Source organism: Salmo salar, chromosome ssa13 (assembly GCF_905237065.1).
Source record: "Salmo salar chromosome ssa13, Ssal_v3.1, whole genome shotgun sequence".
In the NCBI taxonomy this organism is placed as follows: domain Eukaryota; kingdom Metazoa; phylum Chordata; class Actinopteri; order Salmoniformes; family Salmonidae; genus Salmo; species Salmo salar.
The window spans coordinates 82147241-82219329 of record NC_059454.1 but is presented as its reverse complement, the minus strand read 5'-3'; positions in this window follow the sequence as shown (position 1 = coordinate 82219329).

Genomic DNA, 72089 nt, shown 5'->3' with positions numbered 1-72089 from the left:
CACGTCATGATGCTGCCACCACCATGCATCACGGTAGGGATGGTGCCAGGTTTCCTCCAGACATGACGTTTGGCATTTAGGCCAAAAGAGTTTCATCTTGGTTTCATCAGACCAGGGAATCTTGCTTCTCATGGTCAGAGTCCTTTAGGTGCCTTTTGTCAAACTCCAGGCGGGCTGTCATGCATTTTACTGAGGAGTGGATTCTGTCTGGCCATTCTACTATAAAGGCCTGATTGGGGGAGTGCTACAGAGATGGTTCTCATTCTGGAAGGTTTTCCCATCTCCACAGAAGAACTCTAGAGCTCTGTCAGAGTGACCATCGGGTTCTTGGTTACCTCCCTGACCAAGGCCCTTCTTCCCCCGAATGCTCAGTTTGGCTGGGCAGCCAGCTCTAGGAAGAGTCTTGATGGTTCCATACTTCTTCCATTTAAGAATGATGGAGGCCACTGTTCTTTGGGACCTTCAATGCTGCACAAATGTTTTGGTACCCTTCCCCAGGTCTATGCCTCGACAGAATCTTGTCTCAGAGCTTTCCTTCGACCTCATGGCTTGGTTTTTGCTCTGAAATGCACTGTCAACTGTGGGACCTTAATATAGACAGGTGTGTGCCTTTCCAAATCATGTCCAATCAATTGAATTTACCAGAGGTGGACTCCAATCAAGTTGTAGAAACATCTCAAGGGTGATCAATGGAAACAGGATGCATCTGAGCTTAATTTGGAGTCTCATAGAAAAGGGTCTATTTTTGAATTAAGTTTTCACTTTGTCATTATGGGGTATTGTTTGTAGATTGATGAGGATTTGTATTTATTGAATCCATTTTAGAATAAGGCTGTAATGTAACAAAATGTGGAAAAAGTAAAGGGGTCTGAATACTTTCCAAAGGCACTGTATAACCACCCGCTACTGTGAGTAAGCCAGGAGGACAAAGCCTGCGGTTAAAAAGACATGGAGGTACAGTGAGCTAAATAAATGTGTCTGAATGCAGTTTAATAAGGGTCAAACTGTTACAGCTACTACACAGTGTTCCACCTGACCTCCTGCAGTGCATCAGACTCAATGTGTCAGCATTTCAATGGACAAAAAACATGTGACCTTCAGCATTTAGCTTATTTTTCTTGACTGGACGTTAGCTTAGCATAACTCATGCTGCATTATCACCATGCCAAGTAAACAGCATGCACTACTGCCCTCCCCTACCACCCAAATGAAAACCAAAGTGTTGTGGTGGATTATGTTAATTCATGTAATTCATACTGATGTGATGTACATTAAAAACAATAGGCCTACAGGTGACACATCTTTGATAAAACATGGGTGATCTTTGAATGCCAGTTTGAGAAAGATATACAGTACCATCAGAGTAGAGGGGAGGTCAGGTTAGAAGCCTTTAAACCAGCCTTTAAACCATCAGCCTTTAAACCACCAACACTCGCAAGCACATGCACGCATGTACGCATACACACACACAGTCTCTTCATTCTTATCTTCAAAGAAATTGGGTATTGACCTCTTGGAGAAAGAAATATGGTATTCCATACGATATTGTCTTTCTTCTACTGGACCTCACACCCAGGACCCAGACCCAGACCTGACCAGCCTCAACAACCACAGCATCCAAACAGGCAGTTGTTTTGGGCAGGGAGGTGTTCCTGAGGTCCTCATGGGGTATATACTTTCAACATAGCCAGTCGGAGTTACAAGAGACAAAAGTGAGAATCTCTGGACTGTAGAATGTATCGTACTTGCAAAATAATCATATCAGAAAGAAAAGGTGAAACCCCACCTTGTATAATCACAGCAGATTCACTATAGAGTAGTAGAATTGTTACTAGCAGATAGTGTCGAAGGCTTAGTTGCATAGTTCATGGCCCCATCAGAAGAGGAGTGCCCTCTGCATCTCCTCCTCATCTGACCCAGTCTGTAATACCTACATGTTTCATGCAGACCACCATAGTCCCTGTACCCAAGAACTCAAGGTAACCTGTCTAAATGACTATCGCCCCGTAGCATTCACTTCTGTAACCATAAAATTCTTTGAAAGGCTGGTCATGGCTCACATCAACACCATCATCCCAGACACCCTGGACCCACTACAATTTGCATACCACAGATCCACAGATGACACAATCTCTATTATACTCCGCACTGCCCTTTCCCACTCAGACGAAAGGAACACCTACGTGAGAATGCGGTTCATTCACTATAGCTCAGTGTTAATCACCATAGTGCCCTCAAAGCTCATCACTAAACTAAGCACCCTGGGACTGAACACCTCCCTCTGCAACTGGATCCTGCACTTCCTGATGGGACGCCCCCATCAGGAGGGTTGTTGAGGACAGGCAACAACCCATCCGCCACACTGACGCTCAACACTGGGGCCCCTCAGGAGTGCGTACGTAGTCCCCTCCTGTACTCCCTGTTTACCCACGACTGCGTGGCCACGCACGACTCCAATGACTTCAGCACGGCCCCATTCGCTTTGACGGGGCTGTAGTGTAACAGGTCGAGAGCTTCAAGCTCCTGTGTGTCCACATCACTAAGGATCTATCATGGTCCAAACACACCAACACAGTCGCGAAAAGGGCACGACAACACATCTTCTACCTCAGGGCCTTCAAATCCTCAAAAAGTTATACAGCTGCACCATTGAGAGCATCTTGACTGGCTGCAACATCATTTGGTATGGCAACTGCTTGAAACCCAACCGCAAGGCGCTAGAGAGGGTAGTGCGTACGTCCCAGTACATCACTGGGGCCATGCTTCCTGCCATCCAGAACCCTATACCAGGCGGTGTCAGAGGAAGGCCCTAAAAATTGTCAAAGACTCCAGCCACCTAAGTCATAGATTGTTCTCTCTGCTACCGCATGGCCTTGAACCAACAGGACCCTGAACAGCTTCGACTCCCAAGCCATAAGACTGCTAAATACTGTAGTTAGTTAAATAGTTTACCAAATAGCTACACGGACTATCTGTATTGACTTTTTTTGACTCATCACAAATGCTCCTGCTACTTTTTACTATCTGTCACAAGTTAAATGTAGATATCCACCTCAATTATCTCGTACCCCTGCATATCGACTTGGAACTGGTACCCCTTGTATATTTCCAAGTTATCGTTACTCATTGTGTATCTATTATTAGGGTAACAGGGTAATGGCGCCAGAGAGGATGGCTGCCGATTTATGGGCTCCTAACCAACTGTGCTATTTTGTTAGGTTTTTTTGCATTGTTTGTAACTTATTTTGTACATAATGTTGCTGCTACCATCTCTTATGACCGAAAAGATCTTCTGGACATCAGAACAGCGATTACACACTTCGAACTGGAAGAAGATATTTTCTTTAACGAGACTAACGCTCAGGATATACTGTACTGCTTTCTTGAGACCAGGCCCAAATCCCCGTCATTTGCATGAAGAAAATACAGAAAAAAAGGGAGCGGAGGTCGGGATGTCTTGTGAGAATTCGTAGGTGAATGAGTAAACCTCCTCTATCATCCGTACTATTGGCCAACATGCAATCATTGGAAAATAAACTGGATGATCTATGATTAAGACTATCCTACCAACGGAACATTAAAAACTGCAATAGCTTATGCTTCACCGAGTCGTGGCTGAATGACGACATGGATGATATAGAGCTGGATGGCTTTTCCATGTATCGACATGGACACACAGCAAAAAAATTGTCATCCAGAAGTGACGCTCCTAGTGGCCGGGGACTTCAATGCAGGCTAACTTAAATCCGTTTTACCTCATTTCTACCAGCATCACATGTTCAACCAGAGGAAAAAAACTCTAGACCTCCTTCACTCCACACACAGAGATGCATACAAAGCTCTCCATCGCCCTCCATTTGGCAAATCTGACCACAATTCTATATTCCTGATTCCTGCTTACAAGCATAACTCAACCAGGAAGTACCAGTGACTCGTTCATTACGAAAGTGGTCAGATGACGTGAATTCTACGCTACAGGACTGTTTTGCTAGCACAGACTGGAATATGTTCCGGGATTCATCCAATAGCATTAAAGAGTATACCACCTCTGTCACCGGCTTCATCAATAAGTGCATCGACAACCTCGTCCCCACAGTAACCGTACATACATATCCCAACCAGAAGCCATGGATTACAGGCAACATCGGCACCTAGCTAAAGGCTAGAGCTGCCGCTTTCAAGGAGTGGGACACTAATCCGGAGGCTTATAAGAAATCCCGCTATGCCCTAAGACAAACCATCAAACAGGCAAAGCATCAATACAGCACTGAGATTGAATCCTACTACACCGGCTCTGATGCTTGTCAGATGTGGCAAGGCTTGCAAACTATTACAGACTACAAAGGGAAACCCAACCGCGAGCTGCCCAGTGACACGAGCCTTCCAGACGGGCTAAATGCCTTTTATGCCTTTTATGCCTTTTATTTAGAGTCAAGCAACACTGAAGCATGTATGAGAGCACCAGCTATTCTGGACGACTGTGTGATCACACTCTCCATAGCCAATGTGAGCAAGACCTTTAAACAGGTCTACATTCACAAGGCCATGGGGCCAGATGGATTACCAGGATGTGTGCTCAGAACATGCACGGACCAACTAGCAAGTGTCTTCACTGACATTTTCAACCTCTCCCTGACCGAGTCTGTAATACCTACATGTTTCAAGCAGACCACTATAGTCCCTGTGCCCAAGAAAGCGAGGCGTCTGACCACAAAGCGCTACAGAGGGTAGTGCGTACAGCCCAGTACATCACTGGGGGCACGCTTCCTGCCATCCAGGACCTATATACTAGGCGGTGTCAGAGGAAGGCCCAAAAAATTGTCAAAGACTCCAGCCACCAAAGTCATAGACTGCTCTCTCTGCTACCACACAGCAAGAGGTACCAGAGCACCAAGTCTAGGTCCAAAAGGCTCATTAACAGCTTCTTCCCCCAAGCCATAAGACTGCTTGTTTTTACACTGCTGCTACTCACTGTTTATCTATGCATAGTCACTTTACCTCTACCTACATGTACAAATTACCTTGACTAACCTGTGCCCCCGCACATTGACTCGGTACCGGTACCCCCTGTATGTAGCCTCATTATTGTTATTTTATTGTGTTACTTTTTTAAATTGTTTTACTTTAGTTTCTTTTGTAAATATTTTCTTAACTGGATTTTCTTTAAAACTGTATTTTTGGTTACGGGCTTGTAAGTAAGCATTTCACAGTAAGTTTGTATCCTGTTGTATTCGACGCCTGTGACAAGTAAAATTTGACTTGATTTGAGAGACGTCCCCTCCTCTCTTTCAGCCTAAGATCATAGATTGCAAAAAGCAGCATCAGCTTTAAATCGTAATAGTTACAATATTTAAACATTGTCTGCAAAACGAAATGGCCTGCATTTTTTATGAATCAAGTCTTTTTGAAAAATGTAAGCTTTGTACAATGGTATCATTGTCTGAGACTTCCCCTCCTATCTCATCACCACTACCATCTCTCTCTCTCTCTCTCTCTCTCTCTCTCTCTCTCTCTCTCTCTCTCTCTCTCTCCAACTTTTTGCTGTAACAAAATCCAATGGAGCTTCCAAGCAAAAAGGTTAGGCTCTGTGCAACACTCAACACCATCAGAAATACCAATAGACACGTCATAAGGAAGCTTTAACTTCTTTGCCAGCTGAAAAATACATTTTCTTTAAAACATGTCTGTCAAATGCCAAGACGGGAAGCTTTGAAATTAGGCCATCACTTTATGCTAACTGTAGAGAGGTTAGATAACAAAGGAGGGGGAGGGAGACAGACAGTCAGACTAATGTAGAGCAAAAATAAATAAAAATACATCTATCAGTAGAGTACAGTCTGGGGGTAAATGTGTCCCTTAGTGGGTGTCTGCAAGCCAGATTATGGGTGCTCCCATATGTCTGGTCTATGTCTGTGTTCTGTCCCAGATCCCAGAGAGGGGTTTAATGGGCAAGCGGCAGTCAGTCACACTGTGTCAGGTGCCCTGCTCTGGGGCTTTGGTGTACAGGAGCCAGGAGCAGAGTGGCACTGCATCCACCATGGGACGTCCTACTACACATAGAGACAAAAAGAGAGAGCGAGACACACTAAGTTTACCCGCTAAGAAACTTGCCATTATGACCCCAACGTCGTGCTCTCCCTCATACACACCCAAATGAATACGAACACACACACACACAAACACACACACACAAGGGGGGACAGGAGGGACATAACTTTCCAAATGTAGTGCAAATACTGCCCCCCTCCTTCCTCCAATGGAATAACTGAGTCATAATCTGCTCTTTAAGGGTCAGCCCTGATGCTTATTTACATAATCAAGTCGGCAGGTGCGGAGAGAGTGAAAGAGCACCAGAAAAGGGGAGGGGGAAGGAGGACAGGAGAGGTGAAGATGGAGAATGGAGGGAAGAGGAGGAGTAAGAGGTGGAAATGGGGGGGAGAGAGGAAAATGGTGGAGAGCGGTAGAAAAGAGTGCTATTTCTTTTGGGTATTGGGTATTTGGCACATGGGTGATTGGACCTGACAGTCACACCTGCCATTGCTCCTCACCTGCTCCTCACCCCCCCCCCCATCCCATCACTCCCCCTTTCACCTTCTCTCCACCCCCACTCCTTACTTCCCTTATCAAACAGCAATCATTAGCAAAGGAAGGGAGCAGATTTAGAATCAGGGACCATCTCTCTCTCTCTCTCTCTCTCTCTCTCTCCCACACTCTCTCTCTCACAAACACACACACCACCCAATTTCTCTTTCTCTCACACTCTCTCCTTGTTTCTTCTTCCTCTCTCCCTCTCCCTACCCTTCCCCCCCTTCCTCTCTCTTTTGCATACAGCGAGTCACTCAGCGAGGCGTACGCCTCAGACATTAGAGAGCTGGTAGAGCCGCGGTTCACGACCTGAGCCATGGCACTGCGTCAGCCCCCGCATGCAGAGTGGTACAACCAGACACAGTCTCATTCCGACAGGCACTTCCACCCATGCCTAATTGAGGGGCCCTTTTAAATCCTCACAGAGAACCAATCAGAGACCATAGGGACCAGGAGGGGGCCAGGAGGGGCCATGAGGGAGAGCGAGGGCCCTGTTGGAGGGCCGAGGCTGGAGTGTTAGCAGGTCAAGGCTCCCAAGGTCCCTGGTTTAGCTGAGTCTGTCAGTGATACAGAAATTCAGAGAGAGATAGCTCTCCTACAGAGCTTACATAGCGCACAATAAAATGCATAAACAATCAAATAGGAAAGTAGCCTGCTGAGATATAGGCTACATGACGTTAGATGCTGTTTCCATATGCAGATTAACCCCCTGATCCCCCATGGTGCTGCATATCCTACCATTTAAAGATTTAGCAATTATATATATTTGTCTCTGCCAATGGCAATGTCATTCCCATGTTGGTACTATTAAATGTCCAATGTGTATTATAGGGGATTCTTGAAAGCTCCAACAAGTTTAGCCCATCTTCCCTAATTTTAAAACCCCAAGAAAGATAATGAATGTCCATGTGGGAAGGATAACAGTAAGGGTAAGAGGTAAGGGGAATTAAAGTGAGGGGTGAGGGAAGTAGTAGGGGAACAATTGTTGAATGAAAGGACGGTATGGTCGGGGATGTGGTTAGGCTACAGGATACAGGGTACAGGTATGGGCAAAAAAGGGAAATAGAGTAATATACAGTTAAGAGTGTGCTGGCATGGTAACAGCTTTGCTTGACATAATGATTGGTTTCATACAAACGCTCTCAACACTGTAGCAGACTTCCTCGTTGGCTTTGGGTCTAATTAATGCGTAACAGCGACCCTTCCCAGAAGTCCTCCACTGTCACGTCCTGACCAGTAAAGGGGTTATTTGTTCTTATAGTTTGGTCAGGACATGGCAGGGGGTATTTGTTTTATGTGGTTCAGAGTGTGTTGTGTATGTGTTCATGTAGAGGGGGTATTTGGTTTATATGGTTCGGGGTGGTTGTGTATGTAAAGGGGTATTTGATTTATTAGTCCAGGGTTTTGGTTATTGTTCTATGTTAGTTTATTTCTATGTTCAGTCTAGGGTATTGTATTTCTATGTTTAGGTAATGGGGATTGGGGCCTTCAATTGGAGGCAGCTGTCTATCGTTGCCTCTGATTGAAGGTCCTATATTTAGGAGTGTGTTTGTTTTGGGGGAGATTGTTTCCGTGTATAGCTTCATGCCTTTAAGGACTGTTAATCGTCGTTGTGTTTTTGTATACGTTTTGGTTTTCCTTTGTCCTAAATAAAAAAGAAGATGTATACATTTTCCCGCTGCGTTTTGGTCTACACCCTACGACACCCGTGACATCCACCTGCGAATCTGAGACGAGAATTGTGCTTCCATTGTGTGTGTGGTAGCGAAGCAATGTTTATTTGCATGCAATTAACATATATTCATATGCATTACCATTTCTCCGGCAGAGGAAAACGCTGCATGAAACAGAGGCGTTCTACAACAGCACCGTGCCAAAAGAGCGTCAGAAGCTGCTGAACTATAGTCAAATGTCCAATGAGGCGCACTTAATGGTTTCAGACTACACTCTATCCCCGCTCATCCAAAGAGAAAGTGACTTATTTATTTTTTCAGTCCAGCGATAGAGCGATGTTTGATCTAGGGCTAAGAGGGGGTAGAGGTAAAGGAGGGGGTAGGAGTTCGGCTTGAGAGAACAGAAGAGATGAATGCCAATCCCCATCACCCTCACCAGGATGCCACCACGGTGTGCCCAGCCCACTTGGAGTGCACTGTGATCTGCGATCTACAAACATTACTCCATGGTACCCACTGGGCCCTTCCCAGGGGGAGGCATTAACAAGCCCATCTAGTTAAATGTAGCTCCTGCATTACCTAATGTGCTGGCCTACTGCAGGATAGGAGACAGGCCCATCCATTATTGATCACATGGAGGAGCATCTCTCTCTGTGAAGAAGCTACAGTATAGTAAAGTAGAGCAGGGCTGCATGGAGCCTGACAGATTGGAGGGAGTCAGCCCGTGGCTTTGTTGGGAGTAGGCTAAGTTAAAGAGATGTTTATTCGAGTAGGAGGGGTTATGTGGTTCTCTGCCTCACTCTCTCTCTCTATCTCTCTCTCTATATATCTCTCCCAGTGGAGGCTCCTCAGAGGAGGAAGGGGAGTGACATTTCATAAAAATTCAAAATAGTGAAACATTAAAAAAGTTATAGATAAAACTATATTAAATATATTCATATGTCCACAAATAATTGAATGAATAACACCTTTTTGCATTGAAGGTCTACAGTAACTTCAACAGCACTGTCTGAGGTAGCACCATGGTGCAGCCGGAGGACAGCTAGCTTCCATCCTCCTCTGGCTACATTGACTTCAATACAAAACCTATGAGGCTCGTAGGCCTCACCCCTTTCCATAGACATACATGGTAATTATGACCACTTCCGGAGGAAGATTGTTGTCCATCCAATCATAGAATTAGGATCAGAGAATGAACCTATTGAATTATATTGGAATTGTGCCACAGAGCATTATGAGGTTCTATGTGTTGAGAAGTTTGGTGACATTGTTGGATAGAGATTCAGAGTGAAGTGATAGTTTGGGATATTATTCAATTCAAATTCGTTTTTACAAATTACAGTAGACTGAGGCGGTATATTATAAATTGTTTTCTTGGTTTTAGAACTTCATTTTTTTTTGTCCGGTTAGTGCAATTGATGTCGGTGCAGACCCTTCTACTAACCCCAGCCTGCTAATTTTAAACGCTGTGTCTCCCGTGTGCTAGTATAGTAACGAATACCCTTCAGCTTCCCTGTTCCATCTATTGCTGTTCACTGGACCCTATGATCACTTGGCTAAATAGCTGATGCCTGCTGGACTGTTAATTAATTATGGTACTCCGTTTTGTTTATTTTATTTTGTTTATCTGTCGGCCCCAGCCTTGAACTCAGGCCATGTGTGTAGTTAACCGACCCTCTCTACCCCTTCATCACCATTTTACCTGTTGTTGTTGTCTTAGCTGATTAGCTGTTGTTGTCTTACCCGTTGTTGTCTTAGCTAGCTCTCCCAATAAACACCTGTGTTTGCTTTATACCTTGCTTTATGTCTCTCTCAAATGTCAATATGCCTTGTATACTGCTGTTTAGGATAGTTATCATTGTTTTAGTTTACTGCGGAGCCCCTAGCCCCACTCAACATGCCTCAGATACCTCCTTTGTCCCACCTCCCACACATGCAGTGACCTCACCCAGGATAACTAGCGCATCCACAGATACAACCTCTCTTATCATCACTCAGTGCCTGGGTTTACCTCCACTGTACCCGAACCCCACCATACCCTTGTCTGTACATTATGCCCTGAATCTATTCAACCACGCCCAGAAATCTGCTCCTTTTATTCTCTGTCCCCAACGCACTAGACGACCAGTTTTGATAGCCTTTAGTCGTAGCCTACTCCGCCTCTGTTCCTTTGGTGATGTGGAGGTTAACCAAGGCCCTGCGTGTCCCCAGGCACTCTCATTTGTTGACTTCTGTAACTGAAAAAGCCTTGGTTTCATGCATGTCAACATCAGAAGCCTCCTCCCTAATTTTGTTTTACTCACTGCTTTAGCACACTCCACCAACCCTGATGTCCTAGCCATGTCTGAATCCTGGCTTAGGAAGGTCACCAAAAATTCTGAGATTTCCATACCCAACTACAACATTTTCCGTCAAAATAGAGTTGCCAAAGGGGGAGGAGTTGCAATCTCCTCCGGAGATAGCCTGCAAAGTTCTGTCATACTTTCCAGGTCTGTGCCCAAACAGTTCGAGCTTCTAATTAAAAAAATTAATCTCTCCAGAAATAAGTCTCTCACTGTTGCCGCCTGTTATAGACCCCCCTCAGCTCCGAGCTGTGCCCTGGACACCACATGTGGATTGATTGCCCACCATCTATCTTCAGAGTTCATTCTGTTAGGTGACCTAAACTGGGATATGCTTAACACCCCGACAGTCCTACAATCTAAGCTAGATGCCGTCAATCTCTCACAGATTATCAACGAACCCACCAGGTACAACCCTAAATCCGTAAACATGGGCACCCTCATAGATATTATCCTGAACAACTTGCCCTCCAAATACACCTCTGCTGTTTTCAATCAGGATCTCAGCGATCACTGCCTCATTGCCTGCAGCCGCTATGGGTTCATGGTCAAACGACCACCCCTCATCACTGTCAAACGCTCCCTAAACACTTCTGCGAGCAGGGCTTTCTAATCGACCTGGCCCGGGTATCCTGGAAGGATATTGACCTCATCCCGTCAGTCGAGGATGCCTGGTCGTTCTTTAAAAGTAATTTCCTCACCATCTTAAATAAGCATGCCCCTTTCAAAAAATGTAGAACTAAGAACAGATATAGCCCTTGGTTCACTCCAGACCTGACTGCCCTCAACCAGCACAAAAACATCCTGTGGCGGACTGCACTAGCATCGAATAGTCCCCGCGATATGCAACTTTTCAGGGAAGTCAGGAACCAATACACGCAGTCAGTCAGGAAAGCAAAGACTAGCTTTTTCAAACAGAAATTTGCATCCTTTAGCTCTAACTCCAAAAAGTTTTGGGACACTGTAAAGTCCATGGAGAGTAAGAGCACCTCCTCCCAGCTGCCCACTGCACTGAGGCTAGGTAACACTGTCACCACCAATAAATCCACGATAATCGAGAATTTCAATAACCATTTCTCTACGGCTGGCCATGCTTTCCACCTGGCAACCCCAACCCCGGCCAACAGCTCCGAACCCCCCGCAACTACTTGCCCAAGCCTCCCCAGCTTCTCCTTCACCCAAATCCAGATAGCAGATGTTCTGAAAGAGCTGCAAAACCTGGACCCGTACAAATGACCTGGGCTAGACAATCTGGACCCTCTCTTTCCAAAATTATCCACCGCCATTGTTGCAACCCCTATTACCAGTCTGTTCAACCTCTCTTTTGTATCGACCGAGATCCCTAAAGATTGGAAAGCTGCAGCAGTCATCCCCCTTTTCAAAGGGGGAGACACTCTAGACCCAAACTGTTATAGACCTATATCCATCCTGCCCTGCCTTTCTAAAGTCTTCGAAAGCCAAGTTAATAAACAGATCCCTGACCATTTCGAATCCCACCGTACCTTCTCCGCTGTGTAATCCGGTTTCTGAGCTGGTCACGGGTGCACCTTTGCCACGCTCAAGGTACTAAACAATATCATAACCACCATCGATAAAAGACAGTACTGTGCAGCCGTCTTCATCGACCTGGCCAAAGCTTTCGACTCTGTCAATCACCGTATTCCTATCGGCAGACTCAACAGCCTTGGTTTCTCAAATGACTGCCTTGCCTGGTTCACCAACTACTTCTGAGACAGAGTTCAGTGTGACAAATTGGAGGGCCTGTTATGCGGACCTCTAGCAGTCTATATGGGGGTGCCACAGGGTTCAATTCTCGGGCCGACTCTTTTCTCTGTATATATCAACGATGTCGCTCTTGCTGCTGGTGATTCCCTGATCCACCTCTACGCAGACGACACCATTCTGTATACATCTGGCCCTTCTTTGGACACTGTGTTAACTAACCTCCAAACGAGCTTCAATGCCATACAACCATCCTTCCATGGCCTCCAAATGCTCTTAAACGCTAGTAAAACCAAATGCATGCTTTTCAACCGTTCGCTGCCCGCACCCGCCCGCCCGACTAGCATCACTACTCTGGACGGTTCTGACTTAGAATATGTGGACAACTACAAATACCTAGGTGTCTGGCTAGACTGTAGACTCTCCTTCCAGACTCATATTAAACATCTCCAATCCAAAATTAAATCTAGAATCGGCTTCCTATTTCGCAACAAAGCCAACTTATCTCACGATGCCAAACATACCCTCTTAATACTGACTATCCTTCCGATCCTCGACTTCGGCGATGTCATTTACAAAATAGCTTCCAATACTTTACTCAGCAAACTGGATGCAGTCTATCACAGTGCCATCCGTTTTTTTGGCACCAAAGCCCCATATACCACCCACCACTGCGACCTGTATGCTGTAGTCAGCTGGCCCTCGCTACATATTCGTCGACAGACCCACTGGCTCCAGGTCATCTATAAGTCTATGCTAGGTAAAGCTCCGCCTTATCTCAGCTCACTGGTCATGATAACAACACCCACCCGTACTCCAGCAGGTATATCTCACTGGTCATCCCCAAAGCCAACACCCCCTTTGGCCGCCTTTCCTTCCAGTTCTCTGCTGCCAATGACTGGAATGAATTGCAAAAATCATGAAGCCGGAGACTTATATTTCCCTCACTAACTTTAAACGTCAGCTATCTGAGCAGCTAACCGATCGCTGCTACGGTACATAGCCCATCCTTAAATAGCCCACCCACTCAATCTACCTACCTCATCCCCATATTGTTTTTATTTACTTTTCTGCTCTTTTGCACACCAGTATTTCTACTTGCACATCATCATCTGCTCAGCAATCACTCCAGTGTTAATTTGCTAAATTGTAATTACCCCGCTACTATGGCCTATGTATTGCCTTAATTCATCACGCCATTTGCACACACTGTATATATACTTTTTTATACTTTTTTCTATTGTGTTATTGACTGTACGCTTGTTTATTCCTTGTGTAACTCTGTGTTGTTGTTTGTGTCGCACTACTTTGCTCTATCTTGGCCAGGTCACAGTTGTAAATGAGAACTTGTTCTCAACTAGCCTACCTGGTTCAATAAAGGTGAAATAATTTTTACAAATAAAAACTACAAGGACCTTGCAGAGGTAATTACACATTACAATACTTTACTTGCTGAACATATCGACTTTCGTCTGTCTTTTCTGGGTTGTCGAAAACAATTCCAAATGATTTGATAGCTTCCATCGCATCATCCATTAAAAGATTAAAGAGAGAGTTTGCGCGTGCTCAAGTAGGTTTTCTACTTTCCTCCGGTATTTATTTAGCAAAGATGATAGCATAATCCCTCCAGAAAGACTCAAGCAAAAACTCATGATTTAAATGTTGCAGCAGCCTAGGCTACACCTTAACATTAGAAATCTGACATGCTGTAAATTTTTCAGTCTGATCAACTGTAGGCTACTAATAACAGCAGCTGCATACAGCGTATGCACCCTGTCCATCTGGTCAGGGTAAACTAATTGGTAAGGTTATGTATTTATAGTCCATTTGTCTGTCTGGAGAAAATGTGAATGTGATCAAATGTAGTTTCTATTCATAATTGGGCTGGCTAGGCTTCCTATACGTTTTTAATCCATAATGATTAACAGGAATTAATGAATCAACATAACAGTGATGAAGGATGTGAGAAAATGTTTTGTAAGGCCTACAGTTGCATAGGCCTGCAAGATGCAAATATGCACAAAGCAAGCTCAGCCCTGTGAGTTCTATTGTCTATCAGTTGTTGTCTATGTGTCTGGGTAGATGAAATCCCCCTCCTAATCTAGTCTAAATATCATTTACAGTTGAAGTCGGAAGTTTACATACACTTAGGTTGGAGTCATTAAAACTCCTTTTTCAACCACTCCACAAATTTCTTGTTAACAAACTATAGTTTTGGCAAGTCGGGTAGGACATCTACATTGTGCATGACACAAGTAATTTTTCCAACAACTGTTTACAGACAGATTATTTCACTTATAATTCACTGTATCACAAGGGTCTGGATGCTACCGGATGCTGGAGTGAGTAGTCGTGCTCCGGAAGGTGGTGATTGACTCCGCTGTCCTGGCGTCGTGAGGGAGCCTGTTCCACCATTGGGGTGCCAGAGCAGCGAACAGTTTTGACTGGGCCGAGCGGGAACTGTGCTTCCGCAGAGGTAGGGAGGCGAGCAGGCCAGAAGTGGATGAACGCAGTGCCCTTCTTTGGGTGAAGGGACTGATCAGAGCCTGAAGGTATGGAGGTGCCGTTCCCCTCACAGCTCCATAGGCAAGCACCATGGTCTTGTTGCAGATGCGAGCTTCAACTGGAAGCCAGTGGAGTGTGCGGAGGAGCGGGGTGACGTGAGAGAACTTGGGAAGGTTGAACACCAGACGGGCCATAATGACCATCGTTATGTTTGGAGGAAAAGGGGGGAAGCTCGCAAGCTGAAGAACACCATCCCAACCGTGAAGCATGGGGATGGCAGCATCATGTTGTGTGTGTGCTTTGTGCAGGAGGGACTGGTGCACTTCACAAAATAGATGGCATCATGAGGGAGGAAAATTATGAAGCAACATCTCAAGATATCAGTCAGGAAGTTAAAGCTTGGTCGCAATTGGGTCTATCAAATGGACAATGACCTCAAGCATACTTCCAAAGTTGTGGCAAAACGACTTAAGAACAACAAAGTCTAGGTATTGGAGTGGCCATCACAAAGCCCTGTGTCCCGCCACCCGCTACCCACCACCCACCAACCCCTCTTTTGCGCTACTGCTACTCTCTGTTCATCATATATGCATAGTCACTTTAATCATATCTACATGTACATACTACCTCAATCAGACTGACTAACCGGTGTCTGTATGTAGCCTCGCTACTTTTAAAGCCTCGCTACTGTATATAGCCCGTCTTTTTACTGTTGTTTTATTTCTTTACTTACCTATTGTTCACGTAATACCTTTTTTGCACTATTGGTTAGAGCCTGTAAGTAAGCATTTCACTGTTGTATTCGATGCACGTGACAAATAAACTTCGATTTGATTTGAATCGTATTGAAAATTTGTGGGGAGAACTGAAAAAGCGTGTGCGAGCAATGAGGACTACAAACCTGACTCAGTTACACCAGCTCTGTCAGGAAGAATTGGCCAAAATTCACCCAACTTATTGTGGGAAGCTTGTGAAAGGCTTCCCAAAACGTATGACTCAAGTTAAACAATTTAAAGGCAATGTTACCAAATACTAATTGAGTGTATGTAAACTTCTGACCCACTGGGAATGTGATGAAAGAAATACAAGCTGAAATAAATCATTATCTCTACTATTATTCGAACATTTCACATTCTTATAAAATAAAGTGGTGATCCTAACTGACCTAAGACAGGGAATTTTTACTAGGATTAAATGTCAGGAATTGTTAAAAACTGAGTTTAAATGTATTTGGCTAAGGTATATGTAAACTTCCGACTTCATCTGTATTTTAACAAATATAAGGTAGCTGCAGTTTGACAAGGTAAAAATCATGTGACCTGATTAGCAAAAACTGGTCCCATCATAGCCCATATAAAACCTTTTTACAACTGATTAGTCACTGTCATACCGTATAGGGTCCAGAGTTTTCTTAGTTAGGTTAACTTGTAAGGAAAAACGTCAGGCCCCAGGGGCTAAACATTTTCCCACTGCTCTGGTACCTATGGTGGCACCATTGTGCTTGCAGTTCTCAGTTATCGTCAGGTATGTGGATGATCAGGGCTTTATTCAGGAATGTTTCTTGGGATACTTTGATGTGTCAAGTGGGCGAGATGTGCAGTCTGTGTTTGACTTTATGAATTTTGAGATGTCAGAGTTTAAGTTCATAGAGAAACTCGTTGTCCAAACATACGATGGCGCAGCTGTAATGGAATGTATCTGCTATTTGCATTTACAGCTAAGTCCCCTCCTGCTTCCTGATTTAAGAGGTGATGACTACTCCACTCCACTGCCTTTGACAACTTTCTCCTAACATGAACTGAAGCCACATCTCATGTGCCCACTCATCCACTGGCACATTGAATGTTTCCCCTCCCAGCACTGTGAGTACCCTATACATTTTCTCTCATTCCTGTATGTAGAGTCAATCATATACACAATCACATTATTACACATCAATGATTTTACTCCTTGCTTGGACTAACTCATTCTTAGCTCTTTTGTCTAACCGTGTAGTGTGTTGTGTTACTGTTTTTTGTCTTCCCAGTCAAATCCTGTCCTGCACTGGTCAAGCCTCTGAACCCCTCAACTCATGCTTCATACCCTCATTCAATCACTGCTGTTATCCCTTTTCCACACAATGTAAGTAGCCCTCTCATTCCCATTCCCCATAATATTGTACTATAAATGTCTGCATTAAATGCTTTAGGTTAAAATAATTCGTTTTTGACAATTTTTTAAAACACACTTTGTTGTCTCCATGAGTTACGCGCCTATACCGTGGGTGTCCCATCCTCCTAAATTTTTCGAGTCACTAGCCTCCACTGCTATCTCTGTATTTCACAACGTACTACATAAAGACAAGGTTTGTGAGCATCGATCATCTCATTCCTTCTTTCTCAGATCTTTTTTTTCCCTCGTTTCCTCCTCTATCTCCCCTGTCAGAGGCTTGATGATTCATCACTCATCTCTCTATGATTGCCATCCTTCTTCATATGCTCTTCATCCCTCTCTTACTCTCTCCCTCTATTTCTCTCTGCTCTCTCTATTCATCCCTCTCTCTATCTCTCTGGTGGGTGCATTGGGAAAAATGTGAATTTCACAGAAGTCATTGGAGATTTGTTTAATTGCTTAGTTTTTCTTATTTTTACTCTTTCATTCTCATCCCTAGTTTCAGCGATCTAACGGCCATATTGTTAAAGTCTGGAAATGAGAGGCCCTTTACTGATCAACATCAGATAATTAGAATCCAGTTGCTGTAGAATTTGTTCAATGGAGAAATTTCCCTCCACCAGTTCCTAATGCAGTTGTTTTTGTGAGGAAAATCACGTTGATTCCTGTTCCAAGTTGAGTGTTCTCTCAGGACAGAGCTACTGTAGTAAGAACGACTCATGTTCTTCATGAACAATGATTGCTTAAGCTTGCAATGTATTTTTCTGAATCATTCGTGGATGTGTGTGGCTTCGAGTAATAAGACTAACATGCAATAAAATGCAAATTAATTACTTAGAAATCATACAATGTGATTTTCTGGATTTTTGTTTTAGATTCCATCTCTCACAGTTGAAGTGTACCTATGATAACAATTACAGACCTCTACATGCTTTGTAAGTAGGAAAACCTGCAAAATCGGCAGTGTATCAAATACTTGTTCTCCCCACTCTACCCCAAGAGACTTGCAGCTGTAATTGCTGCAAAAGGTGGCTCTACAAAATATAGACTTTGGGGGGTGAATAGTTATGCACGCTCAATTTTTCAGTTTTTTTGTCTTATTTCTTGTTTCTTTCACAATAAAAAATATTTTGCATCTTCAAAGTGGTAGTCATGTTGTGTACATCAAATGATACAAACCCTCCAAAAATCCATTTTAATTCCAGGTTGTAAGGAAACAAAATAGGAAAAATGCCAAGTGGGGTGATTACTTTCGCAAGCCACTGTTCAGTGCCTTCAGAAAGTATTCACACCCCTTGACTTTTTCCACATTTTGTTGTGTTACAGCCTGAATTTAAAATGGATTTACATACACTGGCATACACACAATACCCCATAATGTCAAAGTAGAATTATGTTTTTAGAAATGTTGACAAATTAATTAAATCCCTTTGAGCATGGTGAAGTTATTAATTTCACATTGGATAGTGTATCAATACACCCAGTCACTACATAGATACAGACATCCTTCCTAACTCAGTTGCCGGAGAGGAAGGAAACCACTCAGAGATTTCACCATGAGGCCAATGCAAAAAATGTGGCAAATAAACATACTTATTGTCTTGAACACAAAGCTTTATGTTTGAGGAAAATCCAACTTAACATCACTGAGTACCTCTCTTCATATTTTCAAGCATGTTGATTGCTGCATCATGTTATGGGTATGCTTGTCATCGGCAAGGAATAGGGAGTTTTTGTAAGATAAAAAAACAGAATAGAGCTAAGCACAGGCAAAATCCTAGAGGAAAACCTGGTACAGTCTGCTTTTCAATAGACACTGGGAGACAAAGACACGACAAGACTTGACCATGGCTGTCTAGCAATGATCAACAACCAACTTGACAGAGATTGAAAAATTTTATAAAGCACAATAAATATTGTACAATCCAGGTGTGTAAAGCTCTTAGAGACTTACCCAGAAAAACTCACAGCTGTAATCACTGCCAACGGTGATTCTAACCCATTGACTCAGAGGTGTGAATACTTATGTAAGTGAGATATTTCTGTATTTAATTTTTTTTTAAACATTCTAAAAACATGTTTTCACTTTGTCATTATGGGGTATTGTGTGTAGATGAGTTAGGGAAAAAAACGATTTAATCCATTTTGAATTGAAGCTGTAACAACAAAATGTAGAATAAGTCAAGGGGTATGGATACTTTCTGAAAGCACTATAAACGACAATCACAGAATTGTGAATTTGTGAATTTGTCAGTGTTGGGGGTAATGCGTTACATAAGTTACGCATTACGTAATAATATTACTTTAGTGAGTAATTTTTTTCTCCATAATATTTTGTGAGCTCAATGCGCACATTGCACATTTTCTGTAAAGATAAATCAGATCAGATGTAGTAGGGAGTTGTAGTTTCCAACAGGCCAATATTCTCCATAGTTTAGCATAGAAAGCATGGTAATTAAAGGACCATGATACATTGAGCTTCTCTTTTCCGGTCTGTGTTCCTTTTACCCCTGCTACATAAAAGAGAGAAAAAATGCGAAATCGAGAGGGATAGAGCAGTTGCTTCATGTGGTATCTCTACCTGACAATGTATGGTCTAAGTGATTGATATTTGGTATTCAGCAGTCATAAAAGTGCATTATTTACTTTGAAGAAGTACTAAAATTGTGATTTTGTCAGACAGCATAGGCAGCAGCTCTATAGAGATGAGATGATGACTTGGAATAAAATAATAAAGTCATCAAATTAAACTAATGTAATATACACACCTGAAATATTTTATTGATGTAAAGTAATGTGAATAAATCATGGTTAATAAGTGATAAGCAGTAATGGGAAGTCACTACCATGGGACTTTTATGAATTGTTTTATTCTATGTTGTTACAACATTCAACCCACATAATGCATAGTGCATTTAATGTTTAAAAAAATAACCGTGATTATTTTTTCACTAATCGCTCAGCTCAAGTGAGTAACAGAGTAATTGAACTCATTAGTTATTAAATTAGAGTAATAATATTCGTGTTACTATTTCAAGTAACGCTGGCGATACTTTCAGAAATTATTCCCCCACCAGGTGCAGTGTTTCCACGATCCGATCTCAACTTGTTTCCAAATGTATTTCTCGAGCGAGCGGAGAAAGGCTGTTAGGAGAAATATCATGACCTCTGTCCACAGAAATGGATAGAGGTCTGTGTGTATGTGTTTCTAATCTGACTTGCCATCTGTGTATTGAATAGTTAGTCCAGTGTTGTTGGTTTCTATTCCAGCTAAATGGAAAATTTAAGCAAACTGTCACATTTTTGTGTCACTGTCACAAGCTTCCATTCCACCTGTCACAAAGGGATTTATGGCTAAATTAGGAAGAGATCGTCAACCCTGTTACGGTCAAAATCAAATCTAATTTATTTGTCACATACACATGGTTAGCAGATGTTAATGCAAGTGTAGCGAAATGCTTGTGCTTCTAGTTCCGACCATGCAGTAATATCTAACAAGTAATATAACCTAACAATTCCACAACAACTACTTTATACACAGAAGTGTAAAGAAATGAATACGAATATGTACATAAAAATATATAAATGAGTGATGGCCGAACGGCATAGGCAAGATGCAGTAAATGGTATAGAGTACAGTATATACATATGAGATGAGCAATGCAGAGTATGAAAACATTATATGAAGTGGCATTGTTTAAAGTGGCTAGTGATACATTTAATTACATCAAGATGGCAAGATGCAGTAGATGGTATATACATATGAGATGAGTAATGTAGGGTATGTAAACATTATATAATATAAAGTGGATAGTGATAAATTGATTACATACATTTTTCCATTATTAAAGTGGCTGGAGTTGAGTCAGTATGTTGGCAGCAGCCACTCAATGTTAGTGATGGTTGTTTAACAGTCTGATGGCCTTGAGATAGAAGCTGTTTTTCAGTCTCTCGGTCCCCGCTTTAATGCACCTGTACTGACTTTGCCTTCTGGATGATAGCGGGGTGAACAGGCAGTGGCTCAGGTGGTTGTTGTCCTTGATGATCTTTTTGACCTTCCTGTGACATCGGGTGGTGTAGGTGTCCTGGAGGGCAGGTAGGTTGCACCCGGTGATGCGTTGTGCAGACCTCACTACCCTCTGGAGAGCCTTCCGGTTATGGGCAGAGCAGCTGCCGTACCAGGCGGTGATACAGCCCGACAGGATGCTCTCGATTGTGCATCTGTAAAAGTTTGCGAGTGTTTTTGGTGACAAGCCGAATTTCTTCAGCCTCCTGAGGTTGAAGAGGCGCTGCTGCGCCTTCTTCACCACGCTGTCTGTGTGGGTGGACCATTTCAGTGTGTCCGTGATGTGGACGCCGAGGAACTTAAAACTGCTGTCCCGTCAATGTAGATAGGGGGCTGCTCCCTCTGCTGTTTCCTGAAGTCCACGATCATCTCCTTTGTTTTGTTGACATTGAGTGTGAGGTTATTTTCCTGACACCACACTCCGAGGGCCCTCACTTCCTCCCTGTAGGCCATCTCGTCGTTGTTGGTAATCAAGCCTACCACTGTAGTGTCGTCTGCAAACTTAATGATTGAGTTGTAGGCGTGCATGGCCACGCAGTCATGGGTGAACAGGGAGTACAGGAGAGGGCTGACAACGCACCCTTGTGATGTTGTTACCTACCCTCACCAACTGGGGGCGGCCCGTCAGCAAGTCCAGGACCCAGTTGCACAGGGCGGGGTCGAGACCCAGGGTCTCGAGCTTAATGACAAGTTTGGAGGGTACTATGGTGTTAAATGCTGAGCTGTAATCGATGAACAGCATTCTTACATAGGTATTCCTCTTGTCCAGATGGGTTAGGGCAGTGTGATGGCGTTGTCTGTGGATCTATTGGGGCGGTAAGCAAATTGGAGTGGGTCTAGGGTGTCAGGTAGGGTGGAGGTGATATGGTCCTTGACTATTCTCTCAAAGCACTTCATGATGACGGAAGTGAGTGCTACAGTATTTACATTTACATTTTAGTCACTTTAGCAGACGCTCTTATCCAGAGCGACTTACAGTAGTGAATGCATACATTTCATTTCATGCATTTATTATTTTTTGTACTGGCCCCCGTGGGAATCGAACTTACAACCCTGGCGTTGCACACACCATGCTGGCGTTGCAAACACCATGCTCTACCACCACATTTAGCTCAGTTACCTTAGCTTTCTTGGGAACAGGAACAATGGTGGCCCTCTTGAAGCATGTGGGGACAGCAGACTGGGATAAGGAGAGATTGAATATGTCTGTAAACACACCAGCCAGCTGGTCTGCGCATGCTCTGAGGACGCAGCCAGGGATGCCGTCTGGGCCTGCAGCCTTGCGAGGGTTAACACATTTTAATGTTTTACTCACGTTGGCTACAGTGAAGGCGAGCCCGCAGGTTTTGGTAGCGGGCCATGTCATTGACACTGTATTGTCCTCAAAGCGAGCAAAAATGTTGTTTAGTCTGTCTGGGAGGAAGGCATCGTGATCGCTGGTTTTTCTTTTGTAGTCCGTGATTGACTGTAGACCCTGCCACATACCTCTCGTGTCTGAGCCGTTGAATTGCGACTCCACTTTGTCTCTGTACTGACGCTTAGCTTGTTTGATTGCCTTGCGGAGGGAATAGCTACACTGTTTGTATTCGGTCATGCTTCCAGTCACCGTGCCCTGATTAAAAGCAGTGGTTCGCACGTTCAGTTTTGCGCGAATGCTGCCATCAATCCACGGTTTCTGGTTGGGGAATGTTTTAATAGACGCTGTGGGTACAACTTCACCGATGCACTTGTTAATAAACTCGCACACCGGATCAGCGTATTCGTCAATGTTGTTGTTCGCCGCAATGCAGAACATATCCCAGTCCACGTGATCGAAGCAATCTTGAAGCATGGATTCCGATTGGTCGGACCAGCGTTGAACAGACCTGAGCGCGGGTGCTTCCTGTTTTAGTTTCTGTCTATAGGCTGGGAGCAACAAAATGGAGTCGTGGTCAGCTTTTCCGAAGGGAGGGCGGGGGAGGGCCTTATATGCGTCGCAGAAGTTAGAATAACAGTGGTCTAGGGTTTTGCCAGCCCTGGTAGCACAATCGATATGCTGATTGAATTTGGGGAGCCTTGTTTTCAGATTAGCCTTGTTAAAATCCCCGGCTACAATAAATACAGCCTCGGGATATGTGGTTTCCAGTTTACATAGAGTCCAATGAAGTTCTTTCAGGGCCGTCGATGTGTCTGCTTGGGGGGGAATATACACGACTGTGATTATGATCGAAGAGAATTCTCTTAGTAGATAATGCGATCGGCATTTGATTGTTTTATTTTTTTTATTTCACCTTTATTTAACCAGGTAGGCAAGTTGAGAACAAGTTCTCATTTACAATTGCGACCTGGCCAAGATAAAGCAAAGCAGTTCGACACATACAACAACACAGAGTTACACATGGAGTAAAACAAACATACAGTCAATTATACAGTAGAAAAATAAGTCTATATACAATGTGAGCAAATGAGGTGAGATAAGGGAGGTAAATGCAAAAAAGGCCATGGTGGCAAAGTAAATACAATATAGCAAGTAAAACACTGGAATGGTAGATTTGTAGTGGAAGAAAGTGCAAAGTAGAAATAGAAATAATGGAGGGCAAAGGCGCAAAATAAATAAATACAGTAGGGGAAGAGGTAGTTGTTTGGGCTAAATTATAGATGGGCTATGTACAGGTGCAGTGATCTGGGAGCTGCTCTGACAGCTGGTGCTTAAAGCTAGTGAGGGAGATAAGTGTTTCCAGTTTCAGAGATTTTTGTAGTTCGTTCCAGTCATTGGCAGCAGAGAACTGGAAGGAGAGACAGCCAAAGGAGGAATTGGCTTTGGGGGTGACCAGAGAGATAAACCTGCTGGAGCGCGTGCTACAGGTGGGTGCTGCTATGGTGACCAGTGAGCGGAAATAAGGGGGGGACTTTACCTAGCAGGGTCTTGTAGATGACCTGGAGCCAGTGGGTTTGGCGACGAGTATGAAGCGAGGGCCAGCCAACGAGAGCGTACAGGTCGCAGTGGTGGGTAGTATATGGGGCTTTGGTGACAAAACGGATGGCATTGTGAGGAATTCTAAGTCAGGTGAACAAAAGGACTTGAGTTCCTGTATGTTGTTATGATCACACCACGACTTGTTAATCATAAGGCATACATCCCTGCCCTTCTTCTTAACAGAGAGATGCTTGTTTCTGTCGGCGCGATGCGTGAAGAAACCAGGTGGCTGTACCGACTCAGATAGTGTGTCTCGAGTGAGCTATGTTTCCGTGAAACAAAGAACGTTACAGTCTCGCATGTCTCTCTGGAATGCTACCCTTGCTCGGATTTTGTCTACCTTGTTGTCAAGAGACTGGACATTGGCGAGTAGTATGCTCGAGAGCGGTGTGGATGTGCCCGTCGACAGAGCCTGACCAGAAGACCGCTCCGTCTGCCCCTTCTACAGCGCCGTTGTTTTGGGTCGCCGGCTGGGATCCGATCCAATGTCCTGGGTGGTAGGCCAAACAGAGGATCCGCTTCGGGAAAGTCGTATTCCTGGTCATAATGTTGGTGAGTTGACGTTGCTCACCCTGTTACTGTATTTGGCACATAGGCACTTACTATAAAAAAAGTTATTTAACTTTGTGAGATGGGAAAACATGTTTTTTCTGAAGTTGAACATGTGCTCTTTATGACAGAATGTTAAAATTAAATCCAACATTTTTCTTTTTACCAAGTTACACTTCTCTAAAGAGACCGAATTAGTGGAATGACACACACACACACACACACACACACACACACACACACACACACACACACACACACACACACACACACACACACACACACACACACACACACACACACACACTAACTGGACCCACTCCGCTGCTCATCTGTCCTAATTACAGGACCCTTTGAATGTGATCCCAGCACACTCTCTTGTAAATAAACACCACACACACACTAGTGATGTGCAGGTTGACTCATAACCCACAGTCCCCACAGTTATATGCACAGAGAGGGCGGGTTAAGGGTCATGAACTATTGTGTGGATGAAGGGTTGGTAGGTGGGTGGTTGAATAAAGAGAAAACAATGCATAAAAATCTATAAATGTATAATTCTTGCGCAATTCATATCTATAGGCTACATTTTTTCTTCAGAGTTTTTTATCTGCCGTTAGCGTGTATCCTAAGCCTAAACTTTAGGGCCTAACCACAGAGCTTCAAATACATACAAAATGCCGAATGCTTTCGGGAACTCGGGCAGAAAGAATTAACATTGATACACTGGAGGCAAAAAAAGACAATGCTGGAGTTTAATTCAATAAGAGAAAGGCTGCAAAACGGAGAGGAAAATAAAAAGAAGGGATAGCCAGAACAGTAGTCTAATGTTTGGGAAAGAGTTGGTGAAGTGGTAAAGAGGATGATTCAAATGTTATGTTGTGTGATGTTTGTGAGGCACCAGTGATGTGCGGTCAGTTTAGGCAGTGGAAATGAATGAAAAAAAAGATGAAAAATAAATAAACATTTGATTAAAAAAATCATTTTGTCATCTTCATGTTTTTTCTGCATGATAAAATCGATTTCTGAACTACTGCTTCCCAAATTTGCAGCCTCGCCTTGTGTGTTTCTCGCCCTTTAAACTCCAAACTTCAAATTACTTGCATGCGTGTTTCTACCTTATACTGCCAGCTAAAGGACGCTTCCCTGCCATTCATGTGTCAATATGTCCCATTCATTTTCCTTGAACTGAAATAATAAATGCTTATGTGTTTTGGCATGAAAAAAGTCATGGGGGATAGGCAGAGCTCACTCCTGCCTATGGACGTCACTTGTCATCTGCCGCTTTTTGGGGGTTACGTTCGTTTTACTGCTAGCTAAAAGTAAGCTTATCAGAATGGCTAACATATTGCATCTGAAGTAGTTTTCAAAGTGGGATCTTCTAGCAAAACGGGGTGATAAGGAATAGAAGACCAACACCTGAGCTTAGGCACCTACATCAAAGGAAGGGACAGAAAATAAAACAATAATTTCAATCTGAGTGGTATCAACGGAAAGACAAAATCAAATAAAATTGTATTTGTCACATGTGCCGAATACAACAGGTGTAGACCTTACAGTGAAATGCTTATTTACAAGCCCATAACCAACAATGCAGTTTTAAGAAAAATACTTCAAAAATAACAAATAAAAGTAACAAATCATTAAAGAGCAGCAGTAAAATAACAATAGCGAGGCTATATACAGGGGGTACCAGTACAGAGTCAATGTGCGGGGGCACTGGTTAGTCGAGGTAATATGTACATGTAGGTAGAGTTATTAAAGTGACTATGCATAGATAATAACAGAGAGTAGCAGCCGCGTAAAAGAGGGGGAGGGGGGCACAGCAAATAGTCCGGGTAGCCATTTGATTAGATGTTCAGGAGTATTATGGCTTGGGGCTAGAAGCTGTTTAGAAGCCTCTTGGACCTAGACTTGGCGCTCCGGTACCGATTGCTGTGCGGTAGCAGAGAAAACAGTCTATGACTAGGGTTGCTGGAGTCTTTGACAATTTTTAGGGCCTTCTTCTGACACCGCCTGGTATAGAGGTCCTGGATGGCAGGAAGCTTGGCCCCAGTGATGTACTGGGCCGTACGCATTACCCTCTGTAGTGCCTTGCAGTCGGAGGCCGAGCAGTTGCCATACCAGGCAGTGATGCAACCCGTCAGGATGCTCTCGATGGTGCAGCTGTAAAACCTTTTGAGGATCTGAGGACCCATGCCAAATCTTTTCAGTCACCTGAGGGGGAATAGGTGTTGCCGTGGCCTCTTCACGACTGTCTTGGTATGTTTGGACCAACCTGGCTCTGTGGCTGCGCTGCTAGCAGCCGACTCTTCTGCCTGCTGTTCTCCACCAGCGACAAATTGTGGACAAGAGCCGGTTACTGCGACTTCATCAACTTGCCTATAGCACTCGACAAGCATGAGAAATCTGTCTCACATCCATAGCCAGATAACTCTTAAGACAGCTCACGGACAGATCTGGCATTGAATGAACAACGGAGATTAAACATCAGCATGCAAAATGCAAAAGTAAAAGATAATTGTTGGATTGTGAAAGACCTAATTAATGCTACATACTACCTAGGTAAACAGGAGTTGGCATTTCGTGGCAACAATGTGAGTGCCAGGTTATCAAACAGGGTCAACTATGTGAGACTATTACATGCCTTTGCTGTAAAAAAAAAAAAAACAGTTAGCAACCCATTTAGAGACCACCACTGTGTTTGCTTTGTGCTCATGGCCAATGGTAGAATTTTAAATGAAACTGACACGCTCTTCCGTTTCTGCAGAACAAAGTGATGGATATGAGTTTCTGCCTTACCCGTATCAGTGACACAATGAAAGCACTGGAACAGCAGCAACTACAGCAGCGTTTCTATGAGCTATTCGAGCAGAACTGCAATGAACTGGGCCTGGCAGAAAGCGAAACTCATAGTAAATAGCCGATCAGCGTAGAGAGGGGGCGAATCTACTACAACATACAAGACAATATCAATGTTCAGATGAGAGCCAGGTTTGACCACTTTGGTGAACTGATTTTCCTTGGCTTAGTGGACAGCAACGGAAATTGAAACAATGTCACGAAAGACAAACACCAGCCAAACTTGAAAGCCTGTCAAAATATGCCAAGTACGTAAGGCTGATCTTGTGAAATTGTACAGTTCACAAATAGTACAAGACAAATCACCTGGACCACTACTCAGCTTTTTGTTCCAGCATGACCTGACACAGACTGTCCCCGTGGCGACAACGTTACTGCAGCTGGTCCTCACTATACCAGCCACACAAGCTACTAGCTAGTAGTCAGTTAACTCGGACATCAGCCAGCCTCAGCTTGGTCAATACCTGCCAGTCTGCACAGCGCGATATCAACCCAGAGCATATCGGACTGCTTTTTCTTTATCTCCGGATTCCTACCGCAAGCTCTGAACCTTTACACCGGATCATTGCAGCTAGCTATCCTAGTGGGTACTCCTGGCTAACGCCTCTGTCCCGAAGCAAGCACCAGTTAGCCTGGAGCTAGCCTCGAGCTAGGCCCATCTTCCAGCTACCCAAAGAGGTCCACCAGCCAATTCTTGGGCTACAATACCTCTTTTGCCAATTGGCCTGGACCCTTTACCGCCGACACAGAGCCCCGCCGATCCATCACGACTGGTCTGCCGACAGCCTTCCCTGTAGCTCAGTTGGTAGAGCATGGTGTTTGCAACGCCAGGGTTGTGGGTTCGATTCCCACGGGGGGCCAGCACAGAAAAAAAAAAAAATAAATGAAATGTATGCATTCACTACTGTAAGTCGCTCTGGATAAGAGCGTCTGCTAAATGACTAAAATGTAAATGTAAATCCGAGATGGTTTCAAAAGGCTCTTCCATTGCGACATTGCCAGAGGCCCATCTGCTAGCCCCAGCCTGCTAGCTGTCTGAATTGTAGTGTCTCCAGCTCGCCTAGCGTATTAGTGACTACTGAATCGGGTCTATTGCTACTCATTGGACCCTATGATCATTCGGCTACACATGCAACTCCCCAATGTCAATATGCCTTGTCTATTGCTGTTCTGGTTAGTTATTTTGTCTTATTTCACTGTAGAGCCCCCAGCCCTACCCAATATGCCTTAGATAGCCCTTTTGTTCCACCCACCACACATGCGGTGACCTCAACTGGCTTAACTGGTGCCTTTAGAGACCAAGCCTCTCTCAACGTCACTCAATGCCTAGGTTTACCTCCACTGTACTCACATCCTACCATACCCTTGTCTGTACATTATGCTTTGAATCTATTCTTCCATGCCCAAAAATCTGCTCCTTTTACTCTCTGTTCCGAACTCACCAGACGACCAGTTCTTATAGCCTTTAGCCGTACCCTTATCATACTCCTAAAAGCCATGGTTTCATGCATGTTAACATTAGAAGCCTCCTCCCTAAGTTTGTTTTATTCACTGCTTTAGCACACTCCGCCAACCCTGATGTCCTAGCTGTGTCTGAATCCTGGCTTAGGAAGGCCACCAAAAATGTCCATCCCCAACTACAACATTTTCCGACAAGATGGAACTGCCAAAGGGGGCAGAGTTGCAATCTACTGCAGAGATCGCCTGCAAAGTTCTGTCATACTATCCAAGTCTGTGCCCAAATAATTTGAGCTTCTACTTTTAAAAATTCACCTTTCCAGAAACAAGTCTCTCACCATTGCCGCTTGTTATAGACCCACCTCAACTCCCAGCTGTGTGCTGGACACCATATGTGAATTGATTGCCCCCCATCTATCTTCAGAGTTCGTACTGTTAGGTGACCTAAACTGGGATATGCTTAAAACACAATCTCACACAAATGATCAAGGAACCTACCAGGTACAACCCTAAATCCATAACCATGGGCACCCTCTTAGATATCATCCTGACCAACTTCCCCTCTAAATGCACCTCTGCTGTCTTCAACCAGGATCTCAGCGATCATTGCCTCATTGCCTGCATCCGTAATGGGTCCGCGGTCAAACGACCACCCCTCATCACTGTCAAACGCTCCCTAAAACACTTCAGCATGCAGGCCTTTCTAATCGACCTGGCCCGGGTATCCTGGAAGGATATTGACCCCATCCCGGCAGTAGAGGATGCCTGGTTGATCTTTAAAGTGCTTTCCTTACCATTGTAAAAAAGCATGCCCCATTCCAAAAAAATTGAACTAAGAACATATATAGCCCTTGGTTCAACCCAGACTTGACTGCCCTTGACCAGCACAAAAACATCCTGTAGCGTTCTGCATTAGCATCAAATAGCCACCGCGATATGCAACTTTTCAGGGAAGTCACTAACCAATATACACAGTCAGTTAGGAAAGCTAAGTCTACCTTTTCAAACAGAAACTTGCATCCTGTAGCACTGATTCCAAAAAGGTTCGGGACACTGTAAAGTCCATGGAGAATAAGAGCACATCCTCCCAGCTGCCCACTGCACTGAGGCTAGGAAATACTGTCACCACCGATAAATCTACGATAATCGATCATTTCAGTAAGCATTTTTCTACGGCTGGCCATGCTTTCCACCTGGCTACCCCTACCCCGGCCAACAGCTCTGTATCCCCTGCAGCAACTTGCCCAATCTTCGAAAGCCAAGTTAACAAACAGATCACCGACCATTTCGAATCCCACTGTACCTTCTCCGCTATGCAATCTGGTTTCTGAGCTGGTCATGGGTGCACCTCAGGCGTGCTCAAGGTCCTAAACGATATCATAACCGCTATCGATAAAAGACAGTACTGTGCAGCCGTCTTCATCGACCTGCCAAGGCTTTCGACTCTGTAAATCACCACATTCTTATCGGCAGACTCAATAGCCTTGGATTCTCAAATGACTGCCTTGCCTGGTTCACCAACTACTTCTCAGATAGAGTTCAGTGTGTCAAATCGGAGGGCCTGTTGTCCGGACCTCTGGCAGTCTATGGGGGTGCCACAGGGTTCAATTCTCGGGCCGACTCTTTCTCTGTATATATCAATGATGTCACTCTTGCTGCTGGGGATTCTCTGATCCACCTCTACGCAGATGACACCATTCTGTATACATCTGGCCCTTCTTTGGACACTGCGTTAACAAACCTCCAAAGGAGCTTCAATGCCATACAACACTCCTTCCGTGGCCTCCAACTGCTTTTAAATGATAGTAAAACTAAATCCATGCTCTTCAACTGATTGTTGCCCGCACCCACCCGCCCGACTAGCATCACTACTCTGACTTAGAGTAGTGGACAACTACAAATACGTAGGTGTCTGGTTAGACTGTAAACTCACCTTCCAGACTCACATTAAGCATCTCCAATCCAAAATTGAATCTAGAATCGGCTTCCTATTGTGCAACAAAGTGTCACGGTTGTCGGAAGGAGAAGCGAACCAAAGTGCAGCGTGTGTCGTTCCACATTTTATTTTCAGCGTGAAACTATGCGATACATAAACAATAAACTGAACTAACAAAAACAACAAACCGTGACGCAGAGGTGAAACATACACTACTCAAAAACAATCTCCCACAAACCCAGGTGGAAAAACCCCCTACTTAAGTATGATCTCCAATTAGAGACAACGAGGAAAGCTGCCTCTAATTGGAGATCATCCCAAACAAAACCAATAGAAAACATAGAAAACACCCCCTGTCATGCCCTGACCTACTCTACCATAGAAAATAACATCTTACTATGGTCAGGACGTGACACAAAGCCTCCTTCACTCATGCTGCCAAACATACCCTCGTAAAACTGACTATCCTATCGATCCTTGAGTTCGGCGATGTCATTTACAAAATAGCCTCCAACACTCTACTCAGCAAACTGGATGTAGTCTATCACAGTGCCATCCGTTTTGTCACCAAAGCCTCATATACTACCCACCACTGCGACCTGTATGCTCTCGTTGGCTGGCCCTCGCAACATATTCGTCGCCAAAGCTACTGGCTCCAGGTCATCTATAAATCTTTGCTAGGTAAAGCCTCGCCTTATCTCAGCTCACTGGTTATCCCCAAAGCCAACACTTCCTTTGGCCGCCTTTCCTTCCAGTTCTCTGCTGCCAATGACCGGAACGAATTGCAAACATAACAAAGCTGGAGTTTTATATCTCCCTCTCTAACTTTAAGCATCAGCTGTCAGAGCAGCTTACCGATCACTGTACCTGTACACAGGCAATCTGTAAATAGCACACCCAACTACATAATCCCCATATTGTTATTTTTCTTCTTGCTCTTTTGCACCCCAGTATGTCTACTTGCACATCGTCATATGCACATCTAGCACTCCAGTGTTAACGCTAAATTCCAATTATTTCGCCTCTATGGCCTATTTATTGCCTTACCTCCCTACTCTTCTACATTTGCACACACTGTACATAGATTGTTTTATTGTGTTACTGACTGTACATTTGTTTATGTGTTACTCTGTGTTTACATTTACATTTACGTAATTTAGCAGACGCTCTTATCCAGAGCGACTTACAAATTGGTGCATTCACCTTATGATATCCAGTGGAACAACCACTTTACAATAGTACATCTATATCTTTTTGGGGGGGGAGGGTAGGGGGGGAGGGTTAGAAGGATTACTTAATCCTATCCCAGGTATTCCTTAAAGAGGTGGGGTTTCAGGTGTCTCCGGAAGGTGGTGATTGACTCCGCTGTCCTGGCATCGTGAGGGAGCTTGTTCCACCATTGGGGTGCCAGAGCAGCGAACAGTTTTGACTGGGCTGAGCGGGAACTGTGCTTCCGCAGAGGTAGGGAGGCGAGCAGGCCAGAGGTGGATGAATGCAGTGCCCTTTTTTGGGTGTAGGGACTGATCAGAGCCTGAAGGTACGGAGGTGCCGTTCCCCTCACAGCTCCGTAGGCAAGCACTATGGTTTTGTAGCAGATGCGAGCTTCAACTGGAAGCCAGTGGAGTGTGCGGAGGAGCGGGGTGACGTGAGAGAACTTGGGAAGGTTGAACACCAGACGGGCTGCGGCGTTCTGGATGAGTTGTAGGGGTTTAACCTGTTGGGGCTAGGGGGCAGTATTTGCACGGCCGGATAAAAAACATACCCGATTTAAACTGGTTACTACTCTTGCCCAGAAACTAGAATATGCATTAGTAGATTTGGATAGAAAACGCTCTAAAGTTTCTAAAACTCTTTGAATGGTGTCTGTGAGTATAACAGAACTCATATGGCAGGCCAAAACCTGAGAAGATTCCATGCAGGAAGTGCCCTGTCTGACAATTTGTTGTCCTTCTGTTGCATCTCTATCGAAAGTACAGCATCTCTGCTGTAACGTGACATTTTCTAAGGCTTCCATTGGCTCTCAGAAGGTGCCAGAATGTGGAATGGGGTGTCTGCTGTCTCTGGGCAAAGTACAGCAGCAGAGTTTGTAAGTGGTCAGCCTGGGGACAGTGAGACTGAGATGCGCATTCACGAGACTTCTCAATTTTTTTATTTCAGCCTTTGAATGAATACAATGTTGCCCGGTTGGAATATTATCGCTATTTTATGAGAACAGGTTAACTCCTGCAGAATTAAGTGTTTCTTCCTGTAAAATGATAGGCTTACACCATCGGGAACAGCAGTGGAGAAAAATGATTTCTTTCTTTCAGCATCTTGTGAGAATGAATGCATGGTTAGGGATCATCTGTAAAGGTGGCGGTGCTATCATCTGTAAAGGTGGCTTGTGCTAGCATCATAAAAGCTGATAGTATTTCAATCACATAAAATATGCATCCAAGCCAAACTACTTTTAACATCTTAATTTCTTTTAAACCGGTTAAACTGAGGTAATTTGGACATTTTGCATGGAAAATCTTTCCCGTTTTTCTTTTTATTGTAATTTCTCTCTTATCCCTACTATACATGTCTTTGCTGTAAGAAAAGCAGAAATGAAAGAGGAAATAGAAAAACTTTACCGATGCCAACTATATTGACGCATTCATTCTATCGATTTATGACAATATTCTGGTGAGCAAGGGTTTATTTAGTATTCTGGGGAACAAATAACAACATAAAAGAAGCTTCATGTATCTAATTATAGGCAAGTTGACTGACAAATAGCCTACCAAAATGTAGAAAATTATAAATAAATACATAAGCCTATCTAAAAAGGCCTGTCAAAAAACTGCGGTCTCTGACTGCACATTTTCTATATTCGCAGGCGGGTGCAGGTGAACAAACAATTGATCCGTGCATCACTAACACACACACACACACACACACACACACACACACACACACACGCACGCACGCACGCACGCACGCACGCACGCACGCACGCACGCACGCACGCACGCACACAAACACACACGCACAAACACACACACTCTCTCTGAAAGCATAGCACTACCCTGTCGTCACAGTAAACTGTGATTTTAGGGGACTTACATCCTCTCCTCTCCTGGGCACATCTCAGGATTATGATTGGCATGCTCCCACCCCCTCCCCCTCTTCCTTCCCTCTTCTTCCTTGTTATGGATTTCCATCCAAAACAAGCTCATGATCTGGGGCGCTGCGCCTCAAAGAACAATTCATTGTGCATGTGATCGATGTCCGTCCAGGAATCAATGAGGTCTTGACCGACATGCACGACACAGTGCAGGCAGGCAGCACTTGTGGTGATCAAGGGTTTGGAAAGCCACATAGCATTCACTATGGTTCCCGTCTTCAACCTCACACTGTATGTAAGGGCCATGCACAGATCTTTCAGGGGGCAGGAGCTTAAAATGAAAAAAGGTTATCAGCTGATCATTGATGTTGAGGATTGGTGTAAATCTGCTAGTTAGCTTTTTTTGTAGCTTATTCTCTTCAATGCTCTTCAATTATTTAATAATAACTACATAATATAATATTCATAATCTTCTTACTCATGATATATGGCTGGCTGGCTGGCTGGCTGTCTAGTGACAGTGTGTGACAGTGTATGGATATTTTAGTATATGGTGGTTAGCTAAGGTCCTGACACACATGTGCAACTCCCAAATGATGGGATGGAGTTGAGTCGGAGGGTCATTGATGCAATTGCTCCTCTCTATGTCTTTCTGCCTCTCTGCTGCGCGTATCAGCCAACCTGACCGAATATTGATAATGATGTAAATCACGTGTTATCAACTGCTAATCAAATGTTATGATCTTGTGGCAGTACTGTTAATATTTAAACACACACTCGACAGGTGACAGCTTCGTGTTTGGATGCCAGGTGTGCGCAATCTCTGTACAGGGCAGACCAGCAGGAGCAACAAACGGCGAACTTGAAGACGTCACGACGACTTGTGGGCAGTGGGTTCAGAACAACATCAACAAAAACTGAATAAAAAAATTGCTCGGCAAAGGTAGACTGCTATCTGAGCACGTGCCTGCTGTACATAGATCATCTATGACATTCCCTTGGTTAGCTCATTGCTCCATTCATCGACATATACTGAACAAAAATATAAACGCAGCATGTAAAGTCTTGGTCCCATGTTTTCATGAGCTGAAATACAAGATCCCAGAAATGTTCCATACACACTAAAACCTTATTTCTCTTATATTTGGTGCACAAATTTGTTTACATCCCTGTTAGTGAGCATGTCTTCTTTGCCAGGATAATCCATCCACCTGACAGGTGTGGCATATCAGGAAGCTGATTAAACAGCATGAACATTACACAGGTGCACCTTGTGCTGGGGACAATAAAAGGCCACTCTAAAATGTGCAATTTTGTCACACAACACAATACCACAGGTATCTCAAGTTTTTAGGGAATGTGCAATTGGCATGCTGACTGCAGGAATGTCCACCAAAGCTGTTGCCAGAGAATGTAATGTTAATTTCTCTACCATAAGCCGCCTCCAACGTCATTTTAGAGAATTTGGCAGTGCGTCCAACAGGCAACACAACAGCGTAACCATGCCAGCCAAAGACCTCCACATCTGTCTATTTTTACCTGCGGGATCGTCTGAGACCAGCCACTCAGACAGCTGGCTCCCCAGTGGGTGGGCCTGGCTCCCATGGCTGCACCCCTGCCCAGTCATGTGAACTCCATAGATTAGGGCCTAAGGAATTTATTTAAATTGACTGATTTCCTATTATGAACTGTAAGTCAGTCAAATCTTTGACATTTTTCCATGTTGCGTTTATATTTTTGTTCAGAATTTTTTTTGAAATTTACTATTGAGTTAAAATAATTGAGAGAAAATATTTTGCAAGAGATCATTAATACTGCATTATTATTGAGTAGAGAGTAGACCAACCGAGCAGATATGGACAATGCATCAATGATCCTCCTCATTTGTTTAATTAATACTCATCTTCTGGATGATTAAAGATTTTCTGCAACTGATTATTTGACATATTCAGCCAAGCCCTAATGGTTTTGTTGTATAATGTAGATACAGTATGTATATTAAGATGCCTTGATAGATTTTGTCTCTGCTACTCATTTGGCGCCATGAGGCAATCACCCACAAAGGTGCAGAAAGTTGACGTACTTAATTTCCACAAAAAGCCACTTATTACACAATGATGTACTCTCTATCTGCTCCACTATGTATTTTATTGACAAATCAATGTGTCAGAGTGGAGCGATTTTATGATTTTTTGTTGTGTGTGTGTGTGTGTGTGTGTGTGTGTGTGTGTGTGTGTGTGTGTGTGTGTGTGTGTGTGTGTGTGTGGTTTTCTCCCTCTCTCACCAGAAAGGCAGGCTGAGGCTAGTATTGATTTTGCCCGGGCAGGCCTGGATGCAGGATTGTGCATTCTGATTACTGCCATTAGGGCAGAACACTAATATACCACCTCTAGCTCTCAGGCCCTGCCCCACATGAAAAAACAACCAGCAATGGAAATCTTTAAGGCAGGACTGGCATAATCCACATGCATGTACATAGATATATACTTAGGTACACATACACACGCACACACACAAACAAACACACACACACTTTACATTGTCTCTCACATTAAAAATCACACATTTCTCTTCGCTAAACTAAAATCAATCTCCAAATGTTACATTTGAGATCCTTGTGGACTATACATAATGGTGCCAAGCAGCTTTACAACCTTGGAATTTTGTTTTGCCATTAAATCATTGGTTTCCCTTTCAGGTTTTGGGCTGGTCTGTGAGGTCTAGCAAGGTTAGGAGAGATCAACACATCAGGCCCAGATCCAGACCTGGACCAACTACTTCTGGTACTATTCTCTCCTCATACATGACCCAGTGATCAGAGAACAACAGAACAACAAACCATACACCAGCAAGAACAAGACCCCCCAAGGGCAAGGTTTGACAAAACTGTACTTCACTGAACACAATATCTCAACATCTCTCTAATATACCTCATATGGTTCTCTAGTTGTATGTAAAACACCTCCATGTCCTACCAAAGGGGAGGTGCGGAGAGCATTAGAGGCAAACATTTCCTTCTCCAGTTCCAGCGGGGAGTGAAGGGTTTCAGACTACAGGTCTGAGCATGTAGTAGGAATAGCTAGCTCAGTGGGGTTAGATAAGCTAGCTAGTGTACTGAGAGTGGGGTTAGCTAGTTCAGCCATTATCAGTGCTGATAGACAAACAGCCCACTGACTTTTCCTAAACCTGTTTCCACTAGATGGGCTGGCCAAGCAGAGGGAGAGATAAGGAGGACAGGGAAAGGGTGGTGGGGGTGAGAGGGCTGACTTTGGAGTGCTGCCTAATGGAGAAATCAATGTGCCTCAGAGCCCCAAAAAAGGAGGTAGAGAGGGATTCGAGGCGGAGGAGAGCAAGACGAGAAGAGGAGAAGGAGGAAGAGGAGGGTAGGATTGGCCACCTAGCTAAGTGACCTCATGAAAAAATAAACAGCTAATCATCACCAGGATGGGGTGGCCAATTGGGTGGCCAATTTCCTGCAGCGCCCAGTCACTCTTCCCTCTCTTCCAGTCCTGCAGCCTCTCCCTGTCAGGCTAACCTGAGAGAGAGAGAGAGAGAGAGAGAGAGAGAGAGAGAGAGAGAGAAAATAACTATTTTCAGCCCCCACTGAAACCGCCCACAACAACCTGGGATGACTACAACACGATGGATGACGGCGGATGCCGGAGCCTGGCATGTGAAATATTGATGAGATGTAAAAAGAAAATTGATGAGGTAATTGTTTCTTTTCTACCTTCACCCTGTCATCATCGATGACTTCACCTGGTTGAGTCGCTGCCTTTTTATCACACAAGCACGCATACACACAGTGCAAAGACACACTCACACACACTTGCAGCGAGACCCGTCAGGCTCTAAAAGTGCCCTCTGACACACCCCTATGCTGGCCCGTTGGCCATCTCTGGCACACATACACACTCAGATACTAACACACATTTACACTCAGACGCTAACACACATACACACTCAGACGCTAACACACATACACACTCAGACGCTAACACACATACACACTCAGACGCTAACACACATACATTCAGCCAGGCAGTCAGCAGCTCTAATGGCATAGACATGGCCGAGTTGTGAAGCACGAAGAGAGAAGAGACACACTTTGACAGATGGGGAGGTGGGGAGGGAGAGGGACTGTGCTGGATGATGTGATGAGGCCATTTACAGTCCTGTCCTGGGCCACTCTGCTAATCTGTTGGTTCAAGGGCTGGTGGTCCATCACAGTATGCTATACCTTCTTGGGAGGGAGAAGGAGAGAGGTAGAGGGAGGAGAGGGATGTCTGACCACAGCAGATGATAACATAGAGCCCCCTGACTGAGGTTGCCTGACCCCTAATTGATTTCTCTGGCCATCTCTCTCTCCTCCTCCCCTCCTCCCCTCTCTCTTTCTTTAAATTAAGGGATTATGATATGTAAACAACAGCAGTAAACCTGTCAGGACATTGCAGTGTTACAGTGAGCAGAGCAGCACTCAGGAAATGACTTCCTATAGTATGAGTCAGGCCAAAAGGACAGGCCAGAGGAGGGAGCTGGCAACAAGAGTCAGACAGAGAGAGGGAGAGAGCAACAGACAGACAGACAGAGAGACAGTGAGACAGAGCGAGAGAGAGGGAGATATAGGTAGACAGAGAGAGAGAGAGAGAGAGAGAGAGAGACAGACACACAGAAAGAAAGAGAGAAACAGAGAGAGTAGTAGTAGTAGTAGTAATAGCAGTAGTCACAGTCTGTTAACCCTGTCTCTCAACCCCCTTTTATCCTAAATAGGGAAGTACACCATGGATTGTTTTGAAAGCAAAAGATGAATAAAAGCAGAGATAAAGGGGAGGTTAAGAAAATATTGGAAGATAGACAGAGATAAATGGAAGGATGGGATGGGGGTTTGAGAGAGAGAGAAAGAGAGAGAGAGAGAAGGAGGACAAGGCCTGCCACACTCAGCTACTGAAAAGACCGCAATCAATAATTTACATCATCTGTCACCACGCGCTCCACTGGACCACTCAACAAACAGCGCAGACAAATTAAGGCAAAAACACACACGCAAGAGCTGCACACACACACACACACACACACACACACACACACACACACACACACACACACACACACACACACACACACACACACACACACACACACACACACACACACACACACACACACACACACACACACACACCCATCCCGACCACCCCTCTACTTTGCTTGCAACCAGCAGCAGACAATAACAGATTCAGCAGAGAGGACTAGACACCCTACTTTCCATATATTGCCTGTTTAATTTTCCAACACACACTGCCATTTTAGCAGTCTAGACTCTAGACAAAGCTTTTGTCTCTTACAGCAGCCATGTTATATTTATATATGTCAATGTTGCATGTGCTTTAATACTTGATACATTCCTATGCTTGTAATATTTCCCAGAGTATATGATTAGACTTGTTGGGGGAGGATGTACAGTAAAGGAAGAGCACCATGTTAAAATTAACTGTATGTTTGTTTCAGATGATTAAATTAGTGAATACCTTTTATGAACCCCTCATTTACAGCAGATATTTACTCTGGTTCTCTCAGACTACATTATCTGGAATAGTTATGGACTGAGATCTGGGTCTTTTGAAGGTAATATGGCCTACTTATAATATGTTTCATTAATAAGTCATTATATACACTTATAAATGCTTGATTGCTTTGTAAATGCAATAATACTAATTCACTATAATTAGTGCATACACTATCACTATGTGCATACACATCTTCATTTCAAACTTACAGGCATGCTAGTCGGTGATGAGTAGGCTAATTCCAGAAGACTAAAACACTGAAGCAGACAGCAGATCATTGGGTCCATCAAAACAAAGATCGCTCAAAAAGCATCTGAGACAGAATAAAACTAGCAAAAAAAACGAATTTCTTTTATTTTTGTTTAGAGAAAGGATGTCTGTCCATTTCTAGAGCAAAGTTTGTAATTGTGCCAATTCATGCCTTCGCCCATCGTCCCTTAAAAATGTTGTAGGCCTAGGCCCTAGGCCTATTTGTAATCTTGCGCAATTGCATGTATTTAAAGTTGCATTTTTATTAATGTTCAGATAAGCGCTGACATTTGTAGCCTGTGTGTTAATAGGCTTCATGACCTGGAAAAAGAGAAAGCTAAAAAGGGGCAATCAAACTCCTAAAAGAGAAAACATTCACTCGAAATTCACAGGGCTTGAAACTGGTGTGGAAACCAACTTCCATCATGAGCAATCTTTTCCATGAAATGTTTGGGTAGGAAAAGCTGGGTCCCATGTGGTTAATTAGCATAGCGCACCACACGGGTCCTCTTCACAATGGCTCTTGTTGAATGATTGTACGAATCCACAGTTTTGAAGTCAAATGGAGAATGTTTCGCCTGGCAGTGGAATCGGAGGCTCTGACCTATGTGGAGAAGAGGTTCAGCATCTATCCAGACCTGAGTGCCGAACTGCTAAAACAGAGGGCGACCTACAATGAGGTGAGATCCCAGCTACGCAAGCTGAACCTGAGATGCGGATTCATCAACCCGGAAAAACTCATCTTGACCTTCCAGAATACAACACAACACATTTCCAACTGCCAAGAAGGCTCAAGATTTATTCCGATGAACACATCAAGCCCAACACACAAGAGGATTGGCCGACAGCTGTAACCTCAATATGACTGGCTCAATATTCAGGTATGTGCATTCACAACCATATAGCCTAGACTATGGCTATGACGCTGCCCCTCATTAGACAACCTGGAATTAAAATAGATTTTTGGGGGGTTTGTATCATTTGATGTACACAAGATGCCTACCACTTTGAAGACGCAAAATCTTTTTTATTGTGAAACAAACATGAAGACCAAACAACAGAAAACTTGAGCGTGCATAACTATTCACCCAAAGTCAATACTTTGTAGAGCCACCTTTTGCAGCAAATACAGCTGCAAGTCTCTTGGGGTATGTCTCAAAAGCAGGAAAAACTGCTCCAGCTCCTTCAAGTTGAATGGGTTCCACTGGTGTACAATCTTTAAGTCACACCACAGATTTTCAACTGGATTGAGGTCTGGGCTTTGACTAGGCCATTCCAAGACATTTAAATGTTTCCCCTTAACCAAGTCGAGTGTTGCTTTAGCAGTATGTTTAGGGTCATTGTCCTGCTGGAAGGTGAACCTCCGTCCCAGTCTCAAATCTCTGGAAGACTAAAACAGGTTTCCCTCAAGAATTTCCCTGTATTTAGTGCCATCCATCATTCCTTCAATTCTGACCAGTTTTCCAGTCCCTGCCAATGAAAAACATTCCCACAGCATGATTCTGCCACCACCATGCTTCACTGTGGGGATGGTGTTCTCGGGGTGATGAGAGGTGTTGGGTTTGCGCCAGAGATAGAGCTTTCCTTGATGGCCAAAAAGTTACATTTTAGTCTCATCTGACCAGAGTACCTTCTTCCATATGTTTGGGGAGTCTCCCACATGCCTTTTGGCAAACACCAAATGTGTTTGCTTACTTTTTTCTTTAAGCAATGGCTTTTTCTGGCCACTCTTCTATAAACCGAGCTCTGTGGAATGTACGGCTTAAAGTGGTCCTGTGGACAGATACTCCCATCTCTGCTGTGGAGCTTTGCAGCTCCTTCAGAGTTATCTTTGGTCTCTTTGTTGCCTCTCTGATTAATGCCCTCCTTGCCTGGTCTGTGAGTTTTGGTGGGTGGCCCTCTCTTGGCAGGTTTGTTGTGGTGCCATATTCTTTCAATTTTTTAATAATAGATTTAATGGTGCTCTGTGGGATGTTTAAAGTTTCTGATATTTTTTTATAACCCAACCCTGATCTGTACTTCTCCACAAATTTGTCCCTGACCTGTTTGGAGAGCTCCTTCGTCTTCATGGTGCCACTTGCTTGGTTGTGCCCCTTGCTTAGTAGTGTTGCAGACTCTGGGGCCTTTCAGAACATGTGTATATTTACTGAAATCATGTGATAGATTATGTGACACTTAAATAAAGTCCACCTATGTGCAATCTAACTAATTATGTGACTTCTGAAGGTAATTGGTTGCACCAGATCTTATTTAGGGGCTTCGAAGCAAAGGGGGTGAATACATATGCACGCACCACTTATCCGGTTTTTTTTTAATATAAAAACAAGTCATTTTTTTCCCTTTCACTTCACCAATTTCACTATATTGTGTATGTCCACTACATGAAATCCAAATAAAAATCTATTTCAATTAAATCAAATGTATTTATAAAGCCCTTCTTACATCAGCTGATGTCACAAAGTGCTGTACAGAAACCCAGCCTAAAACCCCAAACAGCAAGCAATGCAGGTGTAGAAGCACGGTGGCTCGGAAAAACTCCCTAGAAAGGCCAGAACCTAGGAAGAAACCTAGAGAGGAACCAGGCTATGAGTGGGGCCAGTCCTCTTCTGGCTGTGCCGGGTGGAGATTATACCAAAACATGGCCAAGATGTTCAAATGTTCATAGATGACCAGCAGGGTCAAATAATAAGTGGTTGTCGAGGGTGCAACAGGTCAGCACCTCAGGAGTAAATGTAAGTTGGCTTTTAAGTACCATATTTGTGGTTATAAATTACAGGTTGTAATGCAAAAAAAATTGAAAAACACCAAGGGGGATGAATACTTTTCCAAGGCACTGTATCTGTCATACATTTTTTCCTTTTCTTTAATACTTACACTAACTCATCAAGTGTGCTAACTTAACTGTAAAGGTCTGAAGGGATGGATGGATAGACATTTTTAATACCACAAATTTGCTACTTAAAAGATTCCATGTGTAAAGCTGCCATTCATTGTTATGCTGCAACTATGTCATGACAGTAAAGGGCGAGGGGAACCGGGCAGGGAAGGCTTGGGACTAGGGAAGGGGGGGGGTCAGGGAAGGGTAGGGAACCATCCACAGAGAGGGTTTTCTGGGTGGGAGTGACCAATGGGTAGGTTTCCCTATGGGGCCTGTTTTTTGTTTCACATCCATTGGCTTATCATCATTAAACTACATAATTAATAAAAAAATAGTATAACAATTGCATCGCTAGCTATTCACTCTTGGAATTTGAAAGGCCTTAATACTCCTATGAAATGTTCCAGCTGCCATATAGCCCTATAATATCAAAGATCCACCACCATATTTTACAGTTGGTATGGGGATATTTTCTGTTCATGAATTCTCATTTCAAAGCCAAAACCACCACTGGTGTGCGTGCCTAAAGCAAGAAGATCTCATGGTTTTCCTTCGAAATTCAACATATTATGGATGAATGTCTTTTCTGATTCATTAATTACACAGTTTAATTTTGCAAGATTGTATCATGATGTGTGAAAGATTTAAAAATGGTCGCAAACTTGTAACTTGACATTTGAATACATTCAATAAGATTTGCAAGCATAATTTATTTTCAGTCCATTTACAAGTATGAATATTCTTCTGTGATTCAAAAATACACTTGCAGATTTTGAATCGATTTGAGCAGCTCTGAGGACCTTTTACTCCTGACCAATTAGTTCCCTTTGCCAAATCCACAGCTGCCTGACCATTGGCTGGATTGTTCCATCAATCAAATCTCAGGAGGTAGCTACCCATATGAGCAAGAGAGGATGAGGTAAATAAACCAAAACAATCTACTTGAAGGTAATCGTCTCTTTTATCTATGTACATTGTTTGTGAAAAGGCATGACAGTAGTTTGCTTATCATGTGAAATATAATGGTACATTTCAGACGAACTCCAGACCAGCCATTGCATTGACAGCCACTATTACGTTAGCTAGCTGGTCTCTGACATTCATCCTAGCTTTACTATCAACTGGCTAGCTTTATCGGGGAGCTTTAGATGCGAGGGGAAAATAAATATGTGTTAGTTAACCATCTGATTGATAAAGTTGATAGATAACTAAATTGAAACTGCTGGAGGAAAGCTTGCTAGCTCACTCCCACCATCATCACTGCAGTGTGGCTAATGTTAGCTAGGTTTCTAGAAAATAAAAACAATATATTTGCTAGCTATATTTTAAAGACTTGTCACTGACTTTTGAACACCTTTTGTCAAACTACATAATTCCACTGCCTGTTTGTCGATTAATTGGTGACTGAAAACTTTGGAAAGAAAAATGCCTCTCTCAATTTCACTGCAAATAGACTAGCTAGCTAAACCTCATCAAGCTTATGAATATGTACAACTGTTTACAAAATGATGGCACATTAAAGAGAGTTGAGGTTCTTAGGATCTTAAACCAGCAATGAAATTTGAGCAGTGAGGTTCATTTCTTCCCCCTCTGAACTTTTCCTCAGGTTGAATCACATCCCTAACACCCAGACAGATGTAAAGAACTTGGGGACCTCCCAGCCACCAGGAAAATCATCTTGTTATTGAAGTTTATTCACAAGGTTAGATAGAAATAGATCCACATATGTTATTCTCTATCATGTAGAATTGTGGCTAATCTTGTAACTTGGGAAGATAATTCAATAATACAGACCTGGGTGAATTCTATCCCAGTAGACTGAACTGTGTGAAGGTTTTTATTCAATTTAGACCACAATTGGTTGAATGAGGTGTTAGTGAAGTGCTGGAACAAAAACCTCTACACTCCTGAGTAAAGAACATACAGTTGAAGTCAGAAGTTTACATACACCTTAGCCAAATACATTTAAACTCAGTTTTTCACAAATCCTGACATACAAAAAAAATAATGTATGAAATGTATGCATTCACTACTGTAAGTCGCTCTGGATAAGAGCGTCTGCTAAATGACTAAAATGTAAAATGTAAAATGTTAATCCTAGTAAAAATTCCCTGTTTTAGGTCAGTTAGGATCACCACTTTATTTTAAGAATGTGAAATGTCAAAAATAGTAGAGAATTATTTATTTCAGCTTTTATTTCCTTCATCACATTCCCAGTGGGTCAGAAGTTTACATACACTCAATTAGTATTTGGTAGCATTGCCTTTAAATTGTTTAACTTGGGTAAAACGTTTCGGGTAGCCTTCCACAAGCTTCCCACAATAAGTTGGGTGAAGTTTGGCCCATTCCTCCTGACAGAGCTGGTGTAACTGAGTCAGGTTTGTAGGCCTCTTTGCTCACACACACTTTTTCAGTTCTGCCCACACATTTTCAATAGGATTGAGGTCAGTGGTTTGTGATGGCCACTCCAATACCTTGACTTTTTTGTCCTTAAGCCATTTTGCCACAACTGTGGAAGTATGCTTGGGGTCATTGTCATTGTGGAATACCCATTTCCGACCAAGCTTTAACTTCCTGACAGATGTTTTGAGATGTTGCTTCAATATATCCACATCATTTCCCTCCTCATGATGCCATCTAATTTGTGAAGTGCACCAGTCCCTCCTGCAGCAAAGCACCATCACAAGATGATGCAGCCACCCCCGTGTTTTACGGTTGGGATTGTGTTCTTCAGCTTGCAAGCCTCTCCCTTTTTCCTCCAAACCTAACGATGGTCATTATGGCCAAACAGTTATATTTCTGTTTCATCAGACAAGAGGACATTTCTCCAAAAAGTACAATCTTTGTCCCCATGTGCAGTTGAAAACCGTTGTCTGGATTATTATGGCGGTTTTGGGGCAGTGGTTTCTTCCTTGCTGAGCGGCCTTTCAGGTTATGTTGATATAGGACTCGTTTTACTGTGGATATAGATACTTTTGTACCTCTTTCCTCCAGCATCTTCACAAGGTCCTTTGCTGTTGTTCTGGGATTGATTTGCACTTTTTGCACCAAAGTACGTTCATCTCTAGGAGACCGAACGCGTATGATGGCTACGTGGTCCCAGGGTGTTTATACTTGCGTACTACTGTTTGTACAGATGAACGTGGTACCTTCAGGCATTTGGAAATTGCTCCCAAGGATGAACCAGACTTGTGGAGGTCTACAATTCTTTTTCTGAGGTCTTGGCTGATTTCTTTTGATTTTCCCCCATGATGTCAAGCAAAGAGGCACTGAGTTTGAAGGTAGGCCTTGAAATACAACCACAGGTACAGCTCCAATTGACTCAAATGATGTCAATTAGCCTATCAGAAGCTTTTAAAGCCATGACATAATTTTCTGGAATTTTCCAAGCTGTTTAAAGGCACAGTCAACTTAGTGTTTGTAAACTTCTGACCCAATGGAATTGTGATACAGTGAATTATAAGTGAAATAATCTGTCTGTAAACAATTGTTGGAAAAATGACTTGTGTCATGCACAAAGTAGATGTCCTAACCGACTTGCCAAAACTATAGTTTGTTAACAAGAAATTTGTGGAGTGGTTGAAGAACGAGTTTTAATGACTCCAACCTAAGTGTATGTAAACTTCCGACTTCAACTGTATGTGACTCATTTCAGGAAACTAGGCGTATGTCGCTTTCACTACTTCACAGCAGAGGCGTTTGAATGTAAACTTTTTTAAATCAAAATGCGTTTTTTGGCAGAAATGCCTTGTACCTCAAAGCAACTTTACTGTATTTTGTTTTTTACGTTATTAGCCCAGAATGTTTTGTGTTATTGCATACTGCCGGAAATAACTTTTGGATATCAGAGCAGCGGTAACTCACCAGCATTACGACCAGGAATACAACATTCCCAAATTGGAGACTTTGTTTGTACCCCCCAGGGCAATTTAACTTACCCCAGAGGCTACTTGAAGTTGCCGCCGGTGGAGAAGAGGTATTCAGTGTGGACTTCTAGTCCGACTCTGGAGACGGGCACACCATCCACCACTTCCGAGTATATTACTCGCTAATGTTCAGTTTCTCGACAATAAGGTAGACGAGCTCAGGGCGAGGATCTCCTTCCAGAGATACATCAGGGACTGTAACATACTCTGTTTCACGGAATAATGGCTCTCTCGGGATATACTGTCCCTGTCCATGCAGCCAGCTGGGTTCTCAGTTCATCGCGCAGATAGGAATAAAGAGCTCTCTGTTTATATTCCCCCTCAAGCCGATACCACGGCCCTCAATGAACTACACTGGACGTTATGCAAACTGGAAGCCACATATCCTGAGGCACATTTATTGTAGCTGGGGATTTTAGCAAAGCAAATTTGAGGAAAATGCTACCAAAGTCCTATCAACACATTGACTGTAGTAGTCGCTTAGGGAAACACTAGATCACTGCTACTCGCCTTTTCGAGATGCCTACAAGAACCTCCCCCGCACTCCCTTCGGCAAATCAGATCACAACTCAGTTTTGCTCCTCCTTTCCTTATAGGCAGAAACTCGAAAAAGGAAGTACCCATGCTAAGGTCTAGTCAAAGCTGGTCTGACCAATCGGAATCCATGCTTCAAGATTGTTTTGATCACCCGGACTGGGATATGTTCCGGGTAGCCTCTGAGAATAACATTGACGCTTACACGGACACAGTGACTGAGTTCATCAGGAAGTGTATAAGGGATGTTGTTTCTGTGGTGACTATTAAAACCTAAACAAATCATAAACTGTGAATAGATAGCAGCATTCGTGCAAAACTGAAAGTGTGAACCACTGCATTTAACCATGACAAGGTGACTGGGAATATGGTTGAATACAAACAGTGTAGTTATTCCCTCCATAAGGCAATCAAACAGGCGAAACATCAGTACAGAGACAAAGAGTCGCCGCAATTCAACGGAGCAGGCAGAAGTTGTATGTGGCAGGGTCTACAGACAATCACGGATTACAAAGGGAAATCAGCCACGTCGCGGACACCAACTTCTTGCTCCCAGACAAGCTAAACACCTTCTTCGCCCACTTTGAGGATAACACAGTGCCACCGATGTGGCCCACTCCCAAGGACTGTGGGCTCTCGTTCTCCATGGGCGACGTGAGTAAGACATTGAAGGGTGTTAACCCTCACAAGGCTGTCGGCCCAGAAGGCATCCCTAGCCGCATCCTCAGAGCATGAGCAGACCAGCTGGCTGGAGTGTTTACAGACATATTCAATCTCTCCCTATCCCAGTCTGCTGTCCCCACTTAATTCAAGATGTCCACCATTGTTCCTGTACCCATAGCAATTACTTCTGCCCCCATGAAGTGCTTTGAGAGGCTAGTTAAGGATCATATTACCTCTACCTTCCTGACACCCTAGGCCCACATCAATTTGCTTACCACCCCAATAGATCCACAGACAATGCAATCGCCATCGCACTGCACACTGCCCTATCCCATCTGGACAGGAGGAATACCTACGTCAGAATGCTGTTCATTGACTATAGCTCAGCCTTCAACACCATAGTACCCTCCAAGCTCATCATTTAGCTCAGGGCCCTGGGTCTGAACCCCGCCCTATGCAACTGGGTCCTGGACTTCCTGGCGGGCTGCCCCCAGGTGGTGAAGGTAAGAAACAATGCCTCCACTTCGCTGATCCTCAAAACAGGGGCTCAACAAAGGTGCGTGCTCAGCCCCCTCCAGAAAATCCTTCTCTAACATGTAAACTTTCATGTGTCTTAACAACAAAACTGTATGCCATCTGTAAATACATATAAAAATGTAAAATTACGAGCCTAGTTGGTTTAGCCACAGAAAAAGTCGGCAACCTTCCCGCTAGCCATGATTGGCTAAGATAATGAGTGGGCTGGACATGCCAAGAGATGAGTGTCACGGCTGTTCAAAGGATCGGACCAAAATGCAGCATGTTCGTAGTTCCACATATTTTATTTACTGTGAAACAAAATGCAAACACTAAATACTTCAATACACAAAACAACAAACCGTGACGCAGAGAGAAAACGCACTACTCAAGAATTAATCACCCACAAAAACAGGTGGGACAAACATCAACTTAAATATGACCTCCAATTAGAGACAACGACAACCGGCTGCCTCTAATTGGAGATCATACCAAACAAAACCAACATAGAAATACCAAACTAGAAACTGAACATAGAAATACAAAACATAGACAAACATCCCCTGTCACGCCCTGACCTACTCTATCATAGAAAATAACAACTTACTATGGTCAGGACGTGACAATGAGTTTGGATTAGTCTGCCATATAGCACGCTTCTGTCTATGAGCTGGTCAGAATGTCTAGGTAATCCTGTCTAACACAACTTTTTTTATGTATTGTGTAGTAAAACTGCACAAGTGTTGCTCTCCACTTTCTGGAGGACTGAGTTTTGAAATAAGTGGAATTCAAGTATGATTCCTAAAAATATGGAGGAAACACCTGTCTCCGGATTACATCTTCAAACTAAGGGCAACCATGGCATCCGGCAGGAGAAGCATCCATCAATGATGTATACGGGTAAGATAGTCTAGCTAGCTACATTTTCAGATATAACACGTTTCTAATATTTACAGAAAGTAATTTCATTTCAAGTGAAAGTGTACTGTTAGCTAGCTAGCGTTAGCTGGTTGGCTCGCTAGCTAACATTACGTGTATGATCTTATTATTCGTATCTCAGAGCCATTTGCTTGGCCAGTAATAGCCTAACGTTAGCTAGCTAACATTGAACCTGGTTGGTTAGCTACCTGCAGATTCATGCAGGGTAGTAACGTCATGAGTTGGGATTATGGTTAATTGTTTAGCTAGCTAGCTAGCTGGATACATGTCTTAAGACATGTAGCTAGCGAGCTAGGTAAACATTGAACCATAATCCCAACTCATGACGTTGAATCTGCAGGTAGCTAACCAACCAGGTTCAATGTTAGCTAACATTAGGCTATAACTAGCCAAGCAAATGGCTCTGAGATACGAATAGTAAGATCATACACGTAACGTTAACTAGCAAGCCAGCCAGCTAACGTTAACTAGCTAGCTAGCAGTACACTTTAACTTAAATACTTTATGTCAAAATTAGAAATGTGTAATATCCGAAAATTAAGCTAGCTAGACTGTCGTACCCAGGGTCTGAAATCGGAGTAGATAGCCAACTAATACGTCTATCAATGGTTGTTGCAGTGAAATTCTATTGAAATGGATACTTGCATAGTGGAGTCTTTTGGTTTTGAATATTTGGTTTTGAATATGGCGCTCTGATTTTTTCGCTGGCTGTTGATCCCGGTTACGGATATTTTTCCCGAAATTGTCAATTACTGCCCCCTATCCTTAAGGAGCTGTAAGAGGTTAACAAAAGACTCTCATCTGAGTGTGCCAGAGTGCAGAATAACTGATGAATTTACAAACGCTCAACACCCGTTGAATATGGCCGGTGTCAGTAAACGTCGGCAAAAAAGTGTAATTAAATTGTTGCCAGCAGCACAGTTACAGTCACCAACGCTCTGGATAACATGAAAACACCCTAACCAGCTCTGCTAGGGTGAGTGAAATGGTCAGAGTGGGGTGTTCTCTCATTTGTGTGTGGAAGTAGCTAGCAAGCTAGCCAATATTAGCCAGTTAGCTTGGGTGTTTGACTGCTGTTGTGAGGTCAGAACATTCGGATCAACCCTACTCATCGGCCAGAGTGTCCACTGTGCGCTCTGAACTTTCCGAGAGCGAAACGCTCTGAATTTACGAACGGACAATGAGACAGCACAGTTGCAGTCACCATCGCTCTGGATAACATAACAGCCTAACCAACTCTGCTAGGGTGAGTAATGTCCAGTGACCTGTTCTCTCATTTGTGTCTGGAAGTAGCAAGAAAGGTAGCTTGGGTGCTTGACTGATGTTGTTAGTACAGAATGCTCGGATAAACCCTTAAAGAGACAGGCAGGGCTAAAACTTAAGAGGGTGTGAACGATACTGAATGGGTGTAGACAAAGATGGGCTCTCCAGTAGTAATACCAAAACATTCAAAGGCCATTTTCTCAAAAGTGAGTTTACAAGTTTATCAACTTTCAAAGCAGAGTTATTTTCCCATTGTTCTTCAGCTGTAGTGTATGAAGACCGATTTGAGCCGGTCGGTCACATTTAGTCAATGCCACTCCGACATTGCTTGTCCTAATATTCATATATTTCTTAATTCCATTATTTTACTTTTAGGTTTGTGTATTGTTGTGAATTGTTACGTATTACTGCACTGTTGGAGCTAGGAACACAAGCATTTCATTACATCCGCAATAATATCTGCTAAATATGTGTATGTGACCAATAAATTGTGATTTGATTTGGAGAAATGTTTAGCTGTATAGTCAGCTAACTAATTGGTTGTTTTGTCTTGTTTCTATCAAAGTATACTGAACAAAAATATAAACGCAACATGTAAAGTGCCGGTCCTATGTTTCATGAGGTGAAATTAAAGATCCCAGACATTTTCCATACGCACATTATTTCTCTCAAATGTTATGCACACATTTGTTTACATCCCTGTTAGTGAGCATTTTATCTTTTGTCAAGATAATCCATCCACCTGACAGGTGTGGCATGTCAAGAAGCTGATTGAACTGCATGATCATTACACAGGTGCACATTGTCCTGGGGACAATAAAAGGCCACTCTAAAATGTGCAGTTTTGTCACACAACACAATGCTACAGATGTCTCAAGTTGAGGGAGCATGCAATTAGCATGCTGACTACAGGAATGTCCACCAGAGCTGGTTGGTTTAGACATGATTCTTCTGCCACTTGGCTGAGTATTGAGAGACAGATGGTATATATCCTATTGCCTTGAAAGAAGTGGTTTTAATTGATCTTAACTCTTAAACAGTGTAAACTATGCTTTGGTCCTATTATTGCTCACAATTTCTATTTGGTGCAAAATTGAAAAACAATGTAACTGGGAATCAAAATTACATGCCTGGAGTGCAGCCTTTTGCATCCCACCAATGGTCCAAATGTGGAATCAGTACGTTTGCTGATATTATGGACAGTATTGGTTTGAGAATATTCCAAGATCTTAAAACACATACACATTACCAGGTAACTCCTTTCTACATCCACAACTTTGGTCAGTAATGCTGGCATATGGAGTTCCTTGGGAAACCCAATTATCAAACGATCCAATGATGGGCTTTATAGCATCAGCTGTTCCCGGATGACTGTGTAATCACGCTCTCCGCAGCCAATGCGAGTAAGACCATTAAACAGGTCAACATTCACAAAGCCGCAGGGCCAGACGGATTACCAGGAAGTGTACTCCGAGCATGCGGTGACTAACTGACAAGTGTCTTCACTGACATTTTCAACTTGTCCCTGATGTAGTCTGTAATACCAACACGTTTCAAGTAGACCACCATAGTCCCTGTGCCCAAGAACACTAAGGTAACCTGCCTAAATGACTACCGACCCATAGCACTCACGTCTATAGCCATGAAGTGCTTTGAAAGGCTGGTCATAGATCACATCAACACCATTATCCCAGAAACCCTAGACTCAATCCAATTTGTATATCACCCCAACTGATGCAATCTCTATTGCACTCCACATGCCCTTTCACACCTGGACAAAAGGAACACTATTCATTGACTACAGCTCAGCGTTCAACACCATGGTGCTCTCAAAGCTCATCACTAAGCTAAGGACACTGGGACTAAACACCTCCCTCTGCAACCGGATCCTGGACTTCCTGACGAGCCGCCCTGGTGATAACACCACATCTGCCCCTCCTGTGCCTTAGCACGCACCCTCAGAGGTGCGTGCTAAGTCCCCTCCTGTACTCACTGTTCACTCATGACTGCACGGCCAAGCACGACTCCAACAACATCATCAAAATCCTTGAGGAAAACCTGGTTCAGTATGCATTCCAACAGACACTGGGAGACAAATTCACCTTTCAGCAGGATAATAATCTGAAACACAAGGGCAAATATACACTGGAGTTAGTAACCAAGACAACAGTTGAATGTTCCTGAGTGGCCTAGTTACAGTTTTGACTTAAAGATGCTCTATGCAGAAATCGCTTGGCCATTTCCTAGTTGCTAAAATTCAAATAGTTTTCCTAGTTTCAGTTTGTGACAAAACAAGCAAGTATAGCGTAGAGAATCATTGTACCATCTAAACCGCTATGAAATATATTTTACATAACAAAAATATTGTATTTTCAGCTGTTTGAATCTGGTGTACAAAACTGAAAGTATAAGATGCAAAACCTTAACTTAAGAACGGGAAGCATAGAAATAGTATAAGGGCACAAGGCGAGACCCAAATGCAGACACAGGAGGCACATGGTTGAGCTTCGATATTTATTATATCAAAAGGGGTAGGCAAAAGGCAGGTCAGAGACAGGCAAAAGTTCATAAACCAGGTCAGAGTCCAAACAATACCAGGCGATAGGCAGGCTCAAGGTCAGGACAGGCAGGGGTTCAGTGAACAGGTCCGAGTCCAAATAGTACAAGGGGATAGGTAGGCTCGAGGTCAGAACAGGCAGAGTGGTCAGGTTGGCAGATACGGCGTCAGGACAGGCAAGGGTCAAAACCAGGAAGAATTGAAAAGAACAGCGACTGGGAAAAATAGGAGCTACAAGAACCGTTGGTTGACTTGACAAAACAAAACGAACTAGCACAGAGAGACAGGAAACACAGGGATAAATACACTGGGTGTAACAGCTGTCATTATGTAGAGAGAGCCAAGGCGCAGCGGGTTGCGTGCTCAACATATTTATTATAAAAATGAGAACACCACGAAAAACCAATAAACAAATGACAGGAACAGAGTAGCAGGCTCAACAAAAAGCAGTGCTAACAAATAACTACCCACAAGTGACAAACAAAACACACACTTACTTATAGGACTCCCAATCAGAGGCAACTAGAAACACCTGCCTCCAATTGAGAGTCCAGCACCCAACCTACACATAGAAAAACTAACCTAGAACATACCCATAGAAATACAAACATAAACCAGTGACCAAAAAAACCCGTAATATATAAATCAACTACCCTCTGCCACATCCTGACCAAACTACAATAACAAAATATCCTCTATACTGGTCAGGACGTGACACTGGGACTAATGGGGAAAACAGGAGACAACTGGAGATGGGTGGAGAAAATCACAAAGACAGGTGAAACAGATCAGGGCGTGACAAATAATGCACAAAGAACAGATAGACCGCTTCTTAGACTTAATTTCATTGAGAATGACAGATCTATAACATTTCTGTGTGAATTTGGTCAGGTCACCCAAAACGTTACATATTGCAGTTTTAAATCAGCTTGAAAATCTATCGCAAGACTTGAAAATTACTGTCAAGAAATGATCAATAACCAACTTGACAGAGCTAGAAGAATTTTAAAAAGAGTAATGTGCAAATATTGTACAATCCAGGTGCGCAAAGCTCTTACAGACTTACTTTGTTGTTGTCATATCCCAAACTGACGTGGTAGTTTCACAAATTAAGGATTCCAGGTTTAATTAAGCTCTTCTTAGTCGAGAGGGCTGATCATGTATAGACAATGTGCTGTTGCTTTAACTCTCAGGTATTAAACTCAGTTGTGTGAGTCTTTCTGCAGTTTTTGCAGTGTTTGAGCGTCTTGCCCTTTTAGCTGTTGGGTTGCTACAGTAAGTAATTTAGATCATTTTTGTCCTGTCTTTATTTGTCAGTTACAACCTTTTTGAACTACAACTATTTTGTCTTGCATTCCTGGACTGTACATATGTTAATATCTTCATCATCACTTTAGCACTGTCGGCCTACATCACTATAATAAAATAATTATTCTGATCATGCTGTCCAACTGTGTTTGCCAAAACCCAACTAACTAGGCTGCCGGGTTCGTTATTCCTAAACGTAGTCTTTTATTTTGAAGTAAAGTACATCCACATCTGTGACTCTGTGGTGTTGTCATCCGCCTATGACATCACAAGTGCTGAACACCTCTCCAAAAGCATTAGGATGGTGTCATAGCAACCTCTATGAGGTCATCTTGAGGGCATGATGGTGATTTCGTTTTACAGTAAAACATGATTTTGCCTCTGGGATTAAAAGATGAGGAAACAAGTAAGACAAGGAGATGAGGAAATGAGGAGATGCAGCCATAAACTCTCTCACACACATTATATTGCCTGATGGTCTCCTGTCCCTTTGTCTCATCACACATACACACTCAGAAACCGCCTGCCAGTCTGTCTGCATGACCTTCACATAGCATTAGCATAACCAGGTTCAACATTAGAATTAGATTTTGAATGTGATATCATATCTAGACTGTGACTGGTGCTAACATTGGTGGATGCAAGTTAGAGAGCGAACCATCTACAATTTCACACTCCACCTAACACAGAACCTGCTTCCATCTCCAAAGCTATACACACACACATACACACACACACACACACACACACACACACACACACACACACACACACACACACACACACACACACACACACACACACACACACACACACACACACACACACACACACACACACACACAGGTGTTGGAGAGAGGAATGAAATGCAGGTATGAAATGCAGGTACAAATCTGATAAGTACACGCACTCACAAAACCATACACATTCAGAGAGAGAGAGAGAGAGAGAGAGAGAGAGAGAGAGAGAGAGAGAGAGAGAGAGAGAGAGAGAGAGAGAGAGAGAGAGAGAGAGAGAGAGAGTCTTACCCTTTTGATCATGAAATATGGAGAAAGATCATATAATCTGGATGTATGGTAAATGATGTGCACAATGCCCCCAGGATATCTTTCCAAAGGCCTAATGCCATCTCCACTTCAATTTGGGTGAGGAGGAAATCTGCAGAAGTTCTAGTACAATATAGCCAATATTGTATCCCATATTAGCCCAGACATAGACAGACTCAGTACAATGTCCTGATTATTACCATTATCTGTTAGGAAGTAAATTCCATCCAGTGCCTCATGGCATGCAGTCAGATGGGAGGGTTTGAAATAAACAGTACAGTAGTCTACAACACTGTTACTCTCTCCACCACAGCTGTCTGATAGGATCGTCACGTGTTACCGTAAAGACAAAAAAAAAAGGAAAGACGTGCATGAAAGTGAGAGAAAAAAGGTGGGTGCTCCTCTCATGGGAGGGTGAGGATTGACATGCAGAGGAGAGAATGAGTTGTACTAAATGACAACAATGAATCAAATGTAACTGTAACTGTTTCTGAATGAAGAGATGTGAGACTTCCTTTACCTTACCAAACCCCGAGAAACACGCACGCACGTGCCTGAAGTGTCCCCACTTGCTCTGTGGAATAGCTTTTCACGTGGCACGACTGGTAAGGCGCTCAGGAGGTGTTTTAGCAAGGCAGAGGTCTTGGGCTCGAGCCAATCAGAAGGAAGTGGTACTCGCTAAGCAAGCAGCGTGACATCCTTTACGCAAGCACACACACACACGACACACACCCACCCCTGTCCACTCAGTCACCCTCAGCCCTCTGCACCGGACCCCAGCCATGCAGACACACTTAATGGACAAAACACAGTAAAGACCATGCACATGGCACCTTGGGAAGAGAGGACGATGGGGTGGGGGGGTTCTCAGAAGAGCCTACTTCAACTGCCCCAGAAAAACACCAGAAGATGTTCACCTCTGACATACATACTGTACTTCACAATGTCATTTTTGTGATAGTACACATGACTGAGGCTTCAGGTTGCTGTATATTGAATGTCATGCAGATATAAGTGAATCGATAAGAAACATGAAATGTGTTTTATTGGGGGAAAAAGTCAGTGCATACTATCTTACAAACAACAGTTATTTTCAATCATTGGACTATCAAGGGGTCATATATAAATTAAGAAGTCTTTATAGTCTGAGAAAGACATACATATTTATACTATGAGAGAGAGGGGAGGAGAGAGAGAGAGAGAGCGAGAGAAGAGCAGGGATGTGTTTGTCCAGTGAAACACAGTCACCCCTGCCTCTCTGTCTCTATGTCGGCAGCATCGGCTCAGTTAACAAAATCAATAAGGCTACGTGTGTGTGACTGAGCGTGTATTAGAGCGTGAATCCAGGCAGGTGAGAGAGCAGAGCAGACTCCCCGGGCAGGACGTTCCTTCACACACATAAATTATTGAGGCGTCAGGACACGCGGAACGCCCCCAGGGGTCAGGGGTCAGACACCATTACTCCCTGGGCTTCCAGGGGCGCTCGGCGGGAAGGGAAGAGAGCGCTCTCTGCCCCGCCGGGGGTCAACGTCCAGGCCCTGAGTGCTGGCTCTGCGGTGAGGCCCTGACTCTCAACCACCACACACACGGGCACATTCGCACACACACTAACTTTAGTTCACTGAGCTAAAGCCTAAGGTGCCTGTGCTTTCACACAAACAGAACCGCACATTGTCCAATGAAACTAAGTGGCCTTCCAAAACAACTTGTTCCGAGGGGCATTTTCTGCCCACTTCCTGTTAAACTTCCTCTCCAGCACTCTAACTTAGCACTTCCCCCACCTCAACCATTTCTTGGCCCCCTCCCTTGACCACCTCAGGGTGGCTGCATTAAAGGCGAGGGGGCAAGGCGGGGAGGGCTGGCTGATGCGTGTACCGTTAAAGGACCAGGCTGGCTAAGCCCAGCAGCGTGTAGCCTAGCTAGCGGCTTGTGTCTGGGCCAGGCCTCTCTCATGAAATATTGACAGCCAGTGTCCCTTCTAGGAGCTGGCTGGCTCTCTCATTCTTGGTGGTGGGGAGCGCCATTAATATTTTACATTGCAATCTCCTGCTTGACAAACTCTCCCACATGATTGGCTAAAAGCGTTCCCAGCACCCCTCGCTCAACAGCCGCCCCTCCCCTCTACTCTGTTTATTTTTTTCTTCCCTTCTTCTTTCTAACCAAATTTCATTTGTGGGTGAATTAATAACGCCTGGTGATTTTGGCTACCCGGACCCTCAACCTCTTCGCTTACAGGGACCTCCTGGGGCCTGGGGGGTCCCGCTGAATGAAGTGGCATCCATTTTTCATGAAGAGCAGGTTATCGTATTTATCCAGATTAAAATAGGCAGCGAGTGAGGAGATGGTTGCAGCAGAGAACGAAGCAAGGGAGAAAATATTACCCCCCTTTTCTCTTCTTCTCTCCCTCCATTCCCCTCTCCCTCCTCTGACCCTGTCTACTTTACTTTACACTTGACACAACAACAAAAAAACTTCTGCCCGAACCCCCAGACCACAAGCATTACTGTACTGTAATTAACAGTATTTATGCTGCAGTAGTTTATGTGTCGGGGGACTAGGGTCAGTCTGTTATATCTGGAGTATTTCTCCTCCCTTATCCGGTGTCCTGTGTGAATTTAAGTATGCTCTTTCTTTCTCTCTCTCTCTCTCTCTCTCTCTCTCTCTCTCTCTCTCTCCCTCTCTCGGAGGACCTGAGCCCTAGGACCATGCCTCAGGACTACCTGGCCTGATGACTCCTTGCTGTCCCCAGTCCACCTGGCCGTGCTGCTGCTCCAGTTTCAACTGTTCTGTCTGCGGCTATGGAACCCTGACCTGTTCACCAGATGTGCTATCTGTCCCAGACCTGCTGTTTTCAACTCTCTAGAGACAGCAGGAGTGGTAGAGATACTCTGAATGTGATCATCTACGAAAAGCCAACTGACATTTACTCCTGAGGTGCTGACCTGTTGCACCCTCGACAACCACTGTGATTATTATTATGACCCTGTTGGTCATCTATGAACATTTGAACATCTTGGCCATGTTCTGTTATAATCTCCACCCGGCACAGCCAGAAGAGGACTGGCCACCCTTCATAGCCTGGTTCCTCTCTAGGTTTCTTCCTAGGTTCTGGCCTTTCTAGGGAGTTTCTCCGAGCCACCGTGCTTCTACACCTGCATTGCTTGCTGTTTGGGGTTTTAGGCTGGGTTTCTGTACAGCATTTTGAGATATCAGCTGATGTAAGAAGGGCTTTATAAATAAATTTGATTTGATTTGAAATAAATTTGATTTAACCTGTATAGGACTGAGTGCTTTGCTGAGCCTTAACCAGGTTTGGTATACCTCTCTCTCTTCCGCTCTCTTTCTCTCTTTCTTTCTCTTCTCTCTATCTCAATTTCTTTCTCTCTCTGGGCCTCTCTTTGCTGTTTTACTCACTATTTCATCTGATGTAATTATGTACATAATCCAGCCAGGGCTCCTTTATGGGCATGATAAATGCTTAAAGACCAGCTATGATATGTTAGCTACATTCCTCTGGGGTCTGGTGAAGGGAAGCTCACTGCATTGACTACTCTCCTCACACACACTCTGGCTCAGACATGTTCCACTCTCTAACCATTGTTAATGGGACATAAAATCAACTAAAATGACAACAGAGTATGATGGAATGGTCGCTAGACACTGATCTAAGGTCATTGTTATGTATCTTTCCCCTTAATGGTTAAGATTTGGCCTGGTTAACCTTATCCTAGATCTATGTTTATTAAAGGCAGCTATGAACAACACAGAAGCCCATCAGTCAAACTAACCAGCTTAGAGGAAAGAGAGGATGAAAAAATGACATCCTTCAAACATTCAGCATTCAGCCATCAGAACTACAGCAGGGCTAGACTCAGCAAGAGGTTTGCCTTGTTACTACTGTATCACCTGAGGTAAAACAACACCAATGAGGTGCATGATGCATTTCGGAGTGCTGTTGACTGACTGACTGGTGGGATGGGGAGCAGTGAACAAAGTCCCTGGCACCCTTCCACTGTGCACACACTGTTGTTAAGTGTTGGAATGGGACTTATCCTGCCAGCGGGCAGCATTCCCTTCATCAGCTGCCGTCAGACTCAATCAGGCCTCTCCTCCTCCTCTCTTTTCTCCGCTCCGCTCCTCTCCTCTTCTCCTGTACTCTCTCCTCCTCTTCTCCTCTCCTCCATACCTGTCGTCCCACAGCAGGAGTCTGTTAAATGATGCAGGAGCAGGCAGACAGAACTCTCACATGGGAAAGCCAATGGCACGTAAAAACAAGTGGGTAGGATGAACATCATTCTGCCTACTCAGCAGGGCCGAAGAGGGGGCTTGGGGAGAGGCTCTAGCCCTGGGAGAGGACATACAGTTTTGTCTGGAAAGGACGGAGAGAAAGAGGGGAGGAGGCAGGGAGAGGTGGAAGTAACTTCCTGTGTTAGATGAGATGTGTACAGTGGGCAAACGCCAACACGCCCCATGGTACACCCCTTTGCCACTTCCGCCCAACAACACCTCTAGCTTCCTTCCCGTCTACTTCCACACACCCAGTGATGTAAAGTACTTAAGTAAAAAATACTTTAAAGTATTACTTATTTGTACTTTACTTTACATTCCTGAAGAAAATAATGTTACTTTTTACTCCATACATTTTCTCTGACACCTAAATGTACTCGTTACATTTTGAATGCTTAGCAGGACAGGAACAATTGTCAAATTTTGGCACTTATCACGAGAACATCCCTGGTCATCCCCACTGCCTCTTATCTGGAGGACTCACCAAACACAAATGCTTAGTTGATGAGTGTTGGAGTGTGCCTTTGGCTATCTGTAAATTTATAAAACAAGAAAATCGTGCCATCTGGCTTGCTTAATATAATGAATTGAAATTATGTATATTTTAAAAATAATTTTACTTGATGCTACTTAAGTATACTGCTCAAAAAAAATAAAGGGAACACTTAAACAACACAATGTAACTCCAAGTCAATCACACTTCTGTGAAATCAAACTGTCCACTTAGGAAGCAACACTGATTGACAATACATTTCACATGCTGTTGTGCAAATGGAATAGACAACAGGTGGAAATTATAGGCAATAAGCAAGACACCCCCAATAAAGGAGTGGTTCTGCAGGTGGAGACCACAGACCACTTCTCAGTTCCTATGCTTCCTGGCTGATGTTTGGGTCACTTTTGAATGCTGGCGGTGCTTTCACTCTAGTGGTAGCATGAGACGGAGTCTACAACCCACACAAGTGGCTCAGGTAGTGCAGCTCATCCAGGATGGCACATCAATGCGAGCTGTGGCAAGAAGGTTTGCTGTGTCTGTCAGCGTAGTGTCCAGAGCATGGAGGTGCTACCAGGAGACAGGCCAGTACATCAGGAGACGTGGAGGAGTCCGTAGGAGGGCAACAACCCAGCAGCAGGACCGCTACCTCCGCCTTTGTGCAAGGAGGAGCAGGAGGAGCACAGCCAGAGCCCTGCAAAATGACCTCCAGCAGGCCACAAATGTGCATGTGTCTGCTCAAACGGTCAGAAACAGACTCCATGAGGGTGGTATGAGGGCCCAAGGTCCACAGGTGGGGGTTGTGCTTACAGCCCAACACCGTGCAGGACGTTTGGCATTTGCCAGAGAACACCAAGATTGGCAAATTCGCCACTGGCGCCCTGTGCTCTTCACAGATGAAAGCAGGTTTACACTGAGCACGTGACAGACGTGACAGAGTCTGGAGACGCCGTGGAGAACATTCTGCTGCCTGCAACATCCTCCAGCATGACCGGTTTGGCGGTGGGTCTGTCATGGTGTGGGGTGGCATTTCTTTGGGGGGCCGCACAGCCCTCCATGTGCTCGCCAGAGGTAGCCTGACTGCCATTAGGTACCGAGAAGAGATCCTCAGACCCCTTGTGAGACCATATGCTGGTGCGGTTGGCCCTGGGTTCCTCCTAATGCAAGACAATGCTAGACCTCATGTGGCTGGAGTGTGTCAGCAGTTCCTGCAAGAGGAAGGCATTGATGCTATGGACTGGCCTGCCCGTTCCCCAGACCTGAATCCAATTGAGCACATATGGGACATCATGTCTCGCTCCATCCACCAACGCCACGTTGCACCACAGACTGTCCAGGAGTTGGCGGATGCTTTAGTCCAGGTCTGGGAGGAGATCCCTCAGGACACCATCCGCCACCTCATCAGGAGCATGCCCAGGCGTTGTAGGGAGGTCATACAGGCACGTGGAGGCCACACACACTACTGAGACTCATTTTGACTTGTTTTAAGGACATTACATCAAAGTTGGTTCAGCCTGTAGTGTGATTTTCCACTTTAATTTTGAGTGTGACTCCAAATCCAGACCTCCATGGGTTGATAAATTGGATTTCCATTGATTATTTTTGTGTGATTTTGTTGTCAGCTCATTCAACTATGTAAAGAAAAAAGTATTTAATAAGATTATTTCTTTCATTCAGATCGAGGATGTGTTGTTTAAGTGTTCCCTTTATTTTTTTGAGCAGTGTATATTTTAGCAATTACATTTAATTGTACAGTGCATTCGGACCCTTTGACTTTTTCCACATTTTGTTACGTTACAGCCTTATTCTAAAACCCCATAAATACAAAGCAAAAACAGGTTTTTAGACCTGTTTGCAAATGTATTACAAATAAAAACTGGAAATATCACATTTACATAAGTATTCAGACCCTTTACTCAGTACTTTGTTGATGCACCTTTGGCAGCGATTACAGCCTCGAGTATTCTTGGGTATGATGCTACAGGTTTGGCACACCTGTATTTGGGGAGTTTCTCCCATTCTTCTCTGCAGATCCTCTTAAGCTCTGTCAGGTTGGATGGGGAGCGTCGCTGCATAGCTATTTTTAGATCTCTCCAGAGATGTTCAATCGGGTTCAAGTCCGGGATTTGGCTGGGACGCTCAAGGACATTCAGAGATTTGTCCCGAAGCCACTCTTGAGTTGTCTTTGCTGTGTGCTTAGGGTCGTTGTCCTGTTGGAACGTGAACCTTCACCCCTGTCTGTCCTTCTGGAAGGTTCTCCCATCTCCACAGAGGAAATCTGGAGCTCTGTCAGAGTGACCGTCGGGTTCTTGGTCACCTCCCTGACCAAGGCCCTTCTCCCCCCTTTGCTCAGATTGGCCGGCCGGCCAGCTCTAAGAAGAGTCTTGGTGGTTCCAAACTTCTTACATTTAAGAATGATGGAGGCCACTGTGTTCTTGAGGACCTTCAATGCTGCATACATTTTTTGGTACCCTTCCCCAGATCTGTGCCTCAGCACTATCCTGTCTCGGAGCTCTAAGGACAATTCCTTTCGTCTCATAGCTTGGCTTTTCCTCTGACATGCACTGTCAACTGTGGGACCTCATATAGACAGGTGTGTGCCTTTCCAAATCATGTCCAATTCATTGAATTTACCACAGGTGGACTCCAATCAAGTTGTAAAAACATCTCAAGGAAACAGGATGCACTTGAGCTCAATTTCAGGTGTCATAGCTGAATACTTATCTAAAGATTATTTTTTTTTAATTACATTTGGAAGAATGTCAAAAAACTGTTTTTGCTTTTTTATTATGGGTTATTGTGTGTAGATTGACGAGGGGAAACATTTATTTTATCTATTTTAGAATAAGGCTATAAAGTAAGAAAATGTGGAAAAAAGGAAGTGGTCTGAATATTTTCTGAATGCACTGTATATTTAATAATAAATACTTGTACTTTTACTCAAGTAGTATTTTAGTGGGTGACTCACTTTTACTTGAGTCATTTTCTATTAAGGTAGCTTTACATTTACTAAAGTATGACAATTGGGTCCTTTTTCCACCAATGCACACACCTTACCTAAACCTAACCTCTTAGCTACTGTAGATACACTGCTGTGCTGTGCTGAGCATTAGTCCACACTCACAAAACATAAGGTTGCTCCCTGCAGAGCTGACCAGACAAGGCAAATCATGGCTCTGTTAGTGCCTGAGAATCAGCCTAAGCCATGCAGAAAATATGCACACACACACACACACACACACACACACACACACACACACACACACACACACACACACACACACACACACACACACACACACACACACACACACATACACACACACACACACACACACACACACTCTCCCTGAAGTACACACACACAGTCTCACACACACCAGTGCATTTCATAACATCCGTGCTTTAAAGGACAAGGCCGGTGGGAGAGTGAGTGAGCGAGAATCGATGGGGAAGCTGTGTCTCTGTCAGAGAGGTGAGGTGAGCGGGGGCTATGCTCCCTACCCAGCACCCTTCTCTACATGGCCTGACCTAACACAGCCACTCAGCCAGAAGACAGACATATGCACACAGTGCAGAGACACACAGCGCAAGACACATAGCACAAGACACATACACACACACAAGTGCAAAGACAAACACACAAGTACACACACAGGCACACACATTCACAAACAACACACGACAAGCCAATAAAGAAATATAGCTGTGAGTGGCAATGAACAGGGTTCACGGGATGACAGAAAGGAACCAAGATCAGTTGGATAACTAAGTAAGTAATCCATCATGTAGGAACTATCTTCCTTTATATGCAATCAATGAAAGCATTACGATGTTTGTCTTTTAAAACCACAAGGATGACGCAAGTGAAGTTTAGTCTAGTGCTGTATGACAAGATGATAGGCCGCTTTCGAGTGGATTTACAGTGTAATTTCAGATTTTTGATTTGTCAATAACTCAGCCATCTTTTGGCCAAACCCTTAGCTTTTCTCAAACTAAGTTAAGACGTGTACCATGGGCCCACATTTAAAAGTATGTTTTGCATATTTTAGCATATTAGCGTTTGCACTAATATGCATGAACTGGTATACTGTGGCCATCTGTAAATGCATTCATTTTATTTTCTCAAACTCTTTAGGGACTATTGTGATGAGTCCAAATACCACATTTGGAGTGAATCTGACTTTAGTCCATGAGAATATATTTTTTATGTGATTATTTTAAGCATTAAACATTGCATAGTCAAAAAGTGAATTGTTAATAGTTTACTTATTTAAATATATTAATGCCAAACTTAACATGGTTCATCATGATAATGTCTTTGATACCCCTAAAAAGTTTGAAGTGGATAGGCCATTGTGGAGTGGATTTACAAAGGATTTAAATGGACACATAAAATCGGATTTCCTTATGTATCAATAACTCAGCCGTCTCAACCAATCCCTCAGCTTTTCCCAAACTCAGTTAAGATATGTACCATGGGCCAACATACCAGTTTTTATTTGGTGTTTGGTGTTATTTGGACTTAAGGTTTTCCAAAATGTTCTGGATGGAGGAAAATCTATCCTGACTGACCTTATGAGTCCATGAGGAAAATCTGTTCAGCAAGATGAATGACACCTGCGTACAAAGTTTAAAGCAGCTCTGGGTCAAACAGGAGCGACAGATATGAGGGTTAATATAAGTGAGACTGCTTATAACAGCATCTGCTATAGGACAATTGGTGCCATTCTTTTTGATGAAGTTATGGCCTCTAGTTTCCGTCAAAAAAAAGTTTAGAAAAAAGTTATCAATCTATGTTTGAGTTATTTGACCATGTCAACAACAACAAAAAAATCTGACAATAAAAATAGGTATTTACAGCTTCGCTGTTAACCCATAATAAGCCATACAAGGACAAACTAAAAGTGAACAAACACAGACATATATCACACAAAAATACACAAAGGAAGCTAATGGGTACCTACACTGTAAATAGGTATTACTATGTTAATACTATGGGACAGGGCCCATGTGTTCTAAAGTGGAGCAAAACAAAACACAGACAGTAGCCAATAGCAGATCCACTCAGAAGTCCAGACAACTTGAACTCACTCACACAGCCCATGGTGGGTGAACACAGGCAGACACACAGACAGTGCAAACCGACATATAGACAGATAGACAGACAAAGAGCTTGGGGTCCCTGAAGCCATATCTCCCTAAATGACTGCATGTCCAGCATCTCTGGGCCAGAATATCCTGTTAATGGAGCAGCTAGCCAGGCTGCTATCTACTCTGGCCTAGTGAATAATGAATGGCACGGGGGTCCTGTTTTCCTGCTGGAGGCCTGCTAATGTCCACTTACTGAACTTACAGTACATACAGTACAGTGTACAGCATGGGACGGGATAGGATTGCCCACAAAAAAATGGGAATGGCACCGGAGGTGATGGCTGCTCCTAACTAATTGTGCTAGTTTGTAAATTTTTTCGCATTTATTGTAACTTATTTTGTACTTAATATTTCTGGCACCATATCCTATGACCGAAAAAAGCTGCTGCATATCTGAACAGCGATTACTCACCTTGAACTGGACAAAGATTTTTTCTTTAACGAGTCAGATACGAAGAATTTACTCCAGATACCGGACCAGGCCCAAATGCCCGGCATTCACATGAAGAAAAAACGCTGATACAGGGGACGCAAGTACGGGTGCCTTGTGAGAATTTGTGAGTGGGTAACCCGCCTCTACCATACCGTCCTACTGGCCAATGTGCAATCACTGGAGAATAAACTGGATGAGCTCTGTTCAAGACTATTCTACCAACGGGACGTTAAGAACTGTAATATCTTATGTTTCACAGAGTCAAATCAAATCAAATCAAATTGTATTTGTCACATGCACCGAATACAACAGACCTTACAGTGAAATGCTTACTTACAAGCCCATAACCAACAATGCAGTTTTAAGAAGAAAATTAAAAGTAAAATGAAAAAAGAACAGAAATATAACAAAAAATTAAGGACCAACAATAAAATGACAGTAGCGAGGCTATATACAAGGGGTTCCGGTACATAGTCAATGTGCGGGGGCACCGGTTAGTCGGGGTAATTGAATTAATATGTACATGTAGGTAGAGGAAAGGTGATAATGCAAGGATAATAAACAGAGAGTAGCAGCAGCGGGGACGGGGGGACGGGGGGGGACAATGCAAATAGTCCGGGTATCCATTTGATTAACTGTTATAGAGTCCTATGGCTTGGGGGTAGAAGCTGTTAAGAGGCCTCTTTGACCTAGACTTGGAGCTCCTGTACCGCTTGCCATGCGGTAGCAGAGAGAACAGTCTGACTAGGGTGGCTGAAGTACTTGACAATTTTTTGTACCTTCCTCTGACACCGCCTGGTATAGAGGTCCTGGATGGCAGGAAGCTTGGCCCCAGTGATGTACTGGGCCATACACACTACCCTCTGTAGTGTCTTGCGGTCGGAGGCCATGCAGTTGCCATACCAGGCAATGATGCAACCAGTCAGGATGGTTTCAATGGTGCAGCTGTATAACTTTTTGAGGATCTGAGGACCCATGCCAAACATTTTCAGTCTCCTGAGGGGGAATAGGTGTTGCCGTGCCCTCTTCACGACTGTTTTGGTATGTTTGGACCAACCTGGCTCTGTGGCTGCGCTGCTAGCAGTCGGCTCTTCTGCCCTCTTCGTGACTGTCTTGGTGTGTTTGGACCATGATAGTTTGTTGGTGATGTGGACATAAAGGAACTTGAAGCTCTCAACCTGGTCCACTACAGCCCCATCGATGAGAATGGGGGCATGCTCGGTCCTCCGTGTCCTGTAGTCCTTAATTATCTCCTTTGTCTTGATCACGTTGAGGGAGAGGTTGTTATCCTGGCACCACACTGCCAGGTCTCTGACCTCCTCCCTTTAGGCTGTCTCATCGTTGTCTGTGATCAGGCCTACCACTGTTGTGTCTTCGGCAAACTTAATGATGGTGTTGGAGTTGTGCTTGGCCACGCAGTCATGGGTGAACAGGGAATAACAGGAGGGGACTAAGCATGCACCCCTGAGGGGCCCCTGTGTTGAGGATCAGCATGACAGATGTGTTGCTACCTACACTTACCACCTTGGGGCGGCCTGTCAGGAAGTCCAGGATCCAGTTGCAGAGGGAGGTGTTTAGTCCCAGGGTCCTTAGCTTAGTGATGAGCTTTGAGGGCACTATGGGGTTGAACGCTGAACTGTTGTCAATGAATAGCATTCTCACATAGATGTCCTTTTGTCCAGGTGGGAAAGGGCAGTGTGGAGTGTAATAGAGATGACATCATCTGTGGATCTGTTGGGGCGGTATGCAAATTGGAGTTGGTCTAGGGTTTCTTGGATAATGGGGTTGATGTGAGCCATGACCAGCCTTTCAAAGCACTTCATGGCTACAGACGTGAGTGCTATGGGTCGGTAGTCATTTAGGCAGGCATTTCACGGGAAGGTCTACACCTGTTGTATTCGGCGCATGTGACAAATAAAATTTGATTTAGTCTTGGGTTTTCGACTAAAATACAGTGTTTGATTGGACAACATTTCGGTGTGGAGGGAGACCAAAAAGCAGAGATGTAATGTAGCTAATTACAACTACTCTCGTTACTGTAATTGAGTAGCTGTTCCAAGTTCTTGTACGTGTTTTAGTATCTTTCAAAGTCAGTCATTTTTCTTCTACATGAGTAAAATGTAATTAAAGTAAACGATGTAGGATCTTAATTTGATCCAGTTTGCTACAGCAGGAATGTAATCCTGCAGCAACAGGAAATGTGAATTATTATGTGGATTAAAATTAATGGACATTTTTCTAGGGGTTGATTCATTCAAATCAAGTCTAAAAATTTCAAAATGTTAATTACAAACTTCAGAATCCTTTTTAAACCTCAAATACACAACAAGTGTTAAATGTAATGCATTGCAGGAAAGTTATCCTGCAACAAGGTGATCAAATTAAGACCCTACATCTGTACTTCTACTTCAGTTGGATATTTTAGTACTCTTTACACCCCTGGTGAGTGAGCGAAAAACGAAGTTTGTGAGTGAGGCAGGAGTGAGTGAGTGAGTGAGTGAGTGAGTGAGTGAGTGAGTGAGTGAAAGACTGTGAATGGGTAAGTGAGTGAATGTCAGCCAGTCCCATGGACAAGTGGCAAGTAACAGAGTGGTGAATGAGGGATTGAATGGGTGAAAACATTTTAAATGTGTATTTCTAGAGTCTGAAGTACATTGAAGTCTGGAGACTTTATTGTTTATGCACTTTTATTTGTATTCCTTTTTTATTCATCAATACATTTTAATTGCTTTGAATGTTTCATTAATTTGGAAATGTTAATCGTATATTTTCGACAAATCCTTATATATTTTTTTACATACAGATGTGCCTTGTTGCAACTCATAAAATATATTAACTTAGATCCTAACGTTACTGTACATCCATTTCCTCTCTTCCTTTTTCAATTTAACCACCCCTCTCAAAATGGGATGTTTAATAATACAGCATGGTAAGACTTCTGTATAACTGTTCATATACATTTGGCAGAGTTTTATTATTATTTAACTAGGCAAGTCAGTTAAGAACAAATTCTTATTTTCAATGACAGCCTAGGAACAGTAGGTTCACTGCCCATTCTGTACCTTACCAGCTTGGGGATTTGAACTTGCAACCTTTTGGTTATTAGTCCAACACTTTAACCACTAGGCTACCCTGCTGCATTGATCTTTGCCACAATTAAATACTTAAATATAAGACAAGGCAATGCTACTGTATGTTGTCCAGGTGAATTCAAGCATTAACAAAGGGTGTTAGATGAGACACAGTGGCTCAGTATCCTTTACTGAGTGTTTCAGGATTACACTCAATAACTGGTCATTTACACTCATACTGACCCCAAAAACATTTCTGAGGTTAGTAGTCTGTCTTCAGGTAGGTACAGTTGAAGTCGGAAGTTTACATACACTTAGGTTGGAGTCATTAAAATTAGTTTTTCCAACCACTCCACACATTTCTTGTTATCAAACTATAGTGTTGGCAAGTCGGTTAGGACATCTACTTTGTGCATGACCCAAGTAATTTTTACAACAATTGTTTACAGACAGATTATTTCACTTATAATTCACTGTATCACAATTCCATTGGGTCAGAACTTTACATACACTAACTTGACTGTGCCTTTAAACAGCTTGGAAAATTCCAGAAAGTGATTTCATGGCTTTAGAAGCTTCTGATAGGCTAATTGACATCATTTGAGTCAATTGGAGGTGTACCTGTGGATGTATTTCAGGGCCTACCTTTAAACTCAGTGCCTCTTTGCTTGACATCATGGGAAAATCAAAAGAAATCAGCCAAGACCTCAGAAAAAAATGTGTAGACCTCCACAAGTCTGGTTCATCCTTGGGAGCAATTTCCAAATGCCTGAAGGTACCACGTTCATCTGTACAAACAATAGTATGCAAGTATGAACACCATGGGAGCCACGCAGCCATCATACCGCTCAGGAAAAAGACGCGTTCTGTCTACTAGAGATGAACGTACAAATGAATCCCAGAACAACAGCAAAGGACCTTGTAAAGATGCTGGAGGAAACGGGTACAAACGTATCTATATCCACAGTAAAACGAGTCCTATATCGACATAACCTGAAAGGCCGCTCAGCAAGGAAGAAGCCACTGCTCCAAAACCGCCATAAAAAAGCCAGACTACGGTTTGCAACTACAGATGGGGACAAAGATTGTACTTTTTGGAGAAATATCCTCTTGTCTGATGAAACAAAAATAGAACTCTTTGGCCATAATGACCATCATTATGTTCGGAGGAAAAAGGGGGAGGCTTGCAAGCTGAAGAACACCATCCCAACCGTGAAGCACGGGGGTGGCAGCATCATGTTGTGGGGGTGCTTTGCTGTAGGAGGGACTGGTGCACTTCACAAAATAGATGACATCATGAGGAAGGAAAATTTGGTGGATATATTGAAGCAACATGTCAAGACATCAGTCAGGAAGTTAAAGCTTGGTCGCAAATGGGTCTTCCAAATGGACAATGACCCCAAGCATACTTCCACAGTTGTGGCAAAATGGCTTAAGGACAACAAAGTCAAGGTATTGGAGTGGCCATCACAAAGCCCTGACCTCAACCCTATTGAACATTTGTGGGCAGAGCTGAAAAAGCATGTGCGAACAAGGAGGCCTACAAACCTGACTCAGTTACACTAGCTCTGTCAGGAGGAATGGGCCAAACTTCACCCAACTTATTGTGGGAAGCTTGTGGAAGGCTAACCGAAACGTTTGACCTAAGTTAAACAATTCAAAGGCAATGGTACCAAATACTAATTGAGTGTATGTAGACTTCTGACCCACTGGGAATGTGATGAAAGAAATAGAAGCTGAAATAAATAATTCTCTCTACTATTATTCTGACATTTCACATTCTTCAAATAAAGTGGTGATCCTAACTGACCTAAGACAGGGAATTTTTACTAGGATTAAATGTCAGGAATTGTGAAAAACTTAGTTTAAATATATGGCTAAGGTGTATGTAAACTTCCGACTTCAACTGTATGTATTCATTTGTGGATGTCCATCATCCATTTCGTATGATATTTTACTAATTGACATTTGTATGATATGTTACGAATTCCAATTCGTTGTGGCTAACGTTAGCTAGGTGGCTAATATTAGCTAAGCTAGGGGCAAGGGTTAAGGTTAAGGTTAGAGTTAAGGTTTGGGTTAAGGTTAGGGATTAGGGAAGAGCTAACATAGTAAGTAATTGGAAGGTAGCTAAAAAGTAGTGTTCAGTTGCAAAGTTGCTAATTAGCCAAAATGCAAAAGTTGTGTGTGATGTGATTCAAACACGCAACCTTTAGGTTGCTAGATGTTTGAATTATATGCCCATCCATCCATCCATCCTCCCTGACCAACCTCCCTCCTAAGTAACCTTCTGTCTCATGTAACCATACTAAACATAACATGTCATACTCATTTGAGTGTCACAGATTTACGTTTACTATGTTAGGTCTAGTCTTTGGGTCAAACACTTAACCTTGAGAGACAATATCAAACAGTGAACCTGGTGATAGACAGTGAGAAGGAGAGAAAGAGGGAGTGAGATTAGGATGGAAAGAGAGCGCGAGAGAGAGAGAAGGAAGGAAGGAAGGAAGGAAGGAAGGAAGGAAGAAAGAAAGAAAGAAAGAAAGAAAGAAAGAAAGAAAGAAAGAAAGAAAGAAAGAAAGAAAGAAAGAAAGAAAGAAAGAAAGAAAGAAAGAAAGAAAGAAAGGAAGGAAGGAAGGAAGGAAGGAAGGAAGGAAGGAAGGAAGGAAGGAAGGAAGGAAGGAAGGAAGGAAGGAAGGAAGGAAGGAAGGAAGGAAGGAAGGAAGGAAGGAAGGAAGGAAGGAAGGAAGGAAGGAAGGAAGGAAGGAAGGAAGGAAGAGAAAGAGAAAGAGACAGGAAGGAAGAGAAAGAGAAAGAGACAGAATGGGCGAGACAGAGAAATGGAGAGATAGAGAGAAGATGAATAAAATAAGAAAGATAAAACCCCTTTATACCCAGAGACAGAACCCAGTGCTTCCATTCCCTGTTGTCATCTATTCCATCTGAGTCAAACTGTCCTCTTTATGAAGCCCTCCACAGCGCTAATGATCCTAACGATGACTGTAGAAATAATTAGCCTCATCAGAAGGATTTTCAAAGCGTTACGATTAGCTTAATTAGCGCTAGCCCGCACCATCGCTACCAACCCCTGCCGCAGCACACGCACACACGCACATACACACACACACACACACACACAGTCTCCCACTCTCCCCTAAGACCCAGTCCCTATCTAGCACGTTAACGCAGCTGAAAGAGCAAGAAAAGCAGCGTGTTTTAAAAGATAAATGCTACTGTGTAAATATATGTCCAGAAGCCATCCAGGGAATAATCAGCTTTTAATTTAGCTACTAATCTAATTAGCTGCTGTGA